Source organism: Falco cherrug, chromosome 4 (genome assembly GCF_023634085.1).
Source record: "Falco cherrug isolate bFalChe1 chromosome 4, bFalChe1.pri, whole genome shotgun sequence".
Classification (NCBI taxonomy): domain Eukaryota; kingdom Metazoa; phylum Chordata; class Aves; order Falconiformes; family Falconidae; genus Falco; species Falco cherrug.
Window position 1 is genome coordinate 112,952,661 of NC_073700.1, and position 63,763 is coordinate 113,016,423.

Below are 63,763 nucleotides of genomic sequence, written 5' to 3' on the forward strand. Positions count from 1 at the left end.
CAGCAGGGCTTCCTCTGTGAAAGCAATACTATAATGGCTCAGGATACTTGTTTAGATACAGATCAGAAAATATGTCATTTCGAGGCCCGACCAAATGCAAACTTGAAAACAGTAATTATATATGCAGGGAAGGGATGTGCGTGTTTGAGAACTAAGTGTAACACAATAACCATAGATGGGGAGGTAAAAGAGACTGCACAATATTCAAATTATTGTATTTGTAATTTTACTACTATCACAGGATGCGATTTTAGTTACTCAGCCCCAGTAGTGTCTCATCAATTCTTAAAATCCAATTTTACCCTATCACAGATAATAATTCCTACCCCCATAGGACTAAATATAAGCAGTATAAAAGAACTATTAAAACATGCAGATTTACAACGTATACTGGAAGAAACCAAAGAAAAGGGACATGAAACTCTTCTTATGATCCATCATGATGTAGAGGGGATCAAGAAAGTTTTAAAAAAGGTAGAACAGGATGGAAACCATAATTGGTGGGATACTCTCTTTGGCTGGTCACCCTCTGCAACAGGAATTCTTAACACTATGGTACACCCCATTGTGATCTTATTGATCAGTTTAGGAATTTCCTTAATACTAACCATTATGTTATATTTGTGGGTTTGGAGAATGTTTAAAAGAGTAACACTTATGTATGATGCTTTATATCATTCGGGAAGGCTGCTTAAGTAAAAGAATTTACTTAATTTAATAGAAAAGGGGGGATTGATATGGAGAAATAATGTGAAATGGGGATAATGGACATGGATTGTGATTGTATGTGTCTGCTTAAGGAATGTGGGTATGGTGACTAGTCATGGGTGCGGTGACAACCACAGTTTTGAGGAGACGCCTGCCCCTCTTCCTCTAACAAAGGGGAGACGGGGAGACGCCTGCCCCTCTTCCTCTAACAAAGGGGAGACGCCTGCCCTTCTTCCTCTAACAAAGGGGCTATTTAAAAGAGAATAAGAAAAGATGAGAGACATTCAAATGCTATCTAGAGGGAGGGAGTGCTAAGTCTCCTTGCTGGAAAAGATTGGGTGGTCACAATCACCTGAAGAAGATTGGGTGGTCACAAGGACATGAATCACCTGAAGAAGATCGGATGGTCACAAGAACATGAATCACCTGAAGAAGATCGGATGGTCACAAGAACATGAATCACCTACAAACCTGCAGGACCACCACATTCCAGGAAATGGACTGATAAGCTAATTAACATACGAAGCGGGGTTTAGGTAACAAATATGTATAGGCGTTAATTGAATATTCATTTGTTCATTGTATAAATGTGAGATGGTTCGTCACTTCGGGTATGCACGCTTGTGGAGGAGCGATCCCCCGTGCATCTGCGCGCAATAAACATACCTACTTTATAACTTTCGAGTTATAGAGTCTAATTCCGCACGTCACTGGCATTAGCAAAAATAAAGCTTTTGTGTTATTTCTCTTAACAGTTAAAAATTAGATGCAGGAAAAATAAAGAGAAACACTTAAGTTCTGAATTTTTTTTCCCCCCTCCATTTACGTTTTGGTAAAACAGAACTAATTTGCTCTCCTATCTGCTGTGCATCCTGCTGCTGAACTAATCTTTTCTATGCCCTAGATTGTTATTAGCTTTGTTTGCTTATTACTGAAAGATTTACTTTCTAGGACTCCTTTTAATTCCATTTGTTACTACGCTGCCTTTTGTCTTAAATGTTATTTTTTTGTAGTGTCCTTTAAAAGATTCTTGGCTTTTTCTAACCTGGGACAAATTTATAGTAGCCTGGTCAAGTTTTCCTAATCATTAATGATCTTCCCAGCAGGATATGTTCTTTGTCTTCTTCCTAACATGATTCAGGACACATTCTGTTTTAAAGTGCCCTTACCCTTGAACCATTGTGCTGGGATTTAGTGTATTAACCCAAACTCTAGTAGATTTTTCTTGAGGCTTTTCTCTGTCACTTTGCACAGCACTCATAAGATACCTGCTGTCAAAGTGCTTGCATTTTAGTAATAACACCTTGGCATTGTTAAAGTATGTTTAAATTTTCCTTTGGCCGACTCATCTGTTTTTAATTCCTTAAATATTCAGATTTCTTCTGAGACAGGTCGAGGAAAGGAGCACTTGTTCTTTACAGATGATGAAATAGCAGAAATAAATGTGTAAATAGGCATGACCATTAGGCCATTAGGGGTGTTTCTATGGGTATGTCTGCTATGCCCAGAATGGTGTAAGAACAGTTACCGGCTTTGCAAATTTGGCTGTATGACCATATCACTATGTTTAGAGGTGCAGGCGTCAATAGATGCAAGTGTTTTCACAGAATTAAGAAAACCATCTTGTCCATGCAGTCCAGCCATAAATGATGCACAGAACAAAAAATGATAGAAAAAAAAAATGTCTTTTCAGACCCATATGAGTAAATAGAGTATTCTGTGCTGTCCTGTACACGCATGTGTGTACATGTATTTGTAGCCAGTGAGTCATGGCTCCTAAGCCTGATTTAAAAACTGAATGAGTTCATTATAATCCCCCCCCCGAAAAAAAAATATCTGAGGAATCAATCTAATCTGCTTTACTAAATGAACATGTGAAAGTGCTTACTAGGGATAAACCTGGGGACTCTACATATTTCTCTCTTTTTCCTCAAACAGAATGAAAACACCTTTGAGACAATAAAGGAGTTAGAAGAGGAGCCAGTGTGTCCCATTCAGTATTCTCTGTGTATCTGCATGCACCGCTTCCCCTGTTTGGTTTCTGATCTAGACGGGAAGGACAGGGAGGGTGTAAGGACATTGCAACTCTAGAGAGAGAACATAGGCTTTTGTGCTGGCTTCAGCCAGTTCTGAGCTCTTTGGGGCTTAAATCTCCCCAGAATGGGTGTGATGTTGAGTTCGTCTACTCCGTGACGTGCGGAATTAGACTCTATAACTCGAAAGTTATAAAGTAGGTATGTTTATTGCGCGCAGATGCATGGGGGATCGCTCCTCCACAAGCGTGCATACCCGAAGTGACGAACCATCTCACATTTATACAATGAACAAATGAATATTCAATTAACGCCTATACATATTTGTTACCTAAACCCCGCTTCGTATGTTAATTAGCTTATCAGTCCGTTTCCTGGAATGTGGTGGTCTTGCAGGTTTGTAGGTGATTCATGTTCTTGTGACCATCCGATCTTCTTCAGGTGATTCATGTCCTTGTGACCACCCGATCTTCTTCAGGTGATTGTGACCACCCAATCTTTTCCAGCAAGGAGACTTAGCACTCCCTCCCTCTAGATAGCATTTGAATGTCTCTCATCTTTTCTTATTCTCTTTTAAATAGCCCCTTTGTTAGAGGAAGAAGGGCAGGCGTCTCCCCTTTGTTAGAGGAAGAGGGGCAGGCGTCTCCTCAAAACTGTGGTTGTCACCGCACCCATGACTAGTCACCATACCCACATTCCTTAAGCAGACACATACAATCACAATCCATGTCCATTATCCCCATTTCACATTATTTCTCCATATCAATCCCCCCTTTTCTATTAAATTAAGTAAATTCTTTTACTTAAGCAGCCTTCCCGAATGATATAAAGCATCATACATAAGTGTTACTCTTTTAAACATTCTCCAAACCCACAAATATAACATAATGGTTAGTATTAAGGAAATTCCTAAACTGATCAATAAGATCACAATGGGGTGTACCATAGTGTTAAGAATTCCTGTTGCAGAGGGTGACCAGCCAAAGAGAGTATCCCACCAATTATGGTTTCCATCCTGTTCTACCTTTTTTAAAACTTTCTTGATCCCCTCTACATCATGATGGATCATAAGAAGAGTTTCATGTCCCTTTTCTTTGGTTTCTTCCAGTATACGTTGTAAATCTGCATGTTTTAATAGTTCTTTTATACTGCTTATATTTAGTCCTATGGGGGTAGGAATTATTATCTGTGATAGGGTAAAATTGGATTTTAAGAATTGATGAGACACTACTGGGGCTGAGTAACTAAAATCGCATCCTGTGATAGTAGTAAAATTACAAATACAATAATTTGAATACTGTGCAGTCTCTTTTACCTCCCCATCTATGGTTATTGTGTTACACTTAGTTCTCAAACACGCACATCCCTTCCCTGCATATATAATTACTGTTTTCAAGTTTGCATTTGGTCGGGCCTCGAAATGACATATTTTCTGATCTGTATCTAAACAAGTATCCTGAGCCATTATAGTATTGCTTTCACAGAGGAAGCCCTGCTGTTCTCGCATAATACAAGATTCTAAATCTACTGTTTGCCACTTGTCGCCTATCTTTCTGGCCCATGTTCTATGTTCAAAAGGGTATAGGAGCACCCCATCATGGTTAATTCCAAGGGCTACAATGGGGTGTATGGTAATTATTACTGCATTATGTATGGTTAACACAAAAGCTGTGATGGTGTGTGTGTTGGGGTCATAGGTAAAGTTCACCATATTCCACCATGACTGGAGTTTTCTTTCTACCTCCGTAGCACTGTCCCAAACCATCTTTCGAATTTCTGTAGGAAATATGCCTTCCTCTCCTTCTCTTATTATGGATGCAGCTATTGATTGCATCCACATTTGGGCTTGGATGCAACTTAGAGCCGGGGCGACGTCGTCCTGTAAACCACCTAACACCTTAGTGATAAGCTGATGATCTTCCATGTTTGTTCCCACCTGGGGAGTACCTTCGATATCAACCATTGGTGTGCCCCTAATGCTAATAATGAAGATTTTAGTGGTTGTTGTAGTTTTGATAGATCGGCCGTGGTGGCGGCTAGTTTATTCATTATCACCTCTGAGTCTATGGAATTTAATACTCCGAGTCCTGTTCCCAACATTCCAGTTACATCTCTCACTATTCTGTTTCGATAAATATTTCCCCTTTTTCTTAACCAAGTTGTCCATCCCTCATAAGAGGTTCGTAAGAAGGGGGAACAGGATGGCTTAACATCAGAAACATTGACTTGTATTTTTAACTCTATTCTTTTAAGAGACCATTCTGGGTTAAACAACATTTGTTGCTGACCTGTATTTCTGATTACATATGGTCCAATTGTATACATCTTTGGATCTGGTTTAGTTAATTTAAGATCAAGTGTTAATGGGGTTGTTGTAACTGTGGTGGTGGTAGGAACAGTGGTTAGCATGATTGTTATTTTGATCTTATAAGTCAGAGCTGTTCTTGGGGATTCCTTTCCTAGGCATATTATAAAGATGGGCTCGGTTAAGGTAAAATTGTGCCAACATTCCCGTGAATTAAAGCACACGGTTGTATTTAGAAGGGTAAATTCCTTATCTACCTTTCTGACATTAATCTGGGCGTCTCCCGAAATCTTGGTGTTATCCTTTTCATTATATGTTTGACATGCTACTTTTATCTTATCTCCTAATTTTCCCCATAATCGGTCGACTTTGTGTACATCCTCCCGATCCCATTGATTCCTTTGGTACACCTCATTTTCAGAAAAAACCACCATAGCTAGTTTCGTCTTTGAGTCCACCTTTCCCATTATTCCAGTGTGTTTTTTCTGAGCATGATTCCAAGGCCAATTATCAGGCTCTTGGTTGTAGGCAAGAGAGAGGGTACAAAAAACCACAAATGGTTTAAACCCACTATTGATCATTTTAAGAATCTAAACGTTAAAATCTGTTTTAATCAAAAATATCTTTGTTTGAGTTGGGGCTTACTGATAACAAGTTGGGCGAGCCTGGCCACTGGCTCAGTCCCCGACTCTTGTTCTATATTGTTTGTTGTGGTGCCCTTCCCATATGGTGGATCCGCAACTGCTCAGGTTCACTTACTTGCCACCCGCATTGTTCCCATTTGTCCGAGTAAATTTGAGTTTCAGTTCTTTTTTATCTGGGGTTACTTTCCAAGAAGTTGCAGGGGCTTTCTTAATCCGGGTATGGTGAATCCAAGAATTCTGTCCCTCAACCTTGATTGCAGTGTAGGTGGTGAGTAGGACTTGAAAAGGTCCGGTCCACTGTGGTTCCAGGGTTTTATCTGCAAAACACTTAACGTATACATAGTCTCCTGGTTGTATATCGTGAACAGGTCCATCCAGACCCCTACTGCGTGTTCCCATCACATGCTTCTCAATTCTTATTAATTGTTTGTTTAGTGCCACCATATAGGAAGTCATTGTTTCTTCACCAATCTGTGAAGACATCCCCTTTTGTACCCCATAGAGTCGTCCATATAAAATTTCAAATGGGCTAAGCCCCTCTTTTGCTCTCGACCTAGTTCGAATTCGTGTAAGAGCTAATGGCAAAGATTGGGGCCAAGTTAGATTTGTTTCTTGGCCTAACTTGACAATCTGTTGTTTGATTAGATGATTCATCTTTTCCACCTGGCCACTCGATTGTGGTCGGTATGAGGTATGTAATTGCCAATCTATTCCTAGATGGTGGCTAATCTGTTGCACTATTCTGGACACAAAATGTGGTCCTCTATCCGAGGACATTACCGCTGGGACTCCAAACCTAGGTATTATCTCTTGGAGTAGTATTTTGGTCACTTCCCGGGCTTAAGCAGTTCTGCATGGGAAGGCTTCTGGCCAACCTGAAAAGGTATCCATTAGTACCAATATCGATACCCCCCTTTTCTAGGAAGTTCTGAGAAATCGATCTGCCAATGTTGCCCTAGAACATTCCCTCTGCTAATGTTCCCTAGTTTTATTTTATTTGCTGTATTGGGATTATTGCGTAAACACATTTCACATTGCTGAGTCACCTGTTTTATTACAGTATACAAGTTTCACCCTTTCAATTTCTGATTTAGACTTTTATATAAAGTATCAGCTCCCCAATGCGTCTTATTAATAATAGGGCTGTGGTCCATATTAAATTGGATGGTACCACTATACAACCATCCCTTAAATAAGTTCACTTACTTAATTTTATTTTATAATTCATGTCCTGAATTACCTTTAAGTTTTCTTTAGAATAGTTTGGCTCTTGATCTGTACTTACAGTTTGGATTTTATCATCTGGTATTAAGGATAATTCCTCCTTTCCTACCTCCTCTGTTACTCGTCTGGCCTCATGGTCAGCCAGGCGGTTTCCAATTTCCAAATCAGTGCCTCAGAGTGGGCCATGCCTCACATCAAGGTCTGGCATGGCATTTGTTCCCACCGCTCAACGCCTGCTGGGTTGCAGCCAACAGCGGAGCTCAAGATTCTTCTTGGTGGCAAACACAGAGGCCAGCCCAGTCTTGCCCTTGACTATGGTAGGAGGCACCTGACCAACCTTATTCCTTGTACTTCGTTGTCAATGCAGTTTCATCTGCACATCCCATAACAAGTCACTGTCATGGCAAAACACACAGATTTACATTAGTAGAACTACTACAGAGTGTATTTTATTTCACTTTTTCTGCCAATATCCCCACAGCCTTGCTGACCAAGGGATATTGTTTTTGTCTGAACTGAGGAAGCCTCCCCCTTATCATTTTACTGTATCAGGTAAAGCATTTTTCACCTTTCCTGGAATTTATTTTCAGATACTCCTGGTTAAAAATTTCTCTTACTTCAGGGAGGTCCTCTTTTCCTCTTTTCTGCTGAATTAAAGATAAGCTCAATATTTCAATTACTTGATCATATTTAACTTTTAATTTCATTTCCCCTTCTTTAAACGTCTAGATGTTCTAATAAATCTCATCCCAACAAAGATTTTAGTGAATTTGGCCTTCTTATTTGTTTTTTTAGTTTGTACTTTAAAGGTTTCAGGATGTTTTCCTGGTGGCCAGCAGCTCCCACAACTGTAACAAATTTATTTATTTATTTATTTATTACTGAAGTTTAACAAGTAAGTTGGTTTTGTATTCACTAAAATTCCACCTCATACCCATTCCCTGCCCTAGAAGGGCTGTTACCGGTCCTGTTGTACTGCAAATGCTGCAGCAATTGGGGTGACATTGTCAGGTCCTTCTGCTCAATTGTCAGCAATAGCAATCCCCTCCTCCTTACCAGCAGAAGGGTTCGGGGCAGGAGATGCTGTTCCTGCTCTGCAGGTTACACAAGCCTGCCTCTGCTACAGCACTTCTGTTTTAACTCTTTCTGACCCTGAATGCAAATCTGCTCCTTGTTGCTTTAAGTCTGTTGTTATTACGTATCATGCCGTTGCAGGCAAACAGAAAACATCCTGCCATGCATTCCAGCATGATTCAGTCGCACCTTCGAGGGGGTACAGGGGTTTGTACAAACTCACCCCAATACTTCAACACTTTCACAGGGTCTTTGATTCTTCACACACACACGCATGCCTCAGGTTTTACATACATCAGTACAAGTTTTTATATCTTACAACGTGTTTCATTCTGGTTGCTCACACGCCTCAGGTTTTACATACATTAGTACAAGTTTTTATATCTTACAACGTGTTTCATTCTGGTTGCTCCACAGAAGGAACCGCAACCTGAGCTTTTTAACACAAAAATTTCAACAAGAACATCCTTTTCTAGAGCCACAATCAAAGATCAGGTGATGTTAATCCCGCACTCTTTCTAGTGCTAGTACCATAGGATCCCGAGGGGGTACTAAGCCGCAGTCCTTTTGCCACTCAGGTTTGTCCTGGAGGACAAAGAACATGTCTGCATATAATACTTCATCCCATTTTCCCTCTGTCCTCAGAAACAACATTAATTGCAGGAGAGTGTTATAATTTAACGTTCCTCCCTCCTGAGGCCATTTCGCATCGCTCTCCAATTTATACAAAGGCCACCACTGATTACAATATTTAACCAATTTCCTTCTATTTTCGGTACCACCCTGTCCTACGATATCACTCCAATGTTTTAATATACAACCCAAAGGCGATTTTTCACAGGGCTTACTCCTTCCATTTCCCATTTTTCAATTTTAATTACTTTGTTTTTCTCCGGCCGCCTTAGCCACCCAAGGTTGGAAACGCGGATAGAGCTTTTTACTCTTTTTGCACTCAAACGCCTGTCTCAAGCACTCTTGCACTCACACTTAGTCAAAATAATTAAGCTATACATGGAAAATCAAAATGCGCATCTCAATCACACCATTCACACTCTCCGGGCAGCCCGCAGTCACACAAGCAGTATGTTATACGGTACCGTGCACTTATGTACAAACTCTTAGGAACACTAACAGTTCACAAAGTATGCATTTCAATGAACGATTGCCAAAAAACAAACAACAAACAAAAACCAATTTTTCCTGGTCTTAAGCAGAGTGTTAAGTTTTCCGCTATTTGCCACAAATTACCAGAATGTTAATATTTTTCAACATACATTTCATAACTCCGAGTTTTGAACATATAACAAGACAACACATAGAACAAACAAGACACAGAGCGCTATTTCAGTTGTTACATTCCAGGAATTCCCCAATTCTTAAGACAACCTAAAGGAAGTTTTTAGCTTCCTCTTTTTCCTACGCAAAAGTTTCCCTTTTACTTTTGCTGTGAGGTCCCTCTTGTTCCTGTGAGATTCCGCCTTATTCCGTCCCGCCCCCCGCTTTCCGTCACGAGGCCTCCGGGCTTTTAGGAATGGCAGTAACCTCGGGTTTGCTCGATCTGCCCTCAAGATCGCTAGCGGCCACCCCTTGGTCAGCAAACCCCCTCCCAAGGTACCTTTCCTCCTGGGGACTACGCTGCGCGCCGGACGTCTCCGTGCGTCTCACCAGCCGCCCCGTTACTAAACATACCGTTTTATCCGTGGATCCAGGGGTTTCTTTTCTGCTCCCGGGTGAACAGCTGAGAAGAGGAGGCTCCTCCGAGGAAATCTCCCGGGGCGCGCCTAGGAGCGTCCGCTCCGCAGCTGGTCCCTCAGCCGAGCAGAAATCCTCCTGCCTGGCTCGCCAAACTGACGTGCGGAATTAGACTCTATAACTCGAAAGTTATAAAGTAGGTATGTTTATTGCGCGCAGATGCACGGGGGATCGCTCCTCCACAAGCGTGCATACCCGAAGTGACGAACCATCTCACATTTATACAATGAACAAATGAATATTCAATTAACGCCTATACATATTTGTTACCTAAACCCCGCTTCGTATGTTAATTAGCTTATCAGTCCGTTTCCTGGAATGTGGTGGTCTTGCAGGTTTGTAGGTGATTCATGTTCTTGTGACCATCCGATCTTCTTCAGGTGATTCATGTCCTTGTGACCACCCGATCTTCTTCAGGTGATTGTGACCACCCAATCTTTTCCAGCAAGGAGACTTAGCACTCCCTCCCTCTAGATAGCATTTGAATGTCTCTCATCTTTTCTTATTCTCTTTTAAATAGCCCCTTTGTTAGAGGAAGAAGGGCAGGCGTCTCCCCTTTGTTAGAGGAAGAGGGGCAGGCGTCTCCCCGTCTCCCCTTTGTTAGAGGAAGAGGGGCAGGCGTCTCCTCAAAACTGTGGTTGTCACCGCACCCATGACTAGTCACCATACCCACATTCCTTAAGCAGACACATACAATCACAATCCATGTCCATTATCCCCATTTCACATTATTTCTCCATATCACCGGGGCAAATGGAGAGGAGGAGGGGCGCCTGGAGGGAGGACCACTGGCACAGGGGACACTCTGAGCATCAGAAGTTGTTGGAACCACTGATGACTAGAGCTGTGACCAGGGGGGACCTCTCAGATTTCTCTGCATGGGGTACCCCAGTTGCTGGGACATACATTAAGCAGAGATTGTGCCGTGTGGTGGGAGGGTGACTTGGTTTGCAAAGGGGGAGCTCAGGCCAAGCCCCTGCAAGGCAGGTAGAACTGCAGATCCTCCCTGTGCTTCGTGTTCACCTTGCCTATGACAACCTGCCGCAGAAAAGCTGAGCACAGCCCTTTGCTGATGCCCAGCAGCTTGTGCTCCCTGCTGTGCGCCTCTGAAATTTTTTGGTTGATTGTCATTTCATGGAGAGCTCTATTGTCCCCCCAGCCAGGGATACTGCAGCAATAGCAAACCAGGGCTTCTAGTTACTCCCGGACGCCTGCCTTCCTGCCCCCTCTGCATCTCCCCAGCTCTCACAGAGGAAGGGTTGCCAGTGGTACCTTCTTCAGGCAGGGCAATCTGCAGCTTCCCATTGAATACCCTCCTTCCCTTTGAAAGCCCTGCCTCTTTCTGGCGCGTGGGGTTTGCTCATTTCCATGAGCGCTTTTGCAGGTGGTGGTGACATGGGAAGGAAAAGGACATACAGTGCTGGAGGTAAAGAGCTGCTCTGCTTCTGTTTACACCGTGTTTGTACAGCTGAGGTGGATACAAATCACGGGTGGCTTTGCTGGAGAACTTTGCCAGGGATCTAACTGACCGCCTGTTTGGGAGTCCCAGAGCAGCACGTTCGGTAACAGGAGATCGCTGCGCTGCCTGCCCTTGCCGTTGCTGTTGCGCATGGGGCAGTAAACACCTCCTCTGCACAAAACTGAGTCCGGGTAGAGTCCATGGAGACAGTGTTGGTAAGAATCCCAGATGCTGCAGAAAAGCAGTCTGAGGTCTCAGCTGAGCTGTACTGCTTCAGAAGGGAGATTAGCCATAGATGCGTACGTGCTTTCTTTCTCAAAGTGGGGAAGGATGGTGTGGGATAGTCCTTTGCTCAGTGGTCCTGTGGGCATGTGTACTGGAGAGGAGCCATCACAGGCCACCTCTTCTTGAGCAAGCCACCACTCTGGGACGCACTGAGATGCTCAGCAGAGGCAGTTTAGGAGCGACAGGGGTGGCTGGTGATCTGTCCCGCTGCTTGGAGGTAATCCCCTCCATACAACCCTGAGATGCAACGTACCCAGCTAGAAGGAATCCCAGTAGAGGTGGACAAAAAGATGAACACGTGCAGGTATTGCTCCCCAGCAACATGCAAAAAAATTCATCAGCAGTACATATCCTGGCATGTATCCGTTCATATGGAAGGTGGATATTTATGGTTTTTAGTGTAAGTCAAAAGTTGTTGGACAGTCTGTTTTGCCTTGGAACGAAACTATAAAATTAAATTTCGCAAAGCAACCCGTGTTTCAAATCCGTGGACAAGGTGAAATGCCATGTGCATGAGAGTGTTTCTCATCAGCGCGGATCTTTGCTGTTTCTAAAGCAGTGCAGGCTGGGGCTGTGGGTGCTACTGGAGATATGCAGCCCGTCTGCACTGCAGGAAGGTCATTCTGGTCTGACTGTCAGATGGAGCTGTATGTTGTGCAGTATTGTACGTGTTGTGCCAAGCTTTCTGCAGGTAAAGAAAGAAGCAGTCATGTTATTTGACAACAGCAATCACAGGTGATTCTATGAAGAAATTCAGGGAAAATCTGCGGTGTATGTGATTTTGACTATTAGTAATGTGTCATTAATTTAAAAATAACCAGTGCAGTTAAAGAGCATGGGTGTTGGTCAGAAATGCCTGGTTTCTCATGTGTAAATTCACCAAGTCAGACGCACTGATGCAAGTGCCTGGATGAATCGGTAAAACAGGGCTGGGCTAGCCAGGGTTGGCACGGGCAGCGTGTGCAGCATGTAGTTGTTTAGGCAATAGCTCTAATTCAGAGTTATGATGGAGGTGCTGAACGTGCTTGGTTTTGAAAGCACACAGTCTTCGTTAGCTTCAATGGAAACTGCAGGATTCTGCTGTCCAAATCAATGAAACTGTGAGATACAATCCACTGTTCAGGAAAGTCAGAACATGTTTTTAAGGAGGTCTCTGTTGGGAGGTAAAACCGCTGCTGAAGCAATAGCAATGATGGAGCGTGTGTAAAAGAGCCTAGGGAGACCCGCAGCCTTCTGGAGCCAGGCAGAATATTTCTTCTTCACTTGAGCTATTCCTCATGAAGAGAAGATGCTTCCTACAAACTGGGTTTTGTTCTAATGGAAATAGGTGACTGGTGAATAAAGAGGGCAGTGGAGAGTTGTCTTTTTCCCCATTTTTGGAAAACGGAATGCATTATTGTTCCAGTTTAACAGTAGGTGGCATTCGTTTCCAGTGCAAGTAGTTATCACTTCATTCCCTTAAAAAGAAATCCATACAATTCTATCGGTTCTGATTCTGAATCAAAGAATGAAAATAGCTTCTGAACAGGGTCTTGACTAATAATTCATGTGCTGTGATATCTGCATGGTGTGTCTTCATTGCCTTTCACTAAAATTCCTCTTTCCTGTGAAACCAGTTGTGTTTGTGGGTTTGGGATCTTTTTTTCTTTCCTCCCCTTGTTCAGGGAGCAGTAGCCCAGCACAGTTCCACTTGATTTTTTTTCTGGTGGTGTTACAACTAACATTGTGCAGTCCTCCTAACTCTTTGTCCATCAGTAATGCTTTCACTTTTTTTGTTGTTCATGTTTTAAGATACTGTTTTCTTTCTAAGGGCTGTATTTTTGTTATGTCTTGCATCATGAGTGAATTCAAAGTACTTTCAATGGCGTAATACATTTTGTAGTGTAATTTTGTGAAAATGCTTCTCTATGAATTAAAAAAAATATTTCATTTTAGATTATTTCAGGGGTAAACCCTGAATTAATCAATCTTGGATGTGGAGTTTCTGTCTTCTAGAAATACATGAAGCTTAACTTTGTTTTTATAGGTTGAGAACGAAAAAAGCAAACAAAGATGTTCAAAAGTGCAGGCCGTGGCAAAACAGGAATGTGTGGATAAATTAAATAACATCACTAATCGGCAAATGAAACAAAAGATTACTGTAAGGAAGAATGACTGTTTGAAAATGGAGAATGAAAACACGATAGAAGAAAAAGACAAAAAGAGTTTTTCATCTGGGGAGAGCTCAAAATTGATTAAAATGCCAATGAAATGGTAAGCTAAAGAAATAATCTCTAATTCTTATTTGTAGTACTATGTAAGTGTCTTAGGTTTTCTAATACTGTAGTAGTTGAAGTAGTTTCCTCAGTGGTGAAAGCCATAGTGAGTAGTCCACTGCTTCTCAAAAAATGAAGAAAATTTCTTTTTAGAAAACACGAAGTGCATGATGGAGGTTCAAATTTATTGCCTGCTCTAAAAAAAGAAAAGGGGAAAAAAAAAGTAAACCCCCACCCAAATTCCTGTGATTTCCTTGTCAATACTGAGGCAAAATGCATCTTCAAAACCAGAACTGAAGACTAGAAAAAGCAGTTATTTTTGTAGGAAATGGCCACCTAGAAAAGAAAAGTAGGAACTTGCGGTTTGCTACTACTCCCTTTTTTAGGTGATTTTAGTGATCTCTGTGCAGTTGGTGTTTTCATTAAGTTAATATGCCCTTTGTCAGGAAAAGATGATAGTATCAAACCAATCTCAAAAGTCTAAAGAAGGCACACATATTTTAATGTAAACCTAAGCAGGAGTTTTTTCCTGTCTGTTCTTCAAAGATGAAGAACCTCTCTGCTCTAGATGCTTTCTGTACTGTGGCTATTTGGATATAGTCCAGCTTAACCTGGATCTAGCTCAGATTCCATGTGTCCCCCTGACTCCTAGGGCAAGGATTTTAAATACTTGGGTATCTTTCATGATCATTGCAGTCAGGTCTGTGATTTTATCATAGATATTTGTCGTCTCAGTTGTTTCTGGACATCATCTTAAGTATGTCTGTTTCACAGAAATATTTTTTGCAAACCTACTCACTTGGTGATTTTTTTCTTTCTTTCTGTTTAATGCAGTAAAATTGCCCTGAATGCCAAAGTTGCAAACAAAAGTAAAAGACAGCCTTCAAAGCAGAGGGCTCATCAGCAGATGAGCTCTTCCAGTGGCAATCATGGTCAAGTACCGGATGATAGCACTTCCAGTGAAACATCTGAGGATGAAGGAAGGTATGCATATAAGGAATGTTACAAATACAACTTACTGATAAAAATTGACCTGAGAGCTGGAGGCAAGTTTGGGGTTTTGTTGTGTTTCAGTTTTTTTGGCAAATATGATGCATATGAAGATTCTTGTTCTTTCGTGTGACCACACTACCTGATGCGCTTTGTGTTGACAAACACTTCTTTTTTGTTTAGAGTGCCTTGAGCATGCTGGCCAAGTTAACGATAAGGTCACGTGCACAAATTCTGATTAATTACATGAGTGTGTGCACAGGCATAGAAGTATTTCATGTGTTTAAAAAGGGTGAGGTATCTCAGGTTTTTGCACTGCAGGTATCTCAGGATTTTTTGCCCTGCTTCTCGCTCCACCTTTTCTCTTGCAGCTGTGTACCCTCCTGACTTCTTGCCCACCCTGAACTTACTTGTGTGGGTTGTGGCAAAGTGAGAAAGAGAAGTTGTTGACGCTGTTCAGACCTAGGTAAAAATCTGGTGTGTTATCAACACTGTTTTGGTCAGAAATCTAATACACAGTGCTGTGTGGGCTGCTGTGAAGAAAATAAACTGCATCCCAGCTAGACCCAGGACAGCAGAGAATCAAAAATTACAGTTCTTTGACCTGTAGGGGAAGGATTCTCAGTACTGAAGAACTGCCTTTTCTGGTGGCCAGCTTTCCCAAGAGGGTCTCAACACAGGCAAGAGACGAGCTTCTGCAGAACCAGAAGCAGGCAGGCTGTGTCCGGGCTGTGCTGGATGTGGCGTGCCAGACAGGAGAGGGGGTCTCTGCCTGTGCACTAACTCAGCCAGGGCCAGAGAGGTGCAGCACAGGCAACGCACAAAACCGACAACACGCTGTGCAGGATACAACAGGGCCACATCATTTCCTTGATGTCCACAAGGCCGAACCAAAACCTGGTTCATGCTCATCTATGACCCAGGCACGTTCCAGGCTGTCTGCCCTCCCTCCTCTCCCCTCTGTGTGTGTAGCTCTCCACATTACTCTTGACCTCTGCATTGATCCTTTTTTTCTGCATCCACTAATTCTTCCCACTGACAGCAGGATGCCCCAGAGCTCTTGGATTACGACCTCCAGAAACTTTGCGCTAGCCTTTCCTCTTCCTTTAGTTTTCCAGAGGGAGGCAACTGGGTGTCTGTTATTATCCCTCCCATGGCTAGAGCTCTCTGGTTAGGGGCTTAGGGTGGTCTGTCAGTTGTCCAGGCTCTGCAGCCACCGACTGCCTCTTGTACCAGGGAGATCCAGCTTCATCTGGAAGCCAGAGCGGCCACCCAGGCTCAGCCCACCCCTCCCGCCCACCCATCAAAATAGCTTTGGGGACCATGCTGAGTGCAGGAACGCGAAAGACCGGCCCTGCTTGTTTGCCCGTGATGTGACAGTCAAGCCACGGGATTTCATGTGGAAAACACCGAGGAAGTAAGAAGAAAGAGCAAGGAAAAGCAAATCTCTGAGACGGTAAGGTATTTTTCTGTTTGCTTTCCTTTTTTATCGTTAGTGTTTGTTGGGGGTTGCATTTTAGTCTGCAGGACTGTGTCACAGCCCCCGGACACACAGGAGAAACAGACACTTAAGGCAAACAATGTTTGCCTCATTAGCTTGCCCTTCTCTTGAGTAAGTTCACAGACGGCTTGTAAGAAAATGTCAACGTCCCACAGAATCTGTAGTATCTGAAGCAGGAAAACAAACTCCTCTTTTCTTGCTGGTGCTTAAAGACAGTGACAGTCCAAAAACTAATGCTCTCTTCCATTTGGCTTAATGCATATGTGGTATGTCTATTTCAATAGTGGAGAAAAGTGATAATTTTATAGGGAGATCAAAGCTTCAGGCACACTTACTGCATGACTAGTTTTCTGCTCTTTCCAAAGCCACAGCTAGTCACAGTTGCAGTATCAGATGCATCATTCACCCTGCCACTTCCGTCTGCATCGGGACTTGCAAGCAGTGAGCTGCAGACACAGCATTTGCCGTGCACCGAGCTTCATGTTTTCTAGCACCACATCTCAGCATTCCCTTGCAGAGTTCTGCGAAGAACACGTGCGCACCCACCAGCCCCGAGCCCAGCCATCTGCAGGAGGCTAGCACAAGAGAAAGTCTAAGACCCTCTCTGACTCCCTTCCACCACTCAGAGGCAAATCACACCATCAGTCATCAGGGGCTGGTAAAGACTGAACTTTTCTTCATACCTTTACTTTGGTCCGTCTCCATTTTCTCTGCTGTTTATAAATTTGACATGTTGAGGCTACCGCTCATTTGTGATCAATACCTTTCACAGTGAAGTGACTAAGAATATAAATTTCTTGTGTCTGCCACCTACTACACTGTGCTTTACTACAGAGCAGGACATAAAACAAGTTTATGGTGCCATTTTATCACTAAGGACCAAGTGAAAGCAACCTGAGATGGGAGCTGTGAGAGAAAAGCAGAGCTTGTTTTATAAAGTATAGTTTATATTCTTACAGATTTGAGCATTACTTTTTCATGGCAATGAGGCTTTGGGTTTCTTGTGTTTCCAAATTAAAAATATGATGCACAAATGGGCCATACACCAAACTCCTCTGTAAATTTTGCTATGGCAAATGTCAAACAGGGACAATGGTAGGGAAAGTGTGTTTTCCTTTTGCTTTCAGGAGTAACAAGGGGCATATAAATACTTAACTACTTTTGGGTTTGGGACATTTTCAATAAGGAACACCTGGGGAACTAGTTCAGCTTCTTAACCTTAAGCACAAAGCAAGGAACAATTCCACGGTTAGAGCTCAGGCAGAAGAAAACAGAGCAGAGGCAAAGAAGCCCAGCAAGCCCCACTGTTCCGCAGGGGGCAAGGTGAGGTCTGCGGAGAGCAGCAGGAGCCACAGGCAGGTGCAGGCAGTGGTGCCTGGCAGGGGCGGCTGCATGGGCGACATCGGCCCTGGAAGGTGGGAGATCAGCAGGGCGAAGGTGGAAATAGTATCTCGACAAGGACAGAGGAGTAGGATTAATAGCAAGAGTGGGAAATGAGGATAGCCACCCTCCTTCAGTTTACAACATCAGGAGAGCTCCCAAGATCTGGTAGGGGCAGCAATGCAGCAACTGGGGAAGCGAGGAGGGGCTGCATAGCAAGGGAAGAGCCAGTGCACCTGCTGGGAAGGGTACGGAGAGAGGGGCACATGCAGCTAGCAATTCAACTTCTCCTTCACAACTAGAAGGGTCCTGGTGGCCTCTCTGTGGCCCTCATTAGCAGGGAGGGATTTGGGAAGCATGCAGCTAGCAAAAGAAAGGACAGTCCGCAGGAGCAAACTGTTCCCGTTCTGCTGAGCTCAGCAGCCACAGGGAAATCTTAGTTGCTTCCAAAGCTTTCAGTGAGCAGGAGCGTGCTGCGGCTGGACTAAGGCTTCCGAACAGAAATGACCTTACGTGTTTAAAACCTGTGTCTCAGCCTGAACTTTCTTGGCCTCAATATACAGCTGACGGGTCTTTTTGTAACTTTGCTGACTGGGATATCATCAGTTAGGCACAACATCTGCTGTCGCTGAAGAAGAGAAGCTGTTCCAAGTGTCCTGAGGGGAGCAGACCATAAGAAATGGCTGCACGGTGTCTAACCCTGTGTCCTGTTGCCAGTCGTGGCCACCAGCAGGTGCCTGGGGATGCAAAGCCTCCAGTGACACCTCCTGGTATGCACTCTTGCCAAGAATGTGCAGCTTATGGACCTCTCCAGAGGGATTCAGGAAAATCTTTGCATTTATTAGCTCAACAGAATTTCCTGTCCAGGCTTTTACACAGTGTCCTCTTGAGATCGTGTAAATGGCCATCATTCATAGCATCCTACAGCAAGGCTTTCCACCAGTTTAACTACATATTGTATAAAGATTCACCCGGTTTTGTTCAGTGTGAACTTGGCCTCCTGCGAGCTTCATTGGCTGAACCCTAATTGTCCCACAGGGAAAGAAAATAAAAAATAAACTTCTCTGGCTATTTATGCTTTTATATGCCTCTGTCACATATTGGAGCTTTTCTGGGCTGAAGAGTCCTGGTCTGCACAGTCTTCCTTCACATGGAAGATACTCCATACCCCTGATCTTTGCTGTTCTCCTATGAGCTTTTTCCCACTCTGTCTTTATGAGATGAGGCAAATAAAGCAACACATTTAATAACTGGGTGCAAAATACATCTAAATAGTTTCTCAGTTTTGTTAGCAGCTTCTGCAGTCCTTGACAGTTGCTCCATCCTGAATAACTTCATATTATTTGTAAAGATCGATACCTCATCTGTCATCGATACCTTCTCCTAAGTTGCTCGTGAAGGCGAAAAACAGCCTTCTGACCATTTATTGAACATTTACCCTTATCTTCTGTTCCCTGTCTTTTACCCAGTTATTTAACCATGCAACTGCCTTCCTCCTTATAATGTCTGAATTTCCTTAAGAGCCTTTGGTGAAGGACCTTGCCAAAAGCCTTCTGGAAAACCAGCAGTCAAGCCCCTATTAATATGCTTGTCAACTCCTAGAACCTGCAGGTTGGCGAGACAAGACTGCTCATCACAAAAGCCACACGACTCTGGCTCAGTATCTATATAATGGTCCAAATCTGCATTAGATACAAATTAAATTTCTAATACAAAACCAAAAAGTCCCAGACATTTGATGTGCGGAAGGAAGAAGACAGAAACAGGGCAGTCAGTAATACTGTTGGAGAAGAGTGCTTCAGCAGAGATGGTGAAAAATTACGGAGGATTAAGAAATATTTCAGAGGGAAATAGAAGTAGCAGTGATGAAATTTTAACTTGGAGTAAGTAAACACACATTAGCCTAAAATAATCCCATACTTCAATTACTGAGCACAATTACTGTGCTCCAAGTAGGCAGAACCTCTCCATAGGAGCAAACATAAATAGCAATGTCGATTTCTGCCCAGCCTCCACCAGAAGTTAACAATACAGATACCATATTTTTTAAATGAGCAGAGGAAAATCAAACATATGACATCTTTATATTCTTCAGTGCTACTGTTGTATTTGAAATTATTTGCTAAAGCAAAGATTTTAAGACAAAGGGACTAGCTGAAATGGTAGCAGGAAAAATAAGCTTTAGAGGTCCTTTTACTGTAATATTTAGCAGTGTCAATGGAGAGAAAGAAAAGGAAAGATGCAGCGTGTTTTACAGTTATTGGGAAATATATTTAACATGTGTAAGTAAACTGTGGGATTCACCGCTGCAGGAGGCAAAATATCTGTGATGACCTTGAATGATTAAATGACACATCCCAAAATATTGTGAAGGAAATCACATGGGCAAGGCCACAAACAGGAGTCAGAAAAAGATATTCCACATTAATCTGTAATATTAGAGAACTGACTAACAACAATAGGAATTATTGGTGCTTGAGGAACTTTTCACTGGATGGATCAGAACATGGTGTGTGTGGGGTGATTTTCCTTTTGAAAATTGCAAAGTAATAAATATGAAATGTAAAAAAATTTCTAGTTTTCAAATGCTAACTTAATCCCCCCTAAATTATAGAAGCAGCTAAGCCAAGCAATGTGTGATCAGCCAGCTAGCTGTCTGCAATATTTATGGGTGTCATGGGAATAACAGTAAATGTCAGAACTGAATGTATGCTGTCATGGCCACTAATGCAAAGTCACAGCAACTTAATTCTTCTGGTCTTGTTAGTGATACAAGGCTTAAAATGGTTTTAAATGCATTTGGAGAGTTCTTCGTTAAAAACCTTATGGATGTCCAAATGCTGGCATGTTTAAAAGATTTTTGGAATAACGTATCATGCTAAACTGTCTGAGAATGGCTATGCATCATTGTAAGTATCAGCCTGGCTTATTCATCTCCCAGACACTGTGAATTTGGACAATGAAGCCAAATCCAGAATTCTCATTTTGTTGTACCTGCCCTGACTTCAGTGGAGGACCTTCCTGAGCATGATCACAGGATTAACTGAATACAGGAAATTAAGAACACATTCTGCGTGATGGTGAACGCCTTAACTTGGATTGATTTCAGAGGAAATTAACTTTAGGAAGAGCTAAGAATCCTCTAGGGATGACCTCTTTAAAAAAACCAACCACCAAACCAACCACGACGCCCCAGCCCCCGAAATACAAAATCAGACAAAATTCCTGACAATGTGTGTAGAAGTCCTGATTTGGTCATTCTACAACCTTGGCGAAGAGTGAGCTACCAACTCTTCCTTGAAGATGATCATACTCTGATCTCATAGCCATTGATACATGAGAGTTTCAAAGATGTGTAAAGAGAACAATGAATTTCACTGCAACAATGATGTAGCCAGGAGATAGCTTTTAAGGACCAGATTATATGAGCATGTAACAAAGCCACTGACTTCCCTATTGTCATATTTTGTTTGCCATTTTACATATAGTCATATTACAATAACGGTAATTTTTCATTTCTGTGATTGATTTGTGAGGAACAAAACTTTGGGTTTATCTTGCCTGAGGTAGTTCAGATACTTATCCACCTGGATCTGAAATATCTATGCTCTTACGATCCAGCCACTTGTCCTACATCTTGGGAACACTTCAAAATTTTTCCAAATTATTTCAAAAAAGATGATCTGTGTGAATGGATAATTACAAGAGACAGTCATGTAAGGCTTGTCCTACCCTTAAAACTTTTTGTATCAGAAGATGCTTATCTAGCCAAACTGCTTTGCAACTCAGGCTGACCAGAGCACACCCGTTGCTACCGTAGCTCAGCTGACAGATAGTATCTTATGAAGCTGCATTAGCTTGGTGGATTAGGACCACCAACTAAATTCCTGCGCTCTGCACCCCAAAATCATGACAGTAGTGCATGAATTTTTGGGAGCATGAATTTATAGAGCACTCGTCTTGATAAACATCAAAGTCATCAACCCTCTTTCCTCCACAGACAATGGAGTAGAGCCCTATGCTGGGAGCCCTCACCAGCATCTTCTGGTTCTCAAATGCTGACTTAGGGGGGCTGCCTGTCCTTGGAGCGAGTGTGCCCTGGGCTTGGGGGGTGTCACCTCGGTACCCTTCCTGCCCCCCCACCCTGCCCCCGCAGACTGCTCACCCATCAGACCCCAATTCACAGCACAGAAGGGTGCTGTCTGCATCCTGCTGACCCCACACCAGGGAACAGCAGGGAGTGAAATGAAACCGGTTTTATAGAGGGTGCAATTAAAGGAAGCAAGAAGTTCATCATCCCCCTTTAACAGGTGGCGAGTTTAGGTAAGCTGCTCTGATGACAGAACTGCTGTGCAGTTGGATAGCCACAGACTTCTGAACTTTGTGGAAGATAGGTCTTTGGTTTACATTTTGGTCACAAAGGATTTTTCTTCCCACTGACATACAGTCCTTGCCCTGACATACAGCAGACAAGCTAACAATAACATTTTTGTTCAGCTCTGCAGAATCAGTTTGCAAAATGTATAATTTACATCGTTAAGTTGGTAGGGTTTTTTTTGTACTATATATATGTATAAGCAAGAGAAATGTAGAAAACTAGGAGGTTATTACAAAAGGTTGGAATGGAGGTTAAGTACTGGCAGAAGAGGATTATGAATTTCTGGCAAAGGCCCCCCTTCTCGTCTGTAAAATGGACACATCTCTGTTGTCCCGCAGCAGGGAAGGAGGAAGAAAGCTAGCTGCAGAGAAAGGCACAGCTGTGAGAGAGGCAGACACCAGAGAGTAACTGCCATGGTACATGGCAAATAGGGGCGTGCGGGCTAACAGCAATTTGAGTTCACATGGGTGAAAAAGAAGGAAAGCACTGAGTTCATGTGGATAACTGGCTAGCTGAAAAGGGTCACATAGACATAGTCCAGCTGGCTGGACAAAAATACACATCGCTCTCAGCTTATCTGAAGTAAAGCAAAAATACACTGTCTTTGGCTGTCCTTGTTACACAGTAACAGGAAGATTTTGGTGGGAAAAGAATGTTGCAGGTGGGAACAGAAAACTACAGAAGAGAAACAAGGGGCGGGCTTGGTATTTAGGCAACTAACCAATAATGAGCTTAACTTTTGTAATATGTATGAGCTAATTATAAGAAGGCATAAAAGGTGACTGTAAGAGACAATAAACGAAGTCTGCTGATCACTCATATTGAGCGACTGTGTCTTCCCTCCGTCGCAACAAATGGCGCCCGAACAGGGACCCTAGAGAGGGCTGAACCTGCGAGCCACGGTTCGACGGAGATTCGGGTACCGGTCCTGAAAGCAGCGCAGGAGGCGGAAGGGCACAGTCCCCGCGCCCGGGAGCACCTATAGAGGGTCCCGCCGGCCACGCGTCGCCGAAGTCTCGCAAAGGCTGCAACAGCGCTGACGAAGGTATGGAGAGACAAGCGACGTATGATTCGCTCATATGCTTTTTAGAAAAGCGGAGCGTTCGGGACATAGATTGTAAAAAGGAATTACTCGGGTTATTAGCGTATGGGATAGCATCCGGGTCCCCCGAGGCAGCGGCGAGCGGCGGCGCGCAGCCCGGCAGGCCCCGTCCCGGCCGCGGTTTCTCTCCGAGGCTGCACCCCCCCCCCCTCCACCCCCCCCGCTCCGATCGGCGCCATGGCGATGCAAGCGGCCAAGCGAGCTAACATCTGGCTGCCCCCAGAGGTCAATCGGATCCTTTATATTCGGAACCTGCCGTATAAAATCACAGCGGAGGAAATGTAGGATATCTTTGGGAAATACGGACCTATTCGACAAATCAGAGTTGGAAACACTCCTGAAACAAGAGGAACAGCTTAAGCTTCTGAAGGAAAAATACGGACTTGATTACAAACCCACCAAAAAAAAAAAAAAAAAAAAAAAAAAAGGTGCTTCAGATGTCACCTACAAGAAATGGGTTTCTGCCTTGACCTAGCAAACATCTCTGTGCTTAAAGAGAAGCCTTTTTGCCTTGATGGAGATAATTTATTCTGTATTCTGTATTTATGCTGTATTCTGAATGTGGAAATTGGTTGGGACTAGGAGGCTGGCTTAAAGGCATTTTGCAAACGGGATTATTATTTTTGATCATTATTGTAATAATAGTTTCTTGATCAAAACCAGCCAACACTATTTGTAAGCATTAGGCATATCTGAAGAGAATGCCTTTATTTGAATCAGCAGTTAAGGTGTAGTTTAGTCTGATGCTGTGGTTTTATCTGCTTCTGGTGAATTTTTGAAGTGATGAAATCAGAGATACAAGGTATACTAAGAGTTATGAGGTAATAAGGTAATAATCTAAGTAAGGGTGCTGTCTTTTATATCTACAAGTGCAACATGCTTTTATGTAGCAGAGAGAAACTTTAACAATAATGTTGCTTGAGCGAGATGTGCATGTGACAACTTGGGAAAAGGGATATCACAACTGGAGTGCAACAGTGTTTCTATGTCTGGCAGAGTGAAATCTTTCAAGACCTGAGTTTAGACAGTCTAAAATAAATTGTTAGTATTCAGAAAACCCATCTTAGGCCTCTTTTGCTTACATAGTGTTATGGAAGTCAACTGCTATTGTAGAGAATTAATGATTTTTTAATACATATTAACAAATACTACTATTTTACCTTGAGGCAGTTGAGTGAGAAATACTCACGTGTAGCATTTGAGGGAATGTCAGCATAAATCGCACTTACAGTAAGACTGCATTTTTAATTACTGTACTCGTTAAGATTTGATGATGCCATAAGGCTAAGGCCTTATATCACAGATTGGTTCTGAACTAAAAGGTGTGTGCACATGTAGATATGCACATTTGTGTTATTTTCCTTAATTGGCTACAAAATAATATAATTAGGTTGGGGACTAGATCTTGGGAATTTACCTATTATACTTCTGTTTGTTAAGGAACGTGCATAACACACAGCACCCATGTAGGCTTGGCTTGTGGCACAGTTGTCAAATTTAGCATAGACATTCAGACAGATAAGCAACGTACTATTCTTGTGTGTATCACCTACAAGCCATTATGGCTTAGTGTGTAAATCTGTATGTAACTATTGAAAAATCCACTTATGAATGTATATAGCTTAGAACTAATTTTTTCCCTTTGTTAATTCTTTGATATCAATGAGGTATTCTTCAGAAAATGTATGGATTGGTTGATTGCATAAGGGCAGTTGTTATTTGGACAGAAAATTGTTAATGGTCAGGGATTTTCCACTACAATATTTGCAGATATTCCTAGTCAAACATCATTTTGGTTTCTTTTTGGGTTTTGAGCTTGCATTAGTCCATGTTCAGAACTTTAAAATTACCTTTGAATGTTTTTAAACTTTTTATATCACTGGAACAGAAAGAGCATCTAAATTAAAGCTTCAAGCTAACTTTATTTTTGAAGTATTTCAGGAATTATACTTCTGAACTGAGATTTTATAAGTTGGCTGTGTATTTTCCTGTGTTAAAACGCTGTTATTGAAAATGGTCAACCAAGCCTATGTCGCCCAAAATAAAAACGGGGGAATTGTGGATAACTGGCTAGCTGAAAAGGGTCACATAGACATAGTCCAGCTGGCTGGACAAAAATACACATCGCTCTCAGCTTATCTGAAGTAAAGCAAAAATACACTGTCTTTGGCTGTCCTTGTTACACAGTAACAGGAAGATTTTGGTGGGAAAAGAATGTTGCAGGTGGGAACAGAAAACTACAGAAGAGAAACAAGGGGCGGGCTTGGTATTTAGGCAACTAACCAATAATGAGCTTAACTTTTGTAATATGTATGAGCTAATTATAAGAAGGCATAAAAGGTGACTGTAAGAGACAATAAACGAAGTCTGCTGATCACTCATATTGAGCGACTGTGTCTTCCCTCCGTCGCAACAAGTTCATATGTCAGTGACACAAATTAGTAATAAGCTATTTGTTCTTGCAGCTCCCATCACCTTTGGCTAATAACAATCTTTGACGATTAAAGTAACAATTTAAAATCCTCAGGACCAAATTTAACCCACTGACCAAGAAGTGGCAAATGAATCCACTCTTGTGGCTGAAGTCAAGAATGGCCAGTGGTACGAAAGGGACCGCTGTTTCTTTGTGTTAGTTTTAGGGAATCATGCTCTGCATTTCAGTTATGGACTACGTATTGCTGGCTCTGCCCTGTGTTACGGATGATACACTAAAAACCTCATCTGTCCCACCATCAGGTAGTCGTGGTCTTCTGGCACTCTTGCTGCACAAGGAGAGAGAAACCCAAATTCATTTCACTGAAGTAATGCAAAAGACAACCTCAGGAATGCCAAGAAGAATTTATTGTGAAATGGACATTTTTCTGGATTTTTCAGATTTGCTTTACTTAAGTTTTAGCTGTTTACACTGAGCAACATAATTCTTAATAAGTTATTACCGAGGGGAAAAAAATTGCAAAGCGTCTTGGGAAGATGACAGCATGAGCTTACTAGAATCGTAGGCCATTAATTCCTTGGGTAAAGCAGCATCCTTCTGTGGTGCTGGATTTCAGCTTTGATGACAACATTGACAAAATTTCTGCTTCTGGTTTAATTTGAAGTGTGAAACTCTGTTAAGCAACCCCACCCAAACATCATTTTCCTCACTTCAGCTATGCAGAAGAGCAGAGGGATTTTGCTTTCAGTTTAAAAATAGGAACAGTTTCCCATCAGTTTATTCAATTTTGTTCCCTTTCTGGAACTTACTGCGCTTTTACTTGCCTTGGTGGTTAGGGGCTGTGCTGTAAACCAAAGCAATAAGGACGACTTTAGTTAAAGAAGAGGTTTGGTTTTGTACCTTCTTGCTAAGAAATCTTACGACAACTCCAAGATAATATATTTGAGGTCAAGATAATATATTTGAGCTCACAAAACACACAGGTGCTCAGTCTTCTCACTGTCTTGCTTTGAGGGCAGCCAAGACAGAGGAATGTCATTTTCTTCTGCCACTGCTGGTGACCTGTGGGCAAGATGCAAGCAGAGAGAGAGATCACCGCACTCTTCCTTCCTTGGCTCCCTGCTCTTCTTTGCCTGTTGGTTCATAGCAGATTCCTGTTCTGCAGCGGTAAGGATGGTTCTGCTGGTTCCTGCAGTCTGCCTGCAGACACAGCTGACAGCACAAGGCTGAGAAGAGGGCAGATCTGCACCAGTGCAGCTCAGGCACCGCCTCAGAGCTGTGCCAGCGCACAGTGCAAGCACTCGCAGTGACAAAGGTGCCGCTTTAAGAGTTCTAGTCTTTGTGAATGTAGCTAATCTTGTTCTTTTTTCCTCTCTCTTTTCTTCACACACACGCACCCCCCCACACCCTCCCTTAGCCAAGTAACATTATGGTACCCAAAACATCCTGTGGCAATTAGTTCCCCGGTTTCCCTGTGATTAAGTACCTGATTTGATTTCTCCTGTTTGAAATCCTCCATGAGTCGTGCTTGCCTCCTTTACACTAACTACAACTTTACTACCTATATTTTTATATAACTGCCCCTCTGAAGATTCCTTCTTCAGTATTTCCTTCTGCTGAAGCTAGTTCTTACCCTCGCTGCTGATTTTCTCTGCCCCATTTTAACTCCACTTGATCTGTTCTGGCGTGGGGATCAGAACTGCACAGGTCTGGGGGGTTTTGGGGCAAATGTGACACAATTCCCGATTTGTTCCATGTTCCTCTGCACTCCTTATAAATTCGCTTTTCCTTTTGTGAACTGCCAGTGGTTTTTAAGCCGACACTTTTGCTCTGCCGGCTGCATTCCTCCCGGCGGGGTACGCACCAGCCCGGGGTGCCCTCGGCACATGGAGCAGCTCACCAGCCCCCGCCGCCCGCGCCCCTCTCCGTCCCTGCCGCCCGCACCCCGCGGCAGCCGCGGCGCCCGGGCAGGTCCGGCTGCTCAGCAGAACCCGCCCCCGCCCCGCCCCTCCCTGGGATTCGATGTTGTGTCACGTGGCCCTGCGGCCCCGCCCCCTTACCCGCGCGCGGTCCCGCGGCGCCGGGCAGCCATGGCGGGGTGCGGGGCCGCGGAGCGCGTGTTCCCTGCTCTGCCCCGCCTGCAGCCGCTTTCCACGGCCCGGCGCCCGCCCGCGCCGTGGTTCAAGGACGTCCAGGCTGCCCCCGGGACGGCTGTGGGCTGGCAGCGGGGCCGCCCCGAGCGGCAGCTTCCGGCCCCGGGCCTCAGCCGCCCGGTCGCTCACGGAAGCTACGGCAGATGCTGGTGGCAGCGGAGCTGAGGGGCCGGCGGGATGAGAGGACCGGCGGGGCGGAGGGGGTGGCCGAGGGGACCGGCGGGGCGGAGGGGGATGGCGGGGCTGAGGGACATGGCCCGGCTGAGGGGACTTGGGGAGCTGAATGGACGGGGGGGAGCTGAGGGGGATGGCGGGGCTGAGGGGGAGCTGAGGGGATGGCGGGGCTGAGGGGAGGCCGGACTGCGGCCGTGCCGTGCCGAGGGACCGGGGCGCTGCGCGGACCAGCGCCGCGGCGGGGCTGAGGGCCGGGGGCCGCGCGCGGCGGGCGGCGCCTCGCAGGCGGGGCACGTGCCGTTCAGCGCGTGGCGGGGGAAGCGGAGGCCGCGCGGGCGGCGGTTGAGCGCGCGGCGGTTGGTGCCACCTACCGACACGGACGCGTCGCAGCAGCCCGTCCCCGTCAGTGCCGACACCCCCGCCAGGCTGTGGCGGCTGGTCAACAGCCCGCGCTGCCGCTCCGTTCGCTGGGGTGCCTCCGGCCGGGGGCTGGTCATCAACCAGCCGCGCTGTGAGTGCGAGCTGCTGGGCGCCGGGCCGGCCGTCGCCGCGCAGCCGGGTGGCCGTGGGGCAGCGGCAGCCGCCGGTTTCTTCAAGAACTTCAGCAGCTTCATCCGGCAGCTCAGTCTCTATGGCTTCCGCAAGGTGGGGATGTTGCCGGGGAGCAGTGTGGTGGGGGGGGCGGGCCCAGAGGGTGGACAAGGCAACGGTGGCAACTGCACTGGGCCCCTGCATCACTTCCGCAGCCCCCACTTTCGCCGCGACCGCCCCGACCTCCTTGTCCACCTGAAGTGCCTGACGAAGGGCAACAAGGCGAAGATGGCAGCGGGCCTGGATGTGACCAGCCGCCCACCCAACCGCTTCCAGCGCTTGCCTGGCACGCCACTGAACGGGCAGCCGCTGCCTCCGCCCTCGACGCTCAGCAGGCCTGGTGAGTCAGAGTGGGCCATGTGGGGCCTTGGTGGGTTTTTGAGAAGCGCTGGGTGGCATGGGATTTGAAAATCAACACTCTCCTGAGGGAGAAGGGTTACCTGTCCTTGCCGGTGGCATCTCAGTTCACCTGGTGTAGGGAAGCTGTTGTTGTTTATGCAGGTAGATGTATTTCAGGCTGCCTGTAGACTACAGTACAGTCTCCATTGCGTACTACACTAAGAACACCCTTGCCCGATCTCTGGAGCTGGCACAGCTCTACCAGATGAGCGTTACTGCTTCTTGCCCTCAGTAAGGATGCCCATCAGTAGGGATGCTTAATAAGCTGTCATTAAATGTGTGTGAAAGTGAGTCATGTGAAGTGATAACTAGAGCATCCTGTTAGTTTTGTGCAAAGAAGACAAGACCTGGTAGTAAGATTTTTGTCAGTTGTCTCCTGAAAGAGAATTCACAAGCTACATAGTTTTTAAAACGGATTGAATGAGTAGTTGAGAGCTAATTAGAAAATAATGCTGCTGAAAAGCCCTAGAGCATGTTTTCTTTCTTTCTAACCCTCTTTGAGAGGATCTGAGTTTTCCCAAGACGCCCTCAGGATTATTCCACACATTTTGTATCGGCCCTAAAGCTTTGTAGTTGGTGCTCTGTAAGGAAGATGTGAATATCTTGCTTTGCAGTGCTCTTGGGCTGCTGCCAGAAGAGCACTCCGGCTTCCCATTCCCTTGGTGGCATGTTAACTGTCATCTTCCTTGCAGCTGATACAGCTACATGTTGGTTCAGCGCAATGATCGGAGAAGACTTTAATAGCCTTTTTGTGGCTGGCTCTTGGACCCAGGTGATGCACTCCATGGGTGCAGAGCTGTAAGGTGAAGTGTAGGAGAAGCGGCAGGACTGTGTCACCAGGAGAAGGGGAGAAGCAGTTGACGGTACTGCTCTCTGCAGCACCAGCTGGCCTTTAGAGCAGAGTAGGGTATCAGCATACTCTTGGTTACTGTGTCAGGGTAGGAACTGTCATCTAGTTCAAGTGGTGTTTTCCGTGATGTGTGTGGAACTGCACGTGCAATACCAAGACAACAAAATGAAGCATCGGAGAAGGGATGGAACTTATTTCAGTAGGGAGGCTAGGAAGCATTTAAACTAATGATTTGATGTTAATGTTGTTAAGGCTGAGTCATTGCAGACTTCAATGACATGTGGTTTGTCTGATGTAATGCAGACCATTGGTAAAGGAAATTATTAGAAAGAGATGACTTTTTCATTTTTTGTCCTCTGTTTTTATGGCTGCAGTTTCATAGTTTTTGCTCTAGGAGTCTCATTTTCTAGAAAGACAGAACAAGGAAAACATTGGAGTTTCTATGCAGTCAAGTTCTGACAGGCTGACAATGCACTGTGCGCTCTGTACTGACTATTTAGGGGCACGTCTTTGCTGTAAATGTGAGGTGATTTGAATGATAAGAGATACTTGTGTTTGCAAAGTGTCAGTCTGTTCCCAGTGTCTTGCAGAGTGTAACGCTCTGTTAAACATTCAAGAACAATTCCTGTACAGCAACTGGAGGTTGGTAACTTGGCATCCCGTGGTGTCTTGTTTACGTGTTAGAACTAGATAATCTTCATGTCCCTATCCAAACGTAAAATATAAACAAAAGAATTTTCATACCCCTGTTCCATCTCTGTTTATAAATGGTGAAAGTACTGAACAGGAAATAAAAAGTCCTATACATTAAGTCTTAGCAAATCTTCAGGGTCAGCTGGTATTTATTTAGTGATTCTTAATGGTTAAACGTGAACTTGCAGAATAATGACTGTATGTTACTGATTTCTTGAATTAGTTTCCATCAGAGGAGTGCAAGAGGTAAATGTGAGGCTATTTTTAAAAAAAGTCCTTTTGAGTGAGAATTGGAAACTACAGGTCTGAGAAAGCCTGGCTTCTAGATAAACCCTATTGACATGAACCATCCTGAAACTTGTAATTCTCGTGGCTAAATGCAATCCTGCAGGGGAGTCACAAATGCAGTAGTTCTTACAGAAATCAATGAGCACAGGCGTTTGCGGTGTTACTGTCAGTGTTTCAACAAAGTCACCGAAACAGAAATTGAGCTGTCATGGTATAAAAGCAAATACCATTTCATGAAACAGTAACTGTCTGAGAGGAAACTATAAAATAATAGAGAAGAATAAAAGGACTGTCTAGGAAATAACAAAATGGCAAAGACTGGGATATTTTAGTCTGCACTGAACTAGTTGAGCTGACTGAGAAAAAATTGGCTTTGAAATTTTTTTCTTGACCAAATAAATGACTTGTCATAAAGTACTTGCAAAGTTCTTTGGAGGATTTTGACATTGCCCTTCCCTTAGCTGTTTGTGAGCTGTCAGTAGTGGAGTTTGGTCAAATCTTGCTTTATGATGTCCCTTTTTTAAAATGTATTGTCTGATTTAACACACCGTACTTTCAAAATTGCTTTTGTTTGGTTTAGTAAGTTACTACACATTTTGATTTATAGCACATTTCTAAATATGGGTAACTCGTTACTGCCAGTTTAAGGAGATTGAATGCTACGCAGACACCTCTGTGTTGGCGCTTCACTCGTGTGCCACACAGCAGTTAGTGCATGCTTGGGTCTAAGAGTACAGTCTTTCTGGATTAAGTACGCTGGAGCAAAGGTAGTCGTCCCAAATAATGTTGTAGAGCCTTGGCTCCTCATATTGCCTTTCTTTGCCTGTGAAAACTCCTTAACACTTGTTTCACTTTATTTTGTACCCACTGTAGGACAGTTTCATCAACTTTACGGTCAAGGTGTTTTCTCTCCTTACTCCTACATGGCAACCTCGTGCCAAGCCCCCAGCACTTTACCAGCACAAAGATTAGATCCGACTCCAGTCCCTTCCACTTGGATCCAGCAGGGACCACTTGGGTTGCTGCCAGGGCAAGGGGCTTCCCCAGCTTTTCCAGATAAAGGGGCTGCCTTTCCGGTACTCCAGACACTTCCAACAGGAGCCACGTACATGCTCCAGCCTGTGGCTTCTCTTCCACCACTTCAGCAAGGGACTCAAAGCGTTGCTGCATCCATTGCAAATTGCAGCAGCTCTGCATCTTCAGTGCCCTACTCACAAGCCTGCTATCCAACAGGTATGAAAAAAAAATTCTGCATTTGCTTTTCAAAAATGGATTTTAAAGTGAGACTTTCAAATATTTTTCTACAATACTCTGCCATGTGTATATCTCAAGTGAGAATTAGGAAGTGTCAAGTCTAAAAGGAAGATGGACCTTTAAAGCAAAAGGAGTTTCTGTTTGGTATTCGTGTCCTTCCTCCAGATTTTGTGTGTCCCCTGGTGACTTTCTGGATAGCCTTTCTGTTGAGGTGAAAGGGCGAGGAGAAGAACATTTGTCCAATACTAGTCGGTGTGAGGCTAACTTTCATTTTTGGTTTTTTAATTAAGCAAAACTTGCACAATGATATTAAAGCACTGAGACTTTGTTAAGAAGTAGTATCCTAGGCCTTGGTCTCATGTTTTTCCAGGTTAGGGTTTTAAACTCAAAGATCAGTCAAAAGTATTGTGCAGAACAGGGGTCCTCAAACTTTTTAAACAGGGGGCTGGCACGCGGATTAGATGGCAGGAAGTCATCTGCGTCTGCTTGGTTTCCCCCTCCAACCCCCGGTGGGGGTGGTGGTGGTGTGGGGGTTCTGTAAATACGGGGGAGCGGATTGAGGACCCCGGGGGGCAATATCCGGCCTGTGGGCCGTAGTTTGAGGACTCCTGGTGTAGAATATTTCATTCTGCTCATACTATTTTTGTATCTAATTTTTTTTTCTTGCTTAGCTTCTTTATGTTGTATTTTTTATGCACTGAAGACTAGAAAGTACAAAAGTCTTGGCTCCTTTCTTTTTTCTAAATTATTTCTGCCACAATTGTCAGTCTCACTTAATCACTCAATTACAAAGTAAATCAGTCTCACTTAAGTGTTTTTATTCTTCAGAAGAGGAGTTGAAGCAAATTACTGTTCTTTTCCTTGCCCTTACCTTGAATTGGAAAAATCACATGATAGGTTATTTTCTGGGGAGTGGTGGTGTATTTGTTGTGGTTTTGTGGTGTTTTTGTTTAATTTCCCTAAAACTTCTGAAATTCAGAACAGTGACTCTTTCCTTGAACAAACTAAAGCTCAGTTGTTATTCTTTCCTTCTGCCTGCTCCTCCTTTGGCAGCCGCACCTTCACAAAGACAGCTATCTATCCCTGTTTAGAAATCCTACACAGTGAAATCATTACATCTTTTGTGCATGTCTTCTGAGACCTCTGCTGAGAACATTTCAGACAATAATCAACAGTTTCCGTAACGTCATTTTTGTCAAGGAAGGGTTCTGAGGAGCTGGGCATTTCTTGTAGACACACTTAAATGTTTAAGAGACAGGCAACTTCTGCCACGCTCCTTATGCAAAGATTACTGTGGTGGCCAGAGTGTGGAGCCTGCCTCACCAGCTGCTAACTATTAAGTCTTCTCCCAGGAGCAGGTGTCCTGAGAATCATAGAATGGTTTGGGTTGGAAGGGACCTTAAAGATCAGCAAGTTCCCACCCCCCTGCCGTGGGCAGGGACACCTTCTATTAGACCAGGTAGCTCCAAGCCTCATCCAGAATACTTGCTTAATTAAGGTGGGAGGTGGTCCCCGCTTTGCGTTTCTATTGGTTACAGAGCATAGGCTGAAACTCATCATGATGAATTGTAGTTGTCTCTGTCTCAGCTAAGGCCCCAGCCCTCTCCCGTAGTCAAGGGAAGGAAAGGGGCATCTCGGGTGCGATTTCACGTAGCTCGGTTTAGAGTTTGTCTTGGGGTAAGATTACTGGTGTCCTGGAAGTGCCTGTTTTGAAGTACTGCCTGTAGGGGAGCTGAGGGAGACCAGCGTAGATTTAGACATGAATATGGAGATCTCTCTCACCGGATGACGCTCGTTGCTTTAAGTTTAAAGGATAACTTGGCTATGTTGCTCAGGTAGAACCTTCTGGGATGGGAGGTGGGTGTGAGAACGCAGTGAAAACATACCAAATTTTGCAAGGTGTAATCAAAACTAAAATACAGAAACTTAGGGAATCTGAGGCGTTTGAAACCTCCAGTGAATTAATTAGCGTTTCTGAGAGTGTAAGTGACGTTTCACTGGAGTATGATAAATCTTTTAATTTTCACTTTCACTCTAGGACTGTCTCAGCGGTTTTACTTCTGTGCCTGTGTATCTCTTAATCTCTCCGCTACCCTTTCTTCTATATATTATAACATACAGAATGCTGAAAGCGTGTTTCTTCAAATGTCCACATGAAAAAGTCTGGTTTCCTTCATCATGAAAGCACAGCAGCAAGATTAGTTTGTTTGGAAAGTGATAGTTAACCTTAAGATATGTATTTAGTAAGTGAGAGAACTAAAGAATGTATGTTCAATCTTATTCTTGACTCTCTTCATTTCACTTTTAAAGTCCCATTAAATGAAATCAAAGTAGAACTTTGTCAAAAGATTTCTTTTTGTGTGTATTCAAACTTGTTTGTTAACTTACGTGACAAAAAGATTTCCCTGGTTTTTCATTATGATTCTTATTGAAAAGTCAGTAACATGAAATACGCTCATGTAAGTCTTTTTTTCCCCACTAGCCTTGGACCATAATTAGTTTAAGGATTTAGTTCTGTTTACTTTCAACTATCTGCAAAACCTTTGACAGTAGTAGAATCGCGTCAAAGAAATGCGTTGAAGCTTTATTATCCGAGAGTGTCTAAAAATGAAAAATCAGTCATGGAGACCATGTGAGAAATATTAGTTATTGGTGCCACCTGACAGTGCAAGTCCAGTCGCGCCTTTTGAATGCATCTGTGGCTGTAGGGTTCATTTACCTATGAAGACCTTTCTGGTGAGTGGTAGTTTAGGAGTAGTCATGATATTCTTCGGAATGATACACTCTTGGTTAAGATAATTCATTTTCTTTGTAAGTCTTAAAATTCACATGGTCACAAGTGTGTATGAACACCTAGGCTCAGCTATGTGAATACGCTTTCTGTGGTGTATTGTGACGAGAAACTCAAGCAGCCAAATCAGAGAGGTGATACTAAGACACAAAAGACTCTGATTATGAAGTTTCTGCATGTATGTGTGTGTGTTACCAATTTTACAATATATATTTTTAATATATCTATACATATCTTAAATATTTTTAAGGTTAAGAAATTGGTCTTAAAATGACTTGGGAGGTAACAATAAATTTCTGGAATGTCGTTTACTGTGTGATTATTGAAATGTTTAATCAAAGTAAGCAATAGAACTCTGCACACCAGGCACAAGTCCCGGCAGTCTGATAGCTGTGCTTGAATTCTTGCAGCCACACCACAGAGTTGTTCAGCAGCAGCCCACACAGATCCTCTGGCTGGCTGTGCTGGTCCTACTGCTTCAGCGTGCACCCACGACAGCTTTCTCCAGGTGAGCGTAGCCTACTGAAAGGAGGTGAAAGCGAAGGAGACTGTATGAATGAACTGCAGGTTTATACACTTGTGAAATTAAGGATATAAATTTGAAAATTGATCTGCTTGATAAAGTGAAAGTGATGTGGTTTACAAATACCTATTTCAAAGAACCACTGAATGTTAAACGGGTAGTTTTGTAATTCAGGTTAGGTTTCAGGGTAGCAGCATAGTGGATGTCCTCATCAGTGGAGTGTTTTTGCTTGACTTCACCAGAATCACTTTTAGTTAATGAGCCTGCATTTGTATTTGAAGAATGTTCTTGCCTGGACAAAAAGAGATTCTTTGATATTATGAAAATACTGAGAAGCAGCTCCACTTCTTTGTCCCGGACACCTTCCTGCAGTCCTGAATTTGATTTGATGAACGAGGAAAACTAAGGTGACTTTGTGGAATGGGCCCCACCTCGGAGATCTCTTATTAAAGATAACTCCAGTACTTCTTGTAAATGCTTTATGTAATTTTAGTGGAAACTGCGCCTTGTTTGGAGGGCCTGGCTTATCAGATATCAGAAGATCTGAAGTAAAAATGCAAGAGCTTCCTTTTCTATTACAGCATAATGCATATACTTTTTTCCCCCTCACAGAGGACAAGCGAAGCAAGTTATGCTTATGCGCTTTGAAAAAGGGTTGACCTACCCAAGCTTGATCATCCAGTTTCCTGTCTTGCAAATATCAACCTTTCTCTTTTATTCATGACTTTTAAAAAATAAGCTAATCCAAGATGGGCAGGTTATGGCCAGGGTAACACGTTAGTGTAAGTCTATAAATAGCCAACAGCCAGTCATGCCGTCGATATTGTAGTATTTATTTTTCGCACAGTGCATCTTTGTCCTCTCACTTTCATTGTGAGCTGTTTTTTTCATCCAGGACATGAGGATCCATCTGAGCGATGGGCAGTCACAATTAAATAGCTTATCTCGGAAGGCCGAGATCCATGGGATAGTAAATCATTCCAAAGGAGTTGTCAGAGGTGGTGTTGTGGCTAGATTGAAGGATAATATACAGTGTCCAAAGGGTCTAGTAAAAATCAGTTGTTTGGAGAAGCAAGTCAATGCGCAGCGTGTGGAGTCAGAAGAGCTTTAGGCCACTTGCTAGTGGTTGCTTTGTTTCCTGGAAACCCCCAGCAAAAAGCTGCCGAGCATCTGGGCAGACAGAAGGCCAAAGGCAAGCAGTGCCCTGTATCAGTTCCACCAGGTCAGTAACCGGCTGTCTCTGAGCAGGGTAACACAGCTATCGTACCGCGTGGATCAACGGGACTTCTTGAGATTTCCGAGTCTTAGCATAGCCTAGGTCATTTCTCCTGGAGCGTGGTGACAGGCTGTGCAGGTGGTACAGAAGACAGCAGTTTGCCTGCGGTTCTTGCTGAGCTGTGGGGAATAACCAGTTTGCCTTTTGTGTGTTCTGGGGCATATACTTCCCCAAACTTCTGCTGGGGGATGTGGCAAGCTGCAGTATTGAGCATCCTGCCCTGCTGGTGTATTGATCATCCATCAGTAACCACTTGCACAAATCCTGAAAAGCGGTAAAATTTATCAGCCCTGGCTGACTAAGCATTTTTATTGTTCTTCACAAAAAATAGAACTATTGCATGGTATATTTCCTATCGTTCCACTCAATACCTTCTACCAGTTGCAGGAATTCAGTGCGATGCTGTTGAAGCGTGGTTTGCGGGGCGTTTTAGGCTGTTTGGTCACGCTGTGTGCTGCTAGGTAGGAGTGGCAAAGCCTATACGAAACTGCCGGACCAGTCCCGAAGACAGCGAACCGTATCGGCACACTAGCAGTCAGCAAGCTGGTTACCAGCCCCGTTTCTGTTGGATCCAGACGGTGCTTTGTGGTCTCAGAAGGAAAAGCGGGCACTCTTGGACAAGGAAGCTTAAACCTTGTGCTGTTCCTTACTGGGTCTTGCAGAGAGCATCACTTTTAAGTTTAGGAGAGATTAAGACAGGTGGAGTTTCTGGGTCTTGGGGGCCAGCTGCTGGGCTTGTACAGTACGCACCTGAGCTGCTGAAAGTGTTAGGTGACCCTGCCTGGAACACGGGCAGACCAGGCCGGTAACTAACTGGTTGGTTGGCTGCAGTTTGCTCTCCAGGAAAAGCTACAGAGAATTACTGCGTGGAATGGCAAGGGGACATAGGTGGTTATACCCAGACATGGTGGCTGATGATGGTGTATCTCACCAGGTTTCTGAAATCTCTCATCACGGTTGGTTACAAAACAGGGAGCTCAGGTACAACTTCTTACCCATTTTTCATTTGGGTTCTCTTAAGTGGGGTTTGGATTAGTGTGGTGAATCAGTATCCTTGGGTAGGAATGAGTCTTTTGAGAGACCTCCTGCTATCTTCTGCAACAGCAGTGCTGGCAGCTCACAACCATTAGCTCAATACTTCCCCACTGCTTTATCATAGATGTGAACTGAGGCTACATATCGGATTTCAGCGATTTTTTAAATTTTTTTTTTCTGCCCCCACCTCGTTTTGTTTTTTTTTAATAGCAGCCCTGCCGTTTGGTTATTGCTATTACCGTGGTTATTAAGCTGTCAGTATTTCCTTGTGGAACTGAAGCAAGAGGTAACGGGAAATGGAAGAAATAAACGTGTAAGAAAAAAGAAGAAAAACTTTCTGACCTTAAAAGCAGTCCTAAGTAGTTTGCTTTTATTTGTAATAAGGAATGATAATCAGCCATGTTATTTCAAAAAGAAATCAAGTCTGAACTAATTCCAATTGCCCAAGCACTCAAGCCAGATTTGTGTAGTCCTAGCGGTCCCTGAAAAGGTGTGGTTGTGCTTTAATTCCTGCACATGCTACACTAATCTTGTAAGTGAAATGCCCGTCTTCTCTTTCACCACTTCTGCTAAGTTAGACCATTTTTCCTCTTGAGCTTGAATGACCAGCAAGCTATTAGTCTTTCAGGCCCTGACTTCTCAATCTTTTATCGGTTTTCCTTGTTTCATTTCTGCCTCCCCCCATCCTTCTCCAGGTGAACTAAAAGGATTTAAGTTGTACCTTTGTGTGGCCCCTTTCTCCTGTTGGAAATACACACGAGATCCTGTAGTGCATCCAAGAGGACAATATGTGCTGTAACAGCTTCAAGCTGAGGTCCCCTAAGAAGAGGCAGAAAAAGCTTCAGTATGGGTGGGTTGGTTGGTTGGTTTTTGGCAGGGATGATCTTATTCCTGGATGGTTTGGTAATCCAGATCTTACTTAGAATCCTGACTACTTATGACACTGAACAAGCAATGCAACAGAAATGAAACACCTTATTAACATTTTAAAAAAATAGAACTGAAAAAAAAATCAAATGAGAGGAATAATGTTTGAACCTATCTCATAAAAACATAAAGGTGGCTTAGCCTTTAATGAAAAGATTTTGCTTAACTTAACCTAAATTTCTCAAATTCCAGGTTTTATTTCCCCCTACGTTTACCCCCACCCTCCACAGTTTGTGGCTATCTGCAAACTGGCACATCTACACGAATCCACACTAGGACTTGCCTTCACACACCCAGAAGACGGGATCTCATCTCTTTGTGGTATCTCCATCAGGGAGAGACCAAGTCCTTCACTGGCATTTGATCTGATATGGCTTTCCTAGTAGGTGATCCTGTAGCTTCCTGTTCTCTAATTTACTCGTCTCTGGAAGTAGCTTTTCATTAACCATGACCTCAGCTAAAAGGTCTAAGGATAGTCAGGCACTAAGGACTACTCCTTCATACTGGATCTCTTCCAAAAGAAGGCTGTATTTTAAATAGACCTGAGTTTCTGTTCAACATCATTGTATGACTTGTATTTGTCAGAAGAAATGACCCTTCTAGTGTCCTTTGACAGAGTCACCTCCAGAAGAAGTAGCAGTACAGACACTGGCTGTTAAAATGTCATCTATCATTTCACTTGGGTAGGACTTGCTGCTTTGGAAAAACTCTTTTCATTGTCTTCATTCTGTTTTAAAGGTTATTCGATATATATGAATGCTACTAAAAAAATCATCGCTGGATTGCTGATTGTGTCCTGTCGTCCTGTGATGTCATTACAGTGAAAAATTTTAGTAGTGTTCAGACCTGATCTGTGATGGCAAAGGCAGTCTCTGTAGGTTCTACAAGAAGTGTTTCTGACCTGAAATTCTGTCGGGTTTTTATGCAGATCGATGCAGACTTTGGGTTGTGCCTCTGTGGGACACTGTCATGACCGGAGAGTCCAGATGTGAGGCTGTGACAGGCAGGGCAGTTTTGCAGTATTTGCTTTCACCGGTATTTGAACTCCCACTCATCCTGGGACTGGGGCGTTCCTGGGGGGCACCCCTTGTGTAGATGTGCCTATGGACAATCACTTGAGGAGGAAAATGGTATTATTGGTTAAGAAGCGGTGAGTTCCTCAAGTTGTGTTGTCCATATGCACATTTACAGCATGTGGACCTTTTTCTTTTGCTTAAAAATGTTGTGGTTTATACTGATTTTTTTATACTACAACAACAGGAATGCTTGAGTTTTAGAAGGAACTGAAGGCGGGTGGATTTTCTCTCTCATTTTCTATTACGTATGTGGCACATGAAGAGGGTGGTTCTAGTGTACCCCAACAGGTCTTACTAAGACCAGAAGTCTCTGATTTGAATGCTTGGGTATATTTAACACCTGCAGTGCAAAGGGTGTGCAGACAATGCATCTGCAGGCATACACCAGCTCCTAGTAAGTAACCTTCTCTCCAGGGTAGACCATGAATAGAAGAAAGGAAGCGTGCCAAGAGTAAGGTGGTTAATGAAAACCAAGACAAAGCAGTAGCTTTTTTCTTTTTTCTTCTGCTTAAACTTGCTATTTAACTGAGAATAACGGACAATCTTTCAAGCTTGGATAAATGGATAAACAGAATCAGTACACATCCTGTCACGGTAATTTTTTGATACACAAGTTCACTGTATTTTGTTTTTTCCAGAATCCTCCAATGCAGTCATCTTATGAAGCTGAACTGATGCCGTCTGACTGGCTATGTAATATATCTGAAGAAAACAAGAAGGCAGAAGTCAGTCTTGAAGCCACGTTTCAGGTTGCTGCTGAGGTGCATTCATCATGCAAAGCTGAAAAGGTGGGAGTGGCACCTGTAGAGAGCCAGTATTCGATCCTGGAGTTTAATGGAAATCAGGCACCGCCTGTTAATAGTTACGCACCTTCTTCAACTGAGGAAAGCCAGCTGGAATGTCTCACTCTGTAACTTCAGACACATCATTTCTGGTGGAAGCAGATGGAGCACTGAATTTGTCTCCATTACAGCCTTTCTGACATTCTTTGTGCTGCCGATACCACTCTGTCTATGGAAACTGCTGCTGCTGCTAAAATACTACAGGAACTTCTGACCACACAGGAAGCAGATGAAAAACGGAGCAAAGAACCAGATCACCGCCCAGCTGAGTTCTCCCTCATGCTTTTTCAGGAAGAATTGTTCAGTCCAGAGCAGGTAAGGGGTAAGGGGAGGTAAACCAACATCTTTCTTGAGCTAACTATATTTGACAGTAATGCTAGGGTCTGGACCGGTAGCTTTTCAATATTCTTGCCTGCTTAAGAACTGAAGGCTTCTTTAATTAAGCCTTTTTATGGCTTTTTTTTTATGGACAGTGAAGGGTTTGCTTGGTAAAGCAAGATATAAAAAAGAAGACGGAATGAAAAAGTATCCCATGTTTCCCATGTTAATGAGCATGGCATGTGTCAGCCTGTTGGCCAAGTTAGGGTGCTCATTTGCATGGGAAACATGCGTAGTGCAGGTGTATTCGTGGTGATGAAGTGGATGCTTTTTTAGGTTGTAACATACCATCTTTAATCTCCAACAAAGAAGAGTATTTTGAGAATTGCTGCTGGAGGCAGATTTTTGCTTAAATTTAGATAAACGGTTAGATCGTTTCTGATAAATAGTTGTAAGTTCTGTTTTCTGTGGAAAGTATAGTTTATTCACATTTGACTAGTATAAAGCATCTTCATTGGTTTATACTTTGTGGTGTACAACAAGTTGTAATTGTACTTCGGTCTACCTGTACCTGGTCTTCCCGGTATGTAAAATTATAAGTCTCATGAGGGGTGAGGGGCATTCTAGATGTTACTCTGTTAAGGCAGCAAATGCGTGCTCTGCTTTTTTTTTTTTGTTTTGTTTTGAAAACAAGGTAAGCTCAGGAGATTGACTGCATCTGTTTCTGCTGCATGAGACCTACCTTGCATGTAGGCACTCAATCTCATTTTTGTGTGTGCATTGAAGCTACTGTCTTATTGTTCTGTTGGTAGCTTGACGCCTTCACTGAAGTTTCTAGATCGGAAATCATCAGCTGGCGCAAACCTCCCGTTGTTGCTTTCAGCGTTATAAAGATTAGTCATCTTCTTCTTGGGTATCTTTCTAGAAAGGGGTGTGTATCCTGATCAAGCCTCTGCATAGCTCAAGCCTAGACTAGACTGTTCTGCTTAGTACCGTGTAGGGAAGAGCACATCCCTGTGCTAGTGCATAGAGTTGGCAGCACTCCTTAATTGGTGCCCACTCATTATATTAAGTGTTGACCACACTTTAAATGTTGTCAGTTTTAGAATTTTGGAACTGCATTTTTAGAATGATAGGTTGTCCCTTGTTGAAGGCCTTTGGAGTCCGTGACCCGAACTTCCTTGTCAAGAACTGGGGGAATTAAGCACACGAACCACGTAGTTGTTTGGGAGGGAGGTTTTGTATATTTGTGAGAATCCTGATGTTGGTCCTGGACTGTAACGGGTTAAATAACTGGCCTCATTTTTTGAGCAATTGAAAAGCAATTCAGGGACTGTTCAGCGTTTTGTTTGACAGATTCCCTCTTTCTGTTAGAACTCCTCTTCAACTGGTCTCCTCCTCCCAAAGTCGGGAGAGGGAAGGTTAACTTTAACACCCTACTTGTCCAGAGCCTGGGGTCATGGCAGGTGCAGAACTCTCCAGAGGAGGCTTCGGTGCCTGTACTCCTCACATCAGGCTCCAGCACAGTTTTCTTCCTCATCCCTGAATCTGGAAGCACTCAGGCTTTCAGTGGCTGTTGGTACCATGTGTTTTAGAGCAAGCTTATGACAGAATAGTGGGCGTGCACAGAAGACCGCTCTATTCCTCTCTATACAAGCAGAGGGGGAGCAAATTCCTCCACTGTTCGTACAAGAGCATCAAAACAGCTCTGCTGGGTCAGATGAAAGGTTTGTCTTGCCCAGCGTCAAGTCTCAAAACAACAGCTGTAACCTGATGTGTAGGGAAGAGCAAGAACAAGGAGCGCAAACAGAGCAGGGCATTCCTGCTTACACATTCCAGCTACTTTCAGCCGGAAGACTTGCGATGATACTGTGTACTTCATCTTGGGTTTCTGCTCTGTGGACTGAAGTCAGCCCTTGAAACTGTCGGTTTTAGCATACGGGACCTTTTGACCAAGCTGGTACTGTTTTGTTTTCTGTTTCGTTCACAGTATTTCCCAGCATTTAATTACTCTTGTGACCAGCACTGAGCCTTGAACTGTCTTCCTCATAGAAGTAACAGTTTAGTAGAAACCTGCTTTATTCTGCTTTCCCGATTTCCTAAAAGACAGCAAATTAAAGAGCAGATCTTTACATGAAAAGAGTTAGTACATTCAACAGTTCAGATCCAGCGTTGTCCTCTCAGCCTCAGTGAATTTCTGTCCTAGACTTTTAGAGGCTTTGGCCTTCAATGGGCACCTCTTATTCCACTCCTACTCCTAAGAAATGTTTTATTTTCTTCTTAAAGTGGAAATAGAACATTTCTGTAATGCTTGATCAAGAGGAATTTGCCTCCGATTTCGTTCAGTCTCCTTGGCAGCATACCTATGTGAAGGCTGAAATGCTTGCTTTCTTTGGGGAAGGTGAATCCAGCAAACCCCATTCATGCGAGTTGCTAATTTTAGTACCTCAGCTTCCCATCATGGTTCCAGCTGGGTATAGGTATAGTCCAGTCAGTGTCTCGTAAGTCGTGTAAGTAGTGAGATGCAGCAGTTTTGGCGTTTTTCAGTAACTGAAGTGAAAACACAAAACTTTCACGTCTGTCAGCTTTGGTAGCTTTGCTTGATTCTCTGCCAAACAATGTTTTGGACTCTGAAGTTGCAGAAGTATTAGACCTGAGTGGAGGGTCTGTCCACAGGTGCGGTGAATCCATGGTCAGAAACATGTTTGCTTAAAAGACCAAACAAAAAAAGGGATAGCTTGGGAACCAGACTTGTGTGGGTTAGGCTGATGCTGTTAGGATGAAAATGGTATTATTACCTATTACATTAGATTACTGAAGAGTTGGTGTGTAAGAGTCTATAAACACAGTGATAAAAAGAAATCTGAAAGGGGTGCTGTGCAGTATGACTGCTCTTCAGTTTCCACACACGCAGCTGTAAGGGTTAAAATTGGACACAGCATTGGAAGTACAGGTTCACCAGTGAGGGGGAATGAAATTTCCTCAGTTTGCTGGCCACGCTCGTCCCGGTGTAGCCCAAGGTGTCGTTAGCCTTACTGGGCACTGCAGCATCCCCAGGTCCTTTGCAGAACTGCTAGTTAGAGTGTCCAGACTACTTTCACCACGTATGCTAGTAACAGTTTCTTGATAATGGTTATCCCAATATGCATGTTACTTGTTTTTTCTTTTATCAAACACTGCAATTTGGTTTCTACATCCCCTGCCTGGTATTACTTTTCATTAGTCTCTTCTTTTTAAATAATGAAGTTTGCAGAATTGTTTCTAGAGCAGTTGTCCGGTGGAATATCCGGTTTAGAATGCTTACCTGAGAAATCTTCCCTTCTCTCACTACTTGATGAAGGCTGCTCACTGATTTTTCTAGAACTTGCTATTATGGAAATGTCACCAGGAATAGAGAAGTCATCATCACTCGTGAGACTTGGATTCTAGCTGGTGAAGGCAGTGACCTACAGCCTGCCTGCCTTATTTGTTTTTGTGCCTGGGAAGGAGTTGTGGTTCAGACATCAGACAAAAGGCACTGCTAGCCACGTGTTTTTCACGTGGCCTTGTTAACAGTACTAAAGCAATACATCCAGACAGCACATTTCAAAGAGGAAAAAACGAGTCAAATGGGTATCCAGCAAGTGCAGGAGGTGTGTGGGAGGGAACTAGTTCTCCCTGGAGTACTCCATTACTGTATTTGCACGGGCCTTTTTGAATGTTATTATACAACTTTGTCAAGCAATGTATGTGTGTTTCTATTGATACGTATACACATAGCCTGTTATATACTCAACACTGAGTAATGACAGACTCAAGGTGGTGAGCATGATTTTTGGAAAGACTATCTTATTACCAAGTGTGACCTCTTGTCTTCTGTAAACTCGCACATAATGGTTTTCAAAAGCTTTTTTTCCCCTTAATAGAAGGAAACATTGCAGGCTCTGAGCAGTCATTCATCTTTAGTTTATTTATGCATAAGATATTTGCAGAAGAGATGACTATTCTAGAACAGGTGATACTGTGAAAATTTTTCTGTCTAAAGGTAGATTCCAGGTGCTTAACTTTGGGCCTGTACTGCCTCAGTGAAAATGAAACAGAACTTGGTTGTCCGGGTCTTTTTTTTTTTTTTTTTTTTTTTTTTTTAAGCTACAGGTTTTTGCCACATGATCATGGAAATGTACCAGTTTGCCAAATGGTTGCCTGCAAAATACATGTAGAGCAGCAGCAGAGGGCTCTAAAAAGCAAGCAACACGTGGTAACTTAATGTCTTAACAACTGTGTGGGGTGGGGTGAGATTCCCAACCAGAAATGTGTGGTTCACGTGTGGTTCTGCATCACACAGCTCTGTCAAGTTGTTTGAGCTAGATCTGTCGTTATTATTACACGTGCTGGTAAGAATGAGCACCTGTATTTCTTCTAGCTTATTTCTTCTAGCTATTTTAATAACTGAGGGAAAAGTTCAGACTGTGGGGACATGTACCCTAACTTTGTGTATTCTAGTTTTCTGATCTCATATTTTGCTTAATATGATGTTTTGTAAGAGGTTGTTTCAATTTAGCAACCTTAATTCTGAGTTAAAAACACTTACTATGTCAACTGTCTAGGCAGTGTTCACCACCTGTTAGATGCCCTTTTGGAGTGGAGAAGAATAGCTTTTATTTTGTTTTATTGGTTTTATATTAGTTTTATTATAAGATAACATTGAGTGATCTTTGGTTTTATTTCTTTTGGTGTTGTGTTGTGTTTTTTTAAGGAGAATACTAGTGTTAAAAGTGAATCCAGGACATCGGAGACAGAAGAGAGACAATTCACTTCAGGAGCTGAGCCTGTGAACGAATCTGTAGAACAGACAGATTCATCTGTAAAATCTTTCTCCCGGAAAAGACGCAGTTCAGACACAGGCAACTCTCTCGGTAAGAAAGATTCTACGTTTTCTCAGAGATTACGGTGACAGCTACTCTGAAACTAACTATTACAGAAAGGGGAGAGTAGAAGAATTGTTGTCTGCCGTGTAAATACCTCATTGTTCCTTCAGTTAAAATACTAAACTTGTACAACCTCTTAGTGTACTTACCAACACACTTCAATAGAGACACGTATGCTAATTACTCTGATGTGGGAAAGGGTATAAATTATGTAAGTAAATAGAAGTTCTGGGAGTTGTGCCAGAAACCTGGATGTCACAATATTGAGATTAAGTCCATAGACGTGTTCGCTGGAGGGCGACAGTGCTGTGAAGGAAACACTGAGTAATGAGGTAACTATGGAAGTTCCAGGGGCAAAACCCACCAAACTGATGAAGCTAGTGTAGAAGTCTGAACTCTTTGTCTCAGATCACTGAACACATTGTACCAGTCTGGTAGTGTCCTGAAGCACATGAGAAAAACAAGCCGCAGAGTGTCTGAGGCTAAAAACTTCACAAATCTAGTAACTGAAGGGAAAACCGAAATGCCCACAGATTAGAGAGACGTAAGAGGACACAAAAAGTACTTGGGATCCATTCTAGAGGGGAATTTGGTTCAGCCTGCAAGTCTCTAAGAAGCTGTTTCCCTCACAGCTGTTCATCAAAGAGCCGATGGTAGAGTCTGAAGAGCTGTTCCTCACTTCAGAGGGTAGTTTCTAGATTCCAGATCATGATGCTAGTTAATAGTTCAGCTCATAATGCCCATCAGTTTCAAACATTTAAGTAAGGAATAAAGTCTTTTTGTCAGGAAGCTGAGAAAAAAGGTGGGATGCCACCTTGAAAAAAGACAAGCTTTTGTTTAAAACACATAATCGAGAGTTCTTGTTCAATTACTACCTGGTATCACAGATAACTAGCAAACTTCTCAGCTTTCAAATCTGAAGCAAAACTTTTGCTTAACGTGCCAGTTGTAAAGTTATGTACAGGAACATGTTGGAAAGCATTCCCATGGGATTGTTCCACAGGGATGAAACACTGTTATGCTAACGCTAATTAGCAACAATTGGCATAGTCTACTCTCTGGGAAATGTGACGGTCATCCAGGTCTGCATTTCCACTGTTGTACCTTTGGGGCTTGGTGTGCGTGTTAAGGGTAGAGATAGACAGCACACCTGAGCCAAACGTGATCAGGCTCAAGCTAGCCCAAAGTCAGTTGGGTGCATGATAGAAGCCTCCAAGCTGGCATAGCCTGTCGGCTGCATGTCAGCTGTAAGCCTGAAGCAGGCAGGCTCAAGTGCAAGCTGACTTCTGCTGCTCTGACTACACCTTTGTCTGTCAGCACCTCCTGTCCTCTGTGAGACTTTGGAAACAACTTCTTTTTTAATCTCTCTGTGCTAAAATGCATCACGATGATTTCCAGGTGTTTCTTGGCAACTTGCCCTCTGAGTGTGATGGAGTCCTCTCTGTTTTCCTGTTTTCCTTTGGGCACTCCTTTGCAAGTTTTCTGAGCCTGCACTTTGATACATGCACCCTGCTGTGAAAAAGGCTCTTCTTCCATCTATTTCAGTAGGCTGTTTTTTTCTATGTTAATGTCACTTTTCTTTAACATCACTTTTCTTTGTTACGTGGTGATACCAAGTTCTAGATACCACACAGCGAGAGCCAATATAATGTGGTACATTTCAGTGACTGGGAGCAGCTCTGAGCCCAACCCGAGGTGTTAATCTGTAAAAACGCACCAAGAATCAAACCCGCCTTTGTGGAGAAGGCATTGCTTCCCTCCAAAGAGTGGACTGGACTTCTTTGCATTTCACAGCTGTTCTGTAGCAAGAAAAGACAAGCGTCCTTTCCCTAAAACACCGTCCCCAGGGTTTCCCTCCGTAGCTGCCAGCCCATCTCTGCAGCACTATAAATCACTGAGATGGGTTATCTGCTTCCTTCAAATGGAAAACCAATGTATTTAACCAGCCTTCTCAGCTAAATTCTAGTTTACCAGTTTTAAGAACATTCTGCCCAGCAGAATCTAGATGAAAGGTGTCTCTAGTTCATTGTCCTGTCTCCAACAGTGTCTTCGGCATTTCTGTACCATTAAGCAGAAAAGGCCTCAGTAACCTTCAGTTGATTTTTAGAGTCCCTTTTTGAAGCTGTGCAAACATTTAGCATCCACTGTGGTTTTTGTAAGTTAATGTCATTAATGCAGATTAACTACACAGCGGGTGAAGAACCCTCCTCTTCAACTACTTCTGAGTCCTCCCGGGAGCCAGAGTCTGCTACAAAGGGTGCAGTACTTAACTCGGCGCTAAGATACATCATTGCAAATGATTACAGGCTGTGCCATCTGTTCCCTTCCCACTCTTTTTCTTGAGAGGCGATGGGTATGGTGCTCTAGCTCCTGCCGTGTTTATCACACGGAGGTGCAAGGAATAGTTCACCTTTCAGGGACTGCTTTTTTTCCGTCCCAAGCTCGCTCTTAGGTCATAGATTTGAAGGTGCTGATGATGCATCTGCTTTTCCCACTACTTTCTAGCTGAGCTCGTCTGTTAAAATGGGAGTTTTGAAATAAATCTGTCCGCTTTTGTTGGCAGTGTACACACTTGCAACAGGAGTCCTTTGGGACTTCACAAAGGATTGAGGGGAACTCTGTAAATACTTTGAGTCTCCTTCCCCATCTCCTCTGCATTGTGCTCCACAGGTACACTCAGCTAGTGAGCACAGCTGTACTGGACCTAATATCTGTGGCTTGTGCTTCCTCTTCTAAAAGAGCACGGGAGAAGGACCAGATTCTGATGGGAGGAATTTTTGTTTGCAGCCCGTCTTTCTGGAAATAGGCATCTCAGAATGGAGCAGGGGGCATTTGTTACTTCTGGATTGAAGCATTTAAGCTGATGCTGAGACATTAAGGAAAAAAACTTTTCTTTCTCGATGGCTGACCATATATTTTCTGTGAGTCATCTAGTCCTTCAAATAATCTGATGACTTTCTCTGACTTTTTTTCTTTTTTTTCCTGCAAGAATGCAGACATAATACTGAGATGCTACTGTCTCAGGTGAATCCATCACTATCGTGCTGCAAGGTGCCCTAGACATTTACCACCCACTCCCATGCCACTGCAGTTGTGTCGCTGTGTGTTCTCTCTCATTCCCTCCAAGGTAAATAGATTTCTAGGTGCAATTGCTAAGGGCAAATCTTCATTCAGGCAAGGTCTCCCATGCTGTCATCTGTTCCCTTGAACTGTTTCCTGCACCTTCCAGCCAAACATATTGTTAATGTTCATTTAGTTTTCCTATCCGGTCACAGTGAGATCTCTTCCTACAAAGGTGTTAAGAGTTAATGTGGGGACAGGCCTGGCCCTGAGCTCTTGAACATCTGTGTGAAGCCCAAAGCGAAGTTGCTCTCGGGAGTCCGAGCGGCAGCTGCTTGCTCCAGCTCAGTTGCCATTACCTTGACGTCATTATATATTCATTGAAGGCATTTCAAATTGCCTGTCCTGGCAGTCTGCTCTTTGGGATGTCATACCCTGTGTCTTAACTTGCCATAATTTAGAGGTGCATTGTTACAAGCCCCCTCATTTCTCCATCCCTACGCGTTTTCAAGATGTGTTCGCAACAGAGTCTGCTTTGGCAGGAGGCAGGTGTCAGAAAGTGCAAAAGTGGTGCCTATTGGGCAGGAACTTTGTAGTACAGAGAACGAACAGAGGCTGGAAGATGTGAATGTGTTAGTTTAGAGGTTAAATTTCTTGTGGGTGATGTTTGCAGTGGTAGCGCTGTTGTGACTTTATCGGGGTACTTGTTCACTTTCTTGACTTGCAAGATCTGGCCATACGTGGGAAGTATCTCTGTTTTGCTGTGGATCGAGGTAACTGTCAAAAAAGGAGCCTCTTGTCTGTCCTCTCTGTGACGCCACAAGTTTTTTTCTGGGATCCTGGTGCTGGCTGTGGTGTGCTTTGAGGTAATTGTGCCTTTTCTGGGTAAACAAAGGGATATGGCACAAGCAGGTCAGGCCTTTCTGTAGATACTGCCAGGGGCTTATAGTAATTAATGTTTGGCTTTTGGTATCCATGGTGGCAAAGGCATTTCTAAATAATACATACTGAAGAATGGGAGCACTTTTCTTGTAATCTGCTTTGGGGTTTTATATTTAAATTTTTGAAAAATTGGAAGAATTCCTGTTTCTTTAAACAGTAGGCCTCAGGTGATCAGGTTATAGTCTGACATTGAAAGCATATTTTATAGTACCTGATAGAAATGCAATTGCTCTGTATGCTGCCAAGGGAAACATATCCAAGCACTGATACGTACTCGGTATTCCCTTTTCTTCCTAGATCTCCGTCTGCCGGTGGATGTACCTCGGAAGCGGGGGTGCTTTCTGGAGGACGAAATAAGAGAGTGAGAAGTGGGTGACAAATGTGCAGCAGCTGCCAGCTGGATTCCCCTGTCAGACTCCAGCAGCCGTGGAGCTTTGCCCACAACAGCCACTTTGGATCATTTCAGCTGTGTTTAAAAAAAAACAAAACAAACCCCAACAAAACACCAAAGACCACACACAAAAAAGCCCCAAACAAAACAACAAAAAACCAGCAAAAAAACCAGCCCCACACCACTCTATATTTTGCTTTCTTTTTAACTTGGTAGGGTATTGTTCAGTAGGCCTCTTTCATTACATTTTCTACCTGTCAAGTTATAAAGCACCGAGTGGTCAGAGTAATTAATATGAAGTAATTCCTTAGCTGTTTGTATTCTTTAGATTTGGAAAGTCTGAACTTTACAGGAACCCTTAAACACTTTCTTGAGACATCCTTACTGGGAAACAGATGGGTTTTAGTGCTCTGTTAGGAATCTGTTTCACTTATTTATTTATCTATTTAACGTTGTTGGGAGCTACAGTATGCTCGGCATAGGTGGTGGTTGGTGCTCTCGCTGTCTTTGCTTGCAGTCGTACCGTGGCCCTTTACTGGGGATCGTGTATGAAACAAAAGCATTGGAAAGTCGCAAGATTCTGGGTCTGAATGGGTCTGAGATTTCAGGAGAGCAGCTAAAGGAAAGATGAGCTAATTTTCTAAGTGATTAACCAGGAAACCTTCTTCCTTCCTGAACCAGCTCTCTGTTTCACCAGCAAGTGTATGTATGTCACAGCTGCTGATCTTTTACGTTCCTGGGGAATTCTTCTGGTTTAATAATTTCCTTTTGATGCTAATGGTATCTGTAATGATAAGTTATTTATTATTCTAGTACTCTGTTCTAATTATGTCTTGAAAATATTTTTTAAACTTTTAGAGGAAGATTGTACTTATGTTGATAGCAGATCTTAAGTTTTTAATAGCTATACATTTGTGTTCATGTTAAAATACTGTTTGAAGGATAAAGGGGGCACATCCTCTACTTGTGGTGTTCAGGAGATCCATGTGGAAGAGCACCTAAACCATCCATGTAATGGCTTCATGCGTGTTCATACGAGCCAGCCCTGAGCAAAACGCACAAGAAGGGAGCAGAGAAGCTGTCAGGACCGCCTCGGCTTGTGTAGCTCCCAGCTGTGGCCGGGATGTGCTAAGGGAGCACCGGGCAGTAAGATGAACTGAGGCGAAACCTTTCCTTACAGCTTCTGTAATAAGATCTTTCTTAACCAGTAGTAACTTCTGTAATAAGATGGTTTGTAACAAGATACTACTTTTTTAAAAATAACTTTTGTAATAAGATGTTTTGTAATAAGGTATTTTAAATAAGTAGCACCTTCTGTAATAAAGGTGTTTTTACCGATAGTCTTGTTACCGGGAGCAGGGTGGGATGTGGTTTCCCGTGTGTGCCCTGTTGTACCCCTGCCCAGGCAGGGTCGGCCTCAGGTGATCAGGTTCTAGTCTGCCGTTGGAAGCGTATTTTGTAGTGCCCGACAGAAATGCGGTTGCTCTGTACGCTGCCGAGGGAAACATACCCGAGCCCTGCTGTGTACTCAGCGTTCCCTTTTCTTCCTAGATCTCCGTCTGCTGGTGGACGCCCCTTGGAAGCGGGGGTGCTTTCTGGCGGTGACAGATGTGCAGCAGCTGCCAGCTGGCTTCCCTTGTCAGACGTGTAGCGATGTTGCAAGAAATGGAGCTTTGGCACGGCAACGGGTGTCGCATCGGTGTTCTCTCCGTGTTCTCGATGACCAGGGGTGAGTGTGTCACAGCTGGAAGAAACAGCTGCTTCCTGTTCCAGCGGTTCTCGCTGACACGTGTATCACCCAGCGGCCGCTGCCCGGCGGAGCAGTTCCCAGGCCGGCGGCTGCTCTTCCTTTGCACCCCGTCCCAGTTCCTGCGGGGCGGCTGCGGCAGCGAGGGGGGGCGCCCCGCGGGGGGGCGGTGCGCGGGGCTCGCGCTGCTGCGGACACTCCGCTCTGCTCGGCCGCGCTGCCTGCGGTGGTGGGTGCTGCCCTTGATGCTGCTGGGGGCTCTGGGCTCCGCTGGCACCTGCCTGCCTGCTGCCTGCGCGCCACCGCGGGGACTGCCTGCTGGCTTTTAACCCTTTGTTATTAGAAATACCGACTGGGGGGGGGTGTGGGTTTAAAAACAGCGACCAGACATCACCAGACCCACGCAGTTTTCTGAAGCTGCAGGAAATAACTCTGGCCCAGGATTTACAGCCCAGTTTCCACCCGCCCCGGCCCTGGGCTTCCCGGGCTGCAAGCACACGTTGCTGGGCCAAGTTGAGCTTCTCATCCACCAACACCCCACAGTCCTTCTCCTCAGGGCTGCTCTCCATCCGTTCTCTGCCCAGCCTGGTGTTGCCCCAGCCCACATGCAGAACCTTGCACTTGGTGCTTCTTTCCTACTTTCCATTAGATCTAAAGATGTGGGTGACCTCCCTTCTACGGGACATGCAGCAAGAGCACTATGTCAAATCAAGGTTCTCTCTCTTTGAGTTTCAGATTTTTTTCACAGATTGGTACTTGCGTAATGGCTGCTTAGAAAAGAAATCTTTGCCCAGAGGAGCCTGCTGTGTGGCCCAGCCCTCAACGAGGTGTTCAGGCCTGGACATAACTTTTAATACCAAAGTGCAAACCAGTTCTGTTTTGATGGAGTTCTGAGAGTTCTGACACCGTTTAGGTAACAGCATGAAATGTTGGCATGTGGCTGAACTTTGTTGATTCCATAGCTGGTAAATATTCCCTGGTCAGCCTTCCAAAAGTAATCTGCCCAGGGGGATGCAGGAGGCTCGGCAGCAAGTAAAGCAGGGCTTTGCAGGGTGGGGGGTGGTTTCTCATTGAACGTGTCCTCAGGGAGACTGACATGTTTGAAGCAAACGGGAGGCTGGTGGAATAGGTGCACACAGCCAGTGTGCGTGTTGTAAATAGATGTTATGATTGCTAGCCTTAGACTCTGTGTTAGCAATTACTATATCCAAATATAAAAAAATTGGAAAATATCAGAGCTGCACAACAAAGGACAGCCCTGGGAAGCACAAAAGCCGGGAAACAAAACCAGTGCATTTACAGGTACCTTAACTCTGCATCTTCGTGTTATATGGTTTGCTGTTAGATGCTGGCAAAACAGAGTGTATTACTTCTGGAAGAACTAAATTCTGCAGCAGAGTAATAATGGGTGCTGCTTATCGTATGGAGCCTTTCCCTCTTTGTAGACAAGTCAGCTAAGAAGTTAACTGTATTTGTGATTGCTTTTGCTAAAAATGGTCTGGCGCTGGAGGCTGTCCCAGTGTGCCTCCCCAGCCGAGGGCAGAGCCGTGTCTTTTTGCTACTCTAACGTTGTTCCTTACTTGATAATACCGCTGTAAGGGTACCCAGTAATTCACAAGTGGAGCTGCGACCCTTTGCAGCCTGGGATCAGATGAGAAGATGCCAACAAGTGATGTTGCAAGGTGGGACGAGTGCTTGCCCCTGTGTCTCTCTCACTTTCATGCACTCTTCAGCCTTTGCCCTCAAGATCGAAGTCTTTTGGCCAGGAGGCTCGGTGAGGCCGTGGCTGCTTCTGGAGTGCCTTGTGCTGCATGAAAGGGGAAGAGATGAGAAGCCCTACGCTCAGTTCCTCCTCCTCCTTGCTCATAGTTCAGGAGAGAGCGCAGAACCCAGCTGGAGTGTGTGCATCCCTGTAGGGACTCTGTAACCGTAAGGCTGGTAGACTTCAGAGCTTTGGGAGAGCAACTCTGAATTCATTGGGTCACAGATCTATACAACTTGCCACCAAAGGTACCACGTGATCAGTTTTCTATACAAAGTGTAATTTAGCTGTTAGGCAAAGCAGAAGTTCAGGTCTCCATCTCTGGGTCCTCAGTGGAGATGTACAGCAGAGATGCAGGAGCCTCCAGGCACAACAGTGAATTGTGTAAAACAACGCCAAGGATGCAATTAACTATTCAGCTGACTGCAGAGGCAGACGGGCACTGTATGCCAGCCGCTCCTCGTTATTACTCTCTGTCTGCACAGCCACCTTGAGAAGACCTTGGGACTATGTTAGCGAGAGAGCTCCTCACAGACGCTCAGCATCACCTTGCCTTGTTCATGCTGCAGTGGCTGTCGGGGCAGCAGCGGGAAACCAGCGGGCGTTGCTCCAGCACCATGGCTGAGCGCTCAGTCTCGGGCTCTTCAGATCACGCCAGAGTGAGCCAGGAGTTTAGTTGAGACTTGAGAAACGAAAGCACCTGTAGACGTGCCTCTCAGCTGGGAACCTTTAGGTGACAGCTGTGTAAACCCTCTCTCGGCTTTTTCTTGTTTCAAGCTAAGCTGTTTGGCTTTGCGTTGTGGATGAGCACTTTTACAGCCAGAAAATAACAGAGAGGTTACTTGATGCTTTCTGGATGATTGCTGTGGGCTAAATGGCATGTACTGATGGTATCAGATGCACTTTAGCCTTGTGCTCCAAACGAATCTGGGAGTAAAAACTCAACTGATAAACTACAAATGCACCGCATACTCTGGCTTTGGGTTCTTGAGTAAGTTCTTTACTTAAAAGTAAACTGAGGCTCTCTAAAGAATAATTTTGTCCACATATGTTAAAACACGATGGCACCTTCTGCCATTCCACTTTCAAGAAAGGAGCTTTTTCCTTTCCCCCTCCTCCTCCTCCTCCCCCTCCTCCTCCTCTGCGGTGCGCGGCGGGCGAGAGGCGCGGGCATCTCCTCTGCCGGGCAAGCTCAGCCGGCAGCCTCTGCACTGCGAGGCCCAGCCAACTCGGGCGAGTCGCCAGAGCCCCGGCGCGGCAAAGTCCCTTCAGTCCCTTCTGGCCACCCTGTCCGGACTGCGCGGCCGGGCTGAGGAGGGGGGCGGCTCCCCCATCTCTCCCTCCCTCCAGCTCCCGGGCAGGACGAGCAAGCCAGCACCAGTGGGAAGCGCGCGCACCATCATGTCAAAAAAAAAGAAAAATGGACTCCGAGTGCGGGGTGTTCCAAGAAAAGTGGACTTCTGATTATTTTTTCAGGGAGTACAAAGAGCGAGCTGTTTGTCTGATATGCCAGAATTCAGTGTCTGCGTTCAAGGAATACAATTTGCGTCAACACTACGAAACTCAACATAAAGATAAATATGATTCTTTGGTCGGACAAGTGAGAAAAGTTAAAATATTAAGACTGAAACATGGGTTGACAACTCAGCAAAATACTTTTGTGAAGCAAAAGCAGCTCAATATATCATCACTTTGAGCAAGCGATCAAGTTGCCAAGCTTATAGCATGCGCTGGCAGAGCATTCATAGAGGGAGAATTTGTTACGTGTTTTGGTAAAGCATTTAGAAGAAGAATTAAATTATTTAAACTAACCCTGGTACTGAATTGGAAATTATAATTGAAAACCATACCTGCATTGTGGCAAAATACGTAGATACACTATTCATGGTGGGTGGGTGGGGTTTTTTTGTTTTGAATGATCTACGCAAGTGAGTAAAGTGCTTCATATGTGAAACTGTATTAGGAGTCATCTGAAAATACTGAGGAAAAATAAAATATTGTGGAGGCAATATTGAGGCAAAACCCATCACTCGGATGCCTGGAAAAGGCAAGAGCACGCCTGCAGTCCAGGCAGTGAGGCTGTAAAGAGGCTGTGTAAGGGCACTGGTGATGACTAATACGTTGTCCTCTCTAGATGCAGACTTGTGTGGTTTGCAGCAAAACAAAACAGCACGTCAGCACAGGATACGGATGCATTTCCACAAGTCATGACAAAACGAGCTGGTTTGCCTTTACAATTCATTTATCAAAGCCGCGGGGGTCCCGGTCCCGGTCCGAGCCCCGTGGTTCCCGGTCCCGGCCCGGTCCGAGCCGCAAGGGTCACCATCCCGGGGTTCCCGGTCCCAGTCTAGGTCTCGAGCCCTAGTCCGGTGAGTCCCGGTCCGAGCCCGGGGGTCCTTGTCCCGCTCCCGGTCCCGAGCCACAGGGGTCCCGGTCCTGGGGGTCGCGGTCCTGGTCCAAGCCGCGGGGGGTCCCGGTCCCGGTCGTCCAAATCCCGAGCCATGGGTGTCCCAGTCCCAGTTCCAGTCCCGAGCTGCGGGGGTCCCGGTCCTGGTCCCGACCTCAGAGCCTCGTCCCGGTCGCGGTCCCGAGCCGTGGGGGCGCCGGTCCCGGCGATCCCGGTCCCTGTCCCGGTCCCCAGCCGCGGGGGTTCCAGTCCCTGTCCCAAGCTGCGGGGGTCCTGGTCCCGGTCATCCCGGTCCCGGCGGTCCTGGTTTCAGGCCCGGCCTGAGCTACAGGGGCGCCTGTCCTGGCTGTCCCGGTCCCTGTCCCGGTCCGAGCCGCGGGGGTCCCGGGCCCAGACATCTCGGTCCAGGTCCCGAGCCGCGGGGGCGCCAGACCCGGCTGTCCCGGTCCCCGTCCCGATCCGAGCCGCAGGGGTCCCGGTGGTCCTGGTTTCGGAACCAGCCTGAGCCCTGGGGGTGCCGGTCCCGGACCCGGTCCCGAGCCACATGGGTCACGGTTCCGGGGGTCCCGGTCCAGGTCACAAGCCGCAGGGGTCCCGGCCACGGGGGTTTCGGTCCCGGTTCGAGCCGTCAGCCGCAGGGGTCACGGTCCCAGGGCTCCAGGTCTTGGTCTCGCTGCGAGACGCAGAGGGTCCTGAGCCGCAGGGGGTCCCAGTCCTGGTCCCTGATCCAAGCCGCGGGGGTCCCTGTTCCGGCCGTCCCAGTCCTGGTCCCCGTTCGAGCCGCGGGGGTCCCAGTCCTGGTCCCTGATCCAAGCCGTGGGGGTCCTGGCCCAGGGATCCCGGTCCTGGTCCCAAGCTGCGGGGGTCCTGGCCCCGGAGATCTTAGACCTGGTCCCGGTCCGAGCTGCGGGGGTCCCGGTCCCGAGGGTCCCGGTGCCGGTCTCTAGCCGCGGGGGTCAAGGTCCCAGGGGTGCCGGTCCCAGTCTTGAACCGCTAGGGTCCGTGTCCCCGGGGTCCCGGTCCCGAGCCACGGGGGTCCGGGACCCGGTTCAGTCCTCAGCCGCCAGGGTCACGGGTCCCAGTGGTCCAAGTCCCAGTCCTGAGCTGCGAGAATCCCGGTCCCAGTCCCGGTCCCGGTCCCTGTCCGAACCGTGGGGGTCCCAGTCCCGGGGGTCCGGGTCCCGGTCTCGGTCCCCAGCTGCGGGGGTCCCGGTCCCGGGGTCTTGGCCCCAGTCCCGGTCTGAGCCGCGGGGATAACTGTCCCTGTCCCGGTCCCGAGCCGCGAGGGTCTTGGTCCCGGGTGTGGCGAATGAAGAGACGGGACGCCGCTTGATGCAAGCAAGTGTCCATTTATTAGTGATTTTCTTACAATTATATATGTTTCTACCTTCTACATATTACACACTGATTTAACCAATCTTAAGCGTAAAAAACACTGATTGGTTAATATTTAAGGCACACCGTTAGAACAATAGGTACTTACTAGTTTATCTTGACATAGCAATAATTTCTATTCCAAAGTTGGGGAGTTTCTTTCTACGCGGCTTTCTTGATTACATATTGGCGCCATCCGTTCCCTTATCTGGCTACTCGTTTCTCTGTCCGTCTGCTTGCCTCCTCAACTGTGACGGCTCAGGGGTCTGCAGTTAGCTTGTTCCTTTGCTCCCAGGGCTTGTGCCCTACAAGTTCTAACAAGTCTCTGTTCATCAGGCTATCAGTACTTGGACTCTTGTCCTTGAGGCCTTGTCCTACATCTCCCCCTTCCTGTTGCACAAAAAGAACCCCTGAAATCGAACAAAAACAAGGCACAAGTAGTAGAACAAATAAAAAAACAACTAAGACATATTATCAATGTCAAAATAACCCACTGTCTTTGTTCCGTACAATTTTACAATTTCCCCTTTTTGTTTTTGAACAGCTAGTACCAGGTTTGCCATGTTCTGCAGGGCCCTTGCAAACATGACAGCAACCAAGGTAATAGCAAACAAACAATACTGCCAATTGAGTGAATGGATGCCAAAAAAGGCTGAAATTTTCTCAGATTTTGATAAAATGTTGCTGCAATGGGGCGCCTAAAATCCACGCAGCACATACCATCAAAATCCTCACAGCCATGTCCTTGAACCAACAACAAAAAGCAGTGGCAATTTTGACTCGCATTCTTAACTGCCTACCAAACAAGGTGATTTAACTCTTTAATGCTTTCCCTGCTGTTACTCTGGATAAGAGAAGAACCGCTGCGACACGTTCCCATCATAGCCTCCTACTACATTAGCATCTACAGAAAGACAATTATCGACATTCAAAGTGTAAACAATATCAGCTTCTTTTGGATTAACATTATACATAGGTGGAAGGGCACACCAAACAAGAACTGGTTCAGTCAAAAAGTTCGAAACATCGCATGCCTTCTCTGAACATACCTCGGGGTCATTCCCTTCATTCCTTCTCTTTTTTTATGCAAAGAGAGACACTTTTACCATAATAGAGAAGCCCCTATTTACATCTCTGAGCCCGGACACAAACCGCAGCTGTATGCTCCACCAGGCTCCGGGCAGAAATCGTTCATGTAGTTACATAGCTATGTATCTCTACAAGTATGCAGACACCTATTAGACACTAGATAACCATGTTTATCTTTCCTAGTCTCCTTCACAATACCCAGCTGTTCTCTCATCTCTTGTTAGGTCAAATATTCTCCAGCTTCCTCTCCTACATCTCTCTTCAGACATTCTCTATCCTCCTCTTTTTTGCTTGTTAATTGTGACAAGGCAAAGGGTGTGTGTAGCTGGGTGACCACGACCTGCTTTAAGTTACAATCAACTAAACACTGAATACAGAAGAAAAAAGCATGGGAGACATAAGGCAAACATCAATAAGGTGGTTAAAGATAATTATAATTAATCCTGTAATACTTTTGAGTCAGGGCCCAAAGTTTCCCAGCCGTGAGAAGAGACCAAAGGCCTCCAGCCCCTGGCTCTGCTGCAGATCTTTGTTTTAAGGCTTTTGAGTTTTGTATACTTTTGTGAATTAATTCACAGTGGTCACTCAGATTCACGTAACACATCCTATCAAAGTCTTCACACTTGTGTCCCTGTGCTAATAATAAAAATCAATAGCAACTCGGTTCTGTAGCAACATATGATGGACAGAATCAACATCTGTTAATAAGCCAGGAAAAAAAATAGTATTTGTAGTATTACTTTGTTTAGCAAGCTAGCAGCCTAATTTACTAAGCAAGTTAAGAGCGTGTACTATTCTTACAGAAGAGATTAGAGAAGCAAAAATGTGTTATGCTGCATTCCAGAACTCAGCCTGAGAATTACAGTCCGCTGTGAGTTCTGCGTTACAATCATTTGACACATGTTGGGGTTGCGATTGTGAAAGTTGCCCGTTTACAATTTTCATTGACATTATCACAGCTAGTTGTTTTAAAAGCAACCCTTGAGCTTCCTGATGTTCGACTTGTTGCAAAATATTCTGAAGCCAATCAATCAAGTTAGTATTAAAGTTAGTGACTCTCTAGGACCCTGCAAGACTGTGGCAAGACTCCCGCATCCTGACTGCCTTAATAGCCATTCCTTCATTTGCAAACAGCTGTCCCTGGGATACCTTGCCTGACTCACAGAATCAGCACAGTTAATTGCTCCAGCCAACTGCTCATAGTTAACAGCAATTCCCCGATTAAGGTTTTCAGTCAAGGCCACTACACATAGCTCACAAAAATCAGATAACCACATCATATACTGTATCAGTTAGTACCATACAAAGCAATGACTTCCAATCATGCAGTGTGAGTGTATAAGGCTCTGCCATCGCTTCAAGAAGGGACATAGCAAATGTATTATGAATCCTCCCTTCCCGCACTGCTTTGCTTAACTCTTTAACAGCCTCGTATTGCACAGGCTGCCACTCTGCAGGTTGATTTGTCTGACAAAATACTGAACATGCCATAGCGACTCCCAAAACCCATCACTGAAGTGTTTCCCACTTGCATTCCTGCCACCAATCCCTCAGACTCCCTTTCACCCTCCCCAAAAATACAATCAATGCATCAGGAGAGACAAGGGGGTGGGGGAAAGGTCTAGCTCCTTTTCCAGATCTACAGGACCTGGATCAAAAGGTTTCTCAGGGTCAATAAAATCATTGTCCGAGTTGTCCTGTTCCCGTGCTTGGTCCTGTGTTGTGAGGGTCGCTGCAATCAGTGACAGAAGCTTTGGGGGCAGAGGAGGTGTGGACGGAATCGCCATCGCTGACAGTGTCTTGAGAAGAGTCGCGCTGTCGGTGGAATTTACAGCTTCCTCTGGTTTAGCACCGTTAGTAGAATTAGTCCACACTTGGCAAAGAGTGCGACGAGCGAGGGGAAGCATGTGGCCGACTCAATGTGAGTGATAGAGCAAGCTTCAATTTATTATGGCGCGATTATGTCTTATATACAGTTCCAGTTAATTATGCCTCCAAATCATCTGCTGATTGGCTAAGCTCTAAAGGATTACATTTTCATACATCCTCCTATTTGCGGTTTCTGCGGATAGCTAACTACATATATTTTTTTTTCTCTCTTATCTATGTGAATTCCTCAAAGTTATTTACAAGGTCAGCATAACCTTATCTCTCTTCCCTTATTAGCAAGCCTGGTAATTCTCCATTTTTAGCAAGCCTGGTAATTTTCCATTTCTAGCAAGTCTGGTAATTTCTCGCTGCGGCCTAGCTTGGTTCACTCCAGACTTATGTCAAAAAGCTGTATCACACAGTCCTTCTATGGAACCGTGGCCGTTCTCTTTCGTCCATTCTGCAACAATTCCCCCTTTTTCTTTTTGGACAAGGAAAACTGGTCCAGTTACACGCTCAAATAATTTTCGAATACAAGAGAGAGCACAGCTTAAACATATAAATCCAATGATAACAATTATTACTATAAGCAACACACTTTGCAACAGTCTTTTTAACCAGCCTCCTATCCCAAGCCAGTTTGTTAAGCTTTCAAGGCCAAAAAATCCAACATCTTGTTGAATTTTTTGAGAATGTTCCATCAATTGTTTGATTTCTTTATGTATGGAGCTTGAATTATCTTCAAGGTCCATACAACACATGCCTTCAAAATCTTCACAGCCATGTCCACGTGCTAATAGTAAAAAGTCAATGGCCATGCGGTTTTGCAAAACAGCATGTTGAACAAAAGTTAAACTATCAGCTAGGTCTGATAAAACTCTGCTGGTGAGGTTGGCTTGTTTAACCACCCAACAAGACAGCTTTTCTAAATTTTTGTGGGCCCGAGCAGCAGCGGCACCTGGGATAAATAACGAAGCAAAAAATACCTCCCATTTGTTCCAAAGTTGAACGTTATCATCACAGGTGTTACCAAGGATCTGGGAAGTGTCTCTTCTCCATCTCACTGGATTTGATTTGTTAGGATGAATATGTGGTAAGGCTAAACTCAGACGACCGATGGTACATGGACCACCTACAGGCATTGAGGGTATTCCATTCCATGCTCTATTACCACAAATAAAAAACAAACCAGGGGGTAATTTCCTAGGATATAATACTCCAGGTGCAGGATTAGACAGATTTCGACTGGTATGGTTACACCAAACACTCCAATTAAACTGATTCTTAATTGGATATACGGGAGTGATAGCAGTTGTACTACAAGGCATGTTAGAGGCTTCACCAGCACAAGGGTACCGGGAAGAATTCAAATATACACAATAAGAGGCATTTAGTGAATCGACTAGTTCGATTTCTTGAGGGCTAGGACCAATAGGGAGTTTGTCATCTCAGTTATCAAATTTTTCAAAAAAGCTGCTCATATTATTACCTCGAGCCAATATGGTAACTTTTGGCATCTGGTTAAGAGACTGGTTAAGGGCGATCCAATCTGAGTCATTTAACGGCACACCTACTAAACAAGTTAAAAAGGGTACGCTAGGGGTTGACAAACTTGCACAAAACGTGGTTGTGTTAATAGCTCTACTTAAAGTTACCCATACATTTTCTTGCAAATCAAACAATGATTTAGGCACAAAAGCTACAACTACGACAACAAAATTAATTAACACAACAATTCTCAACATTATGCTTAAAATATAGCTAAAACAATATTAATAAATCAATCACAAGTTGACATTGGTTACTGGAGCATCACTCACTGCTGCTTTGGTCCATTTTGCTGGGATCCACTGCGGCCCTGTGGGGGTAAGTACACACATATAACCTCTTCCAGCATACTTTACTTCTGCTCGCCCTTTCCACAAACCAGTTGAAAGATCCCTGTACATAACAAACATTGGAACATCATCTTTACATGTTTTAAGATACCCATGTAACCATGCAGGTGATTCTTGCTGTTCTGCAAATATACATAGATGATTCAACACAAAAAGAACTTTAGCAAGTCTCTCTTGTACATCTGTAATCTTCTCAAACTTTTGTAAATATTGCTTTAATGTCTGATGTGTTCTTTCAGTGATTGCTTGTCCCGTGGGAGAGTGAGAAATACCTGTAATATGTCGCACTCCCCATGCTTGACAAAAACGTCTCATTTTTTCACTGGCATAAGCAGGGCCATTATCAGTCTTTATTGTCTGTGGCACCCCCATGACAGCAAAACAACTTGTTAAATGCCTTATTACATGGAGTGCTCGTTCCCCTGTTTGTGCTGTAGCCCATACAAATTTACTATATGTATCAATTGTAACGTGTACATATTTTAATCTGCCAAATTCAGCAACGTGAGTGACATCCATTTGCCACAACTCTCTGGCTTTAAGTCCTCTGGGGTTCACTCCGATACCTAGTCCCGGTCCATGATGACTGCATGTAGGACAAGCTCGTACAATTCCTCTAGCTTCTTCCATTGTAATGTCAAATTGTCGATGCAGTCCCCGCGCGTTTTGGTGAAATGTGTTGTGTGATTCTTGTGCTTTAACAAACTCGCTTAGTGGAGCTGCTACAGACACGAGCTGGTCAGCGCGCGCATTCCCTTCCCCCAAACCTTCAGACCATTTATGACTTCTAATATGTATAACGCAGTAGGGTTGCGTGCGCTGCTGTATCGCTGACAACAGTTGCCTAAGGAGTTCAAACAGCCGTTGACTTTGCACTTCTTTAAGGCGAGCATCTTCAATTCGGCTTACGATTCCAGCAACATACATCAAGTCCGTTACAATATTTAACCTCGCATGTATCCATTGGGTACATACCCATACAACAGCAGCTAGCTCTAAAGTTTGTAACGAATCTCCTGCTTTCGCAGGAAGGATTTGGTGGTGCCATTGATTGTTCTCGTGCCATGTTGCTGCTGCTTTTCTTGAGCGTTTCCCTGCATCCGTCTAAACTGTGATAGCATCCGCTAAGGGTCGCTCACTTCGTTTCGGACGCTTTAACCAGTCATAATTACTAATCCATTTTAATATAGGTGCTTTTAAAGGCTCAACTTTAATCTCCAGAGCTTCACTTAATAAACTTAACTGTAAAGCTGATGAATTCTGCAACCACCACTCCAAGTCTTCTCTGCGTATTGGTAGATACACGACATTTGGCTCCATTCCGGTAATTTGTAAAATTCGCGTTCTTCCTTTTCGAATGATTTCTGCCAAATTTTGCGTTTTTTCTTGGATGGTAGTCTTTGGTTGCATTTTGGTAAAGATCCACTCTAATACTCTCACAGTCTCCCCCTTTTTCTTTTTGCACCGTGTAAGTGCACCAGTAAAGTGTGAGGGACCATTTAACACAGTGAGGTCTACAGGAAGATTAGCGTCAATTCGATCTACTGCACGCTCTACAACCCGCTCACTGAGTTGTTGAATCATAACTTGTTGATCCTTAGAA

At 44.4% G+C, this 63,763-nt stretch overlaps 2 long non-coding RNA genes across 3 annotated transcripts; both read left to right on the forward strand.

Moving 5' to 3' along the window:
- Positions 1 to 31,550: 31,550 nt before the first annotated feature.
- On the forward strand, positions 31,551 to 50,398 carry LOC129736024 (uncharacterized). The gene is made up of 5 exons (XR_008732136.1): positions 31,551 to 31,905; positions 35,128 to 35,225; positions 40,193 to 40,711; positions 45,450 to 45,609; positions 49,921 to 50,398. It is a non-coding gene; the product is annotated as an uncharacterized LOC129736024 (long non-coding RNA).
- Positions 50,399 to 50,413: 15 nt separating this feature from the next.
- LOC129736023 (uncharacterized) lies at positions 50,414 to 55,334 on the forward strand. 2 transcript variants are annotated; one of them, XR_008732134.1, is made up of 2 exons: positions 50,414 to 51,743; positions 52,497 to 55,334. It is a non-coding gene; the product is annotated as an uncharacterized LOC129736023 (long non-coding RNA). The 2 variants fall into 2 exon arrangements; XR_008732135.1 differs by having other exon boundaries at positions 52,510 to 55,334.
- Positions 55,335 to 63,763: the final 8,429 nt, after the last annotated feature.